The 72,089-nt window shown below is 40.9% G+C and overlaps 1 protein-coding gene and 1 pseudogene across 1 annotated transcript; both read left to right on the plus strand.

Annotated features, from left to right (window-relative positions):
• Window positions 1–13,523: 13,523 nt before the first annotated feature.
• Window positions 13,524–22,951, plus strand: LOC148691775 (uncharacterized; annotated as a pseudogene).
• A 984-nt stretch (window positions 22,952–23,935) lies between these two features.
• On the plus strand, window positions 23,936–24,502 carry LOC148691776 (uncharacterized). The gene has a single exon (XM_088683408.1). It carries the CDS (start codon window positions 23,936–23,938, stop codon window positions 24,500–24,502), a length of 567 nt encoding a protein of 188 aa, XP_088539534.1.
• Window positions 24,503–72,089: the final 47,587 nt, after the last annotated feature.

The following is a 72,089-nucleotide window of genomic DNA, read 5'->3' on the forward strand; positions in this document are numbered from 1 at the left end:
GTAAATCATGTTCCGTCATATTACAGGTGGGTGTGACAATACCTGTTGCATTCGCAAGTGGAGGAATTTTACCGTTTCCAGATCCAAGCAAGGCAAGAAGTTGATGGTACTCTTCGGTTGTGAATGTTGGCCTGTTGGAAGATGTGGCCTTGGTCGCGGCGGTATGGGTGGCTTGTGATTGAGGTGCTTCGACATTGTGGGCTGTTGGATTTGAGCGTTTGTTTTTGGGCAGTACATGTTTCCCATGCCATTTATGACCTTCAGGAAACCCAATAAGAAAGTAACAGCGCTCTACGGAATGTGAGCCATCACAGTAGCTGCATTTGGACGCTTTGCGTGAACTGGAACTCCCAGGTGCAGACTATCCCTTTGGCGTGGTGGACCGATGTGTTTGCATCGCGTGGGCAGCAGGTTCACGATGATTTGCCACATCCATTTGGCGTTCGTGTTGCAGAACCAACCCGTGGACACGCCGGGTATCGGGGAGCGGATTCATCATTAAGATGGAGCCTCGTATGGTTGAGTAAGTCTCGTTCAAGCCCATTAAAAATTGCATGATTTTCTCTTTTTCCTCCCTTGTTACACGAGTCTTGGATCCCTCACAATCGCAAGCAATTGGTTCATAATATGAAGCCAATTCATCCCAAAGCGCCTTTAACTGGGTGTAATAGTCTGAAACAAATAGTTGTCCTTGTCGGTGTTCGACGATTTCTTGTCGAATTTGGTAGATCCTGGAATCGTTTCCTTGCGAGAATCGATCCTCAAGATCCTTCCACGCTGTGGATGCAGCTTTGCAGTAGAGTATGTTGCGTGCGATGTTGCTTTGCACAGACTGCCAAATCCATGACAAGACCATGTCGTTGCATCTTTGCCAAATTGAAAATTTTGAGTCCGTAATTGCAGGGCACTTGTTGATCCATCAATGAACCCAAGTTTGTTCTTGGCATTGAGGGCGATGCGCATGGATCGACTCCACTGTCCGTAGTTGTGTCCGTCGAGGAGTTGTGAAACTAAGACGAGACTTGGTGAATCTGAGTGGTGTAGGATGAGAGGGTCGGATGCATGTGGCACCATCTCTGCTGATTTTACATCGCCCATGTTGGTTATGTGTTGGAAAGAATTTGGGTTATGTTTGTAGCGGAAGTAGAATGGACGCCTAGAGTCACCAGGATCGGTGCTCTGATACCATGTAAAATTTGAAGTGTTCGCCGAATGGTTTATTTTCTAGTAGTTCATTCATACAAGGATACAAGCTTTATACAATCAGATGGAACCTATTCTAGGTAACAAATCTCTAATTACAAGTTGATTGCAATCTGGTCCTATGATAGCTCTAACCAGATCATTGACTATTTACATTCCCTACAATCATGTTTAACCAAATATACTTTCCTTTAACACAGTTAGCTTACCATTTTGTCGTTTGAGAAACAAAGTATGATCTGAATGACTCTGGACATACCCAAACTTCTTCATTGAACTTGTAAACCTCCCAAACCACGCTCGAGGAGAATGTTTCAAACCATACAAAGCCTTTCACAACCTACATACAACACCTTTTCCAAGAGATGTTTCGATACCAGGTAGGAGATCCATATAAACTTCCTCTTTGAGATCACCATGAAAGAAAGCATTCTTAACATCAAACTGCAACAGAGGCCAATCCTGGTTTGCTACTAAGGACTAAAGAACATGCAAAGTATTAAGTTTGGCAACATGAGCAAAAATCTCCTGATAGTCCACCCCATAGGTTTGAGTATAACCCTTAGTAACTAATCTGGGTTTATACTGGTCAATAGAACCATTTTCTTTGTGCTTAATAGTGAACACCCATCTACATCCAACAACTTTATTCTCATTTGGTAAAGGAACCAAATCCCAAGTGGAATTCTTTTCCAAAGCTTGCATCTCAATTGTCATGGCATTAATCCATTTAGGGTCAAACAAAGCATCATGCAATTTTGTTGGAATTGATACACTAGATAGCTGACATATGTAAGATGCATATGTTTTGGACAAACGATGAGTAGACACATAATTGTTGATAGGATATTTGGCTTTGGCATATGCATATCAGGCTCATATTGTACTTTAGGTTTTCCATGATTAGCTCGTGGAGGAAACTGATAAGTAGAAGAATCATCAAGATTTACCTCATGTATGTCACCATCTTATACCAAACTTTTAGAAGAATCATCACTGGATGAACCATCATGAGGCAACTCGTTAGACATACCAGCAGTAGGCAACTGGTCATCAGAAGGTAATTCGTCAGACACACTAACAGGCAACTAGTTGGGCACATCTTATCTGTCGTCAATAGAAATAGTTTCGGGAATGACAGTTGACCGATCACTACCTATAGCCAACTGATCAGTATCACGCAACTTAATAGGTTATGTCCCTAACTTTACCTGTAACACATCATCCATACCATCTCTTCGAATTTGCATTTTACTCCCCCTTTCCTCCTGAAGTGGAGAGTCGGAAAAGGGCTTCACAAAATACGAAGCTTCCTCGTGGAAGGTGACATCCATAGCAATATCAGTTTTATGAGTCGGATGATGATAACACTTATAGCCTTTCTGATTGTTAGCATACCCAATAACGACACATCGGAGAGCACATGCATCAAGTTTACTCCGCTGATGAGAGTACACATGCACATATGCAATACACTAAACACCTTCAGAGGAAGTTTTGATACAAAAACAAGAGAAACATGTTTTTGTAGCACATCAAGTGGTGTCTAAAAATCAAGAACCCTACTTGGAACACAATTTATCAAATACACAGCAGCCAAAACAACATGACCTCACAAATGATTAGCAACACATTTATCCAACATCAAGGAGCGAGCAACCTCCATTATTTGATGATTCTTCCATTTGGACACACCATTTTGTTGGGGTGTAAATGAAGTAGTCGTTTTGTGAATAATACCCTGATCACGAAAAAAACATGTCAAAGTGTGATTCACATATTCTTCTCCGTTATCAGACTTGAAGGCCTTAACTTCGGTCTAAAACTGAGTAGAGACCATTGCACAAATTTCTTGAAGAAGCAAAGGAACATCACTCTTATTCTTCATCAAGAACACCCAAGTTAATCGAGTACAATCATCAATAAAAATAACACACAAACGTAATCCATTGGAAGTAACCTTCACCGAACCCCACACATCATAATGTATTAAATCAAATGGCAAAGTAGCTTTAGAATCACTTATGGGAAAGGAAGCACGATGACTCTTAGACATGACACATGTTTCACATTTGAACTTTGAATCACTACAAGTGCGAAACAAAGAAGGAAATAGATGCTTCATATAATTGAGAATGATGGATGTCCCAATCGTCGATGCCACAACCAAATTTGATGTTTGTCATCAACTTTAGCACTTAAAACTTGATGATTATTTGAACCCAAAACAATAGTATCCTCCATAGTCCAGATGTACAAACCCCTTATTCTTTTACCATGACCAATTATTTTCTGAGTTTGAATGTCTTGAAAATAACAATATGTAGGGTAGAACTGAGCAGAACAATATAAGGTATCAAGTAGTTTTCCTACCGACAAAAGATTGCACTTAACATCAGGAACAAGTAAAGCATGGACCAGTGATAAGGTCAGAGTAAGAGAGATAGTGACTTCACCCTTCACAGGGGAAGGTGCTCCATTTGCACTAGTAATATACGGATCACAAATATAGTCACATAACTCATCAAACACTCTAGGGTCACTAGTCACATGATTAGTGGCCCCAGTGTCAATTATCCATATATTTGTTCCACCAAGATGCATAACAACACTATGATTATTTTGAGCCATTGAACTAAATCACGAACAATAAAGGCACAAAAGATACGCAGCGGAATGTAAACAATTTACCAGAACACTGTAGAAGATCACTGTTCACGGACACTGTAGCAAATCACTGTTCACACATTGTAGCAGGTACTGTAGCAAGGTGCTGTTCACTGTACTGTATCACAACACTATTCACTTTATTTTTCGACGAAGGAAATCACAACAAAGGTGGGCACAAAATTAAAGCACATAGGTCACCAAGAGCAAATTGCTCTGATACCATGTCAAACTAAACATGGTAAATACCAAAAATATATATGACAATATTTGGGGATTTCTTATATATTCATTAATCTCCAAAGTGGAGTGTATATAGGAGTTATAATTGGTATTGCATATGCACTTCGTCAATGTGAGACTATACTATTTACACCTTAACTAATATATTAACTCACAACAAATACTATTCGAAGTCCTTTATACAGGGTTGCCAAGAATGGGCCTTAAAGAAATATAACCAACAACTATTTTGGGTGGTAACAATATTTTTTTGGATACTAAAGTAATTTAGATGGCCACTTAGCACTATGGTCTAACTGGTATTACTCTTCATTGGTAAGTAAAAGGTGCTAGGTTCGATTTTCACCAAAGATGAATTTGAACCACATTATTACTGGCCATTGTGAGGCTTATCCTACTTTTCCAACCCCTTAGTATTAGATCGTTTGTTAGAGAAAAAAAAGTGATTTGAATATTGATATGAATTGTCCAATTGTTATGTTTATAATTAAATTTCAAAATTTTCCCACAAGATGTAAAAAGAAATTGATGCAGCAGAGTCAAAGTTTGTAATTTGTAAATAAGGTTGTTCTGTTTACACCCAGTACTCATCTTCGATTGTTTTAAGGTGCAGGGCTGTAAATCCGCTCGAACGGTTTGAGGTCGACTCGTTCAAACTTGATCTGTAAGTAAAATGAGTTTAGTTTGGACTGAATATTTGACTCATAAAGCTTGTGAACAGCTTGTATATTTTTATAGGTCTGTAGATATTGGCGCCTGATTCTTCTCATTTTCAGACTAAACATTTATGTGTATTTTTTTTTTTTTGAAAGAATGTACGATATTCATTGATTATGAATAAATTAAAGATATGATACATACAATGTGTCTTGATAAAAATCTTTTCGGAAATTTTAACTCAGTCGAACAAAAAAAAAGCGTCCTAGACCACAAATAATACTAGGAAGTACTATCCTCAAACATTTATATGTTTTGAGTTATATATTGAACTGCCTCATTAAATAAGGAGCAGTATAAGTTATTAAAAGGACTTTTATTTTCTAAACTATTACATAAAATGCCACACTATTTAACGCGTCGTATCTTTATTTAATTGAATTAAAATAGAACCGTCATTGTACTTTAAAAAAATGGAACTGTTATTGGAGAACACTTCAAAAATCTTATTATATTTTTAGGAACTAATCTCTATTACTTTTTTGAGGAATTAATCTCTATTACTTTTTTGTTTTCATTCTTGTCTGTAACCTTTAAACTACCTTCATACTTATTCTGAGTTGTTGAAAATTTTGCCTCAACTGGCTTACTGATGTCTACCAAAGGTTTTTCCTTAAATGTTCTATGTATTTAACCTATTCAACCTTCATTACAAATTTCATCCTCAAATTTAGTTGTCAAGTAGGTTTATAAAACAGCTATATGGTGTGGGTGTGGGTGTGGGTGTTGGGGTGGGTTGTGGGCTGGTAAGATCAACTATATGACATCGCTTCTTATTTCTCTGACTCTCATCATCTGAGGTATCGTTGACAATCACCCATGGTATGATCAAACACTCTTTCCTCTTTGCATAGGTATATATTCCTATTATACCATGTTTGCATATTATCGCTCAATCATTCTAAATGTCGTAATCTTAATTCACACACCACAAGAAGTTTGCCCAATCTATTCTATACTCAAAAGTATTAGAAGAGGTTTTATAGTCTTTATGCAGGGATCTGAAAAAAATCATTCAAATTTTTTTTTCCTAATTTTAATATTTTGCAGGTTATGTATATGTGCGAATTAATTTTTTTTTTTCCTTTTGCCTTCGGGAGATGATTCAATTTGTGACTATAGAATCTTAGTACATTCTTAATGGATCATTAACTTAGGGGCTGCATAATATGATAAAGATTATAGACAATGATGATGTGCCTAGCTAGCTGAGTATGTGAAAGTCTTTCTACAAAATTGGACAAGATTCCATTGTATGTCTCAACTTACCTTCTAAATGAACATGAAGATAAACACCCAATTGCATGCAGTTCCTCAACACCAACAATGCCAATTCAATGAATGACATTGTGGATGATGAGCAACCAACTCATGTTGCTCAAGACAATGCCCAATTTAGTGAGACTTCAACGGATGACATTTTGCAACCGTTTGAGTTTTTGAAGTCTAAATCTTTCCTCTTGTGCTTGTTCAATGTTTAAAATTTTCACACTCAATGGGTTTTGTCTCCCACACTTCTTTACTCGGCTTTAAAAATAATTTCCATAAAATAAATAAGCAACAATTTTCTATGAATTATAAAGAAGTGGTAAGAATTCTCCCTCAGAAAATAAAAAAAGAATGCCCACAATTTTGTCTGGCAAATACTCCAACTTTGGACCTTCCTAACATAGGATCTATTCTTTTCCTGTAAGAAAGATTATTCTCTCGTTGCCCGTTGGAATATGAGGGAATGTATATTCATTTTACATTTTGAAAATAACTCAAGTTTCTTAGAGATGGAAGGGAGAGAACAAAAGATACTAATTAGCATATTGCCGACATATTTCAGAAACCACCAGATTAGTAGTAAGGTAGACTGTTAAAGCGGTTTGAGAAACTTTCGTCTACAATATTATGAAGCAATGCAAACTAAGTAATTGGTAGCTGAATGAAATTATGGCAAAGATTTACATAGTAACTCTATGAAATTCGTAAATAAATCATCTATCCAGAAGCAGATGCTCGCAGTCACGATGATTAAAATCTATAACATTTATTCGTGCATTAGTGCAGGGCTCGTTGGATAAATATTAACAATCAATGATAAATTTATTGCTAATAAATAATAAATGCAAATAAATATTCAGGCATAGTATAAATAAAATGAAATTAATATTAATCAGAGAAACTGAAGACTGAGACTTGCATACCCCAATGTCCTTGAAACATAATTTTATCCCTACTCTATACTTATAGTTTGATGGATGTCTGCATCACCAAGATTCAACAATCTAAGTTGAGATTCTAGCATTGGAAAACTAGATTTCTAGTGAATATCTTTGTGGCACTCTTAATATGTTTTGTATGTATGGATTGATGATTTTCAGTGGGTTAAATGATATACAGATGCATGTATTTATATGAATCATATGTCTGTTCGCAACAAACATTCTTTTGGGAGGCGACTGTCCAACACAAAGGGTGTGCTGCTCAATCTTTTTCTCAGACTTTTTCAGACGCTCTCAGACTTTATTTGAAAAGATGTGTCCATTAAAAATTAAAAAGATTAATTAAATCCGAAATTAATTAAACTAATTAAATTAAATATTGAATTTAATTATTGGAGCCCGAGCCTAAGCCCAATGCTCATATTTTGATAATTAATTATATATTAAATATATATCGCACTCCAAAGCCAAAATCAAGGTTGGACTCAAGTTTGTTATCCATAGTCCATCTCCAATCAATTTGTAATAAGGACAAAGTCGTATAAAGTGAGGGAATCTTTTGATGGTGACCAATGTGAGCCAATGAACTAGAATGATATTTCTACTCAAAAATTTCAACAGCAGTCATGATGATTAAAATCAAAAACATTTATTCGTGCATTCGTGCAAGGGAAAGAACGGACTCAGCTTGGTTTCTATCAATCGTCAACAAAATAACATATTTCAAGCTGCACAAAGCCAAATAAATACATAAGTGAGATAAAAATTGAACTGACCGCATGATTGTCCTCAATCTTCATCAACCTTGAATCATGAAGACCATGAATGCGTAAGGCCCTCCAGTCACGGTTGGTAGTCGGGTTCCAAATAATGTTTGTTGAAGTGTGTTGATTCCTTGAATAAAAAGTAGAGTCTGCACTGTGGAGCCTAAAATAATCCCAAATATTTTGGGGGCGACACGTGGATTTTTACCTAAAAAGGACAAGATTGTCCTCATTAAATGGACAGGCTTCTCAGATACTCTCATGCGCAACTCACACCCCTGAAGGTCCTCACAGCTAAATACGACTGCCCACAACTCACTTGTCCTTGGCAAGGAAAAGTCAAAGCATTAAAAATAAGAATTAATTACTCAAATCCTATCTTTAATACATTCCCAATTGAATATTGATTCCATTCAAGTAAGTAATCCCTATTTAATCAATTAGGGATCATTACTCCATTATCTCAAGATATTATTTCCTATTTAATATCCTGAGAATATTTCTCCATAAAACCTTGGCCAATAGGATGCCGCCATATGTAGGGTAAAACCCTAACATCATGGCCGGCCACTCCCCTATATATACCCCCTATTCTACCAAATTTTGGTAAGCTTTTGCTACCCTTAAAAGCCCTAAACACTTTACTCTTCTCAGAGAAACTAACTTAGGCATCGGAGATCCATTGGCCTAACCCTTCCACCTTGTGGGCGTGTGAAGCTTAGGTCCTTGATCAAAGGTGTTGATTGTTTTGTAGGTGCATTTTCGTCAAAGCTAGAGATGGAGGAAATTTGCATTGACAAATTGGCGCTTTCATTTAGAGCTGATTCAAATACTCGAAGAAGCCTCTTGCATTTGGTTTCTTGAATTTTATGTTACATTGAATTTCTCACACATTGTATCAATTAATTTTTCCTAGAAAAGTTTCTTGATCAATCCCTAGAGAAAGGATACAATGGTAGAAAATTCGGAAACTAGGACAAATAGGACCCGTACATACAAGGATTTGGACCGGAGAGCGCAGATGAGGACATAGCCCCACGATGGTGGTCCTCAAGACTCAATGCGACAGCGGGAGGAGCCCCACCTACACAGAGCCAAGCCACTGCCATCTCTGCGACCCAGTAGCCATGGCAAGGCCGCCAAGCCATGGCCTAAATGCCAACATTGTTGGAAGTATGCCCACAAAGCCACTCATTTGATGTAATAGCTTTTGGAATACTTATTGTGTTAAACTATTATATGTTTAATGAAGGGCAAAGCTTATTGTTAATCACTATTTATTGTATTATGTGTTTAAGCAATAAGGGAATCCAAGGAATGTATTTAATCTAAAAGAGAAGTGATCTAAGTAAGTTAGATTAATAAGACCTTTCTCTTATGTTCATTCCTAAAATGTTCCTAGTCATAGGATTGTCAATTGGGCATTAACAATCCGATAAGGTTAGTATGTGTTATGTTAATTCAAGTGTGAGTATGACTAGTCTCAAGTCATTTAGTGTTGGACACTGAGACAAAAACATAGGTGCTCAAAATGGTAATCGAGTACACTGAACTATGATCAAAAGAGAGTTCAAACATGCATGTCATGTAAGAACTCGTAAGTTGCAATATGCAAAGTAGTCATTTGACTTGAGGCATCATAGATGTCTAATGGTTAGGTCCTTGATCTTTGATCATGTCAAAGGCATCCCATCGAGAGTGTCCATGACATTGTTGGGGTCAAGCTATCTAGTCATGTAGGCATATGAATGCACAACAAGGGATCTCTAACCTTCAATGGTGGAGAGAGAATACTCTAAGATATGATTCGGGAGTCTTTGGCCAAAAGCATACGAATATGACTTAGGAAGTTTGTTCCAAATCGTATTGGATAGTAGACATGAAACAAACTATCACTTAAACAATGTGATTAATAGTATTGTATTAGAGAAGGACCATATTGGATTGTAATTGTAACTGGATAGGTTCTCCAACCACTTCTACTTAGCTTGGGTAGCTATGACATACTGCTAGGTGTCACTCATGGTTTGTGGAAGCCCTGAAGATTAGCAAACACTAATCTTCATCAAAGGGAGATTTGAAATGTAGTTTCAATTCACAATTGATCTTTAAAAGTAATAATTGCCCACTGCCTTGCTAATAGGAACCTAATGGATTGTACACCAAGTAAGGATCAAAATGAAGAAATATAAATTTGATGGATGGATAAGCAATTAAATGGTTTAATTGAGATTGGTCAAGATTGATTAATAAGTTAATTAATTATACGAAATGTTTGTATTGGACTTTTAAGTTAGTTTCAAGTCTTGGGGCCCAAAAGGATTTTGGTCCACAAGGCCCATTATGTTTAAGTTGTATGACAACTAAAACAAAAGGAACTTTATAGCTTTACAACTTCAAGGGTTTTCTTTGAGGCAAAAGAGCAAAACTCTTTCTCCTTTTGTCTTCCAAAGAGGCCGGCCACACTTAGAGAAAAATAGCTAGCAACATTCCTTCCTCTAAGTCATCCATTTCATCTTAACACCTTATCCTTGGTGTGGAGATTTAGAGACACCAAACTTTTGGTGTTCTTGGAGTTCCTCTCCTCAAATCCTCAAGGAGCAAAGGAGAAGCAAAGAAGAAACTAAAGGAGGTGACTTGAAGGCCCTCCACTTGGTTGAATCCCTGTGTAAACAAAGATGAGCTTTAAGGGTAATGAAACTCAAACTCTCTTTCTCTTTAATTTGTTAAAGAGTCTTTTGGTTCACCATTCACTAGGCTTTGAAAGTAATGGGTTTTTAGAATTGTTTTTCAGTGCATGCCTACTCTAAAGTGTTATTAGCTTGCTTATGTGTTCAAATGTTCTCACATGTTCTTAGTTAGGACAAATTTTTCATTTAAGCATCACTGCGCTTGTAGCGCCCTAGCCCTCAAAACCCTGGGCAGGAGGCCCATGTCTACTTCTTGGACCATGGGCAGGCAGCCAGAGCTTGGCAGCTGCCACAGCAAACCTAGGGCAGGAAGCCCAGCCCACAACAATAGTAAGCCTGGCTACACAGCAGGCCCAGGAGAGCTTAGGTGAGTTGGCCCAGTCAGTAGGAACAGCCCACAGGCAGGCGGCCCAGGCCCAACTCGTTGCGAGCTGAGCCCAACCCACTACAAGTTGAGCCCAAGCTCACAAGGAGCAAGTCGTGGCTTAGTTTCAGCCAGCCCAGGCACGATCCCAGCATGCCTCACATATGCTCCAACTACCTAACCGAGTTGGCCAGTCCTGCGACCTACTCCGACGACTCGGTCTGCGGCCCAATCTAATCCGAGGCCACCTCCGACGATCCAAATTTTGACCACTGATAGGAGCATATTTAGGCGACTTACTTAGCTTGTTTTCGTGCATTTATGTTGTTAATTCATAGTTGTTTTAGTAGTTTAAGCTATTTTCGTTTGTTTTTAGGTCCTAATGGCTAAGGAAGCAAAAAGGTGCATTTTGGAGCATTTTGGAGCAAAATTGGGCTTGGAATGGATAGCATATGCTTGGAGCAAAAGGATTGGACGAAATTAAAGGCCTTGTATGCACTTAGGACATAAAACAAAGGGCCTAACCCAATCAAACAATCCTTTGAGCCATGCAAAACCTCTAGCCCAATCAAACAATCCATCAAAGCCATGCAAAAATCAGCCAACACATGCACCCATCACCAAACACTTACCTTTGCCGTGCACTCCTATCCCTTTGCATTTCCTTTTCATTTCAGCCACATGTATTCATCATTGCAGCCACCATTCACTCTTTAATCCACATGCATTCACACACACTTCACACAAACAACATTCACATGCAAACACATGCATTTCCAACACCAAACACAACCATTGCCGTGCCTTCCACACCAATTCCAGCTTTTCTTCATCATTGCAGCCACTTTGTCCTTTTATTTATGCATTAAACCTATTTCCTTTCCCTAAATTGCAGCCACAATCCACACCTTTCCAACCTAGCTGCACCCTACATACATTAATTAGTCATTTTTTTCATATTGCAGCCACATTCCACACCTTTCCAACCTAGCCACATCCATTTCAGCATTTCAAGCACCAAAACAGCCTTGTGCCGTGCATCCCTTATGCCATTTTCAGATTTCCACCAACTAACCTAGTTGTCACTCACATGCATTCATCATAATTCACCTTAGCTACCACCATTCACACACACATGCACTCACATGCATTCACATGCATTTCAAGCACCAAAACAGCCTTGTGCCGTGCATCCCTTATGCCATTTTCAGCTTTCCTCCTTGCAATTCCACATGCATTTCCAACCTAGCAACACCCCTTTAATCATTCCTAGCTGCAATTCACATGCTCTCCCATCCATTCTCTCCCTATAAAAACCACACACACTTCATTCATTTGTCATTCATTCTACACCTCATTTCATACACAACACACCACAAACACACCATCACACAAGTCTTGCCGTGGCTTTCACTCCCATTTTCAGCAACCTTTCTTCTATTTCCACCACTCCCCAACCCTCCAAAACACTATCCAACCATTCCTCCATACAAACACCAACCCAAAACCAATCCATAGACCTTGTACGACAACGAAGAGGAGGAGAAGAGTGCCTAAACGTTCATACAATTCAAGTTTGAGTTGTTGGAATTTTTAGGTGTTGCTTTTCCTCGATTACAATGTTTAATTTCAATTCCCTTTGTCTTGTACGTATGAGGAACTAAACCCCCCCTTGGCTAGGGGGGATTCAAAATACATGTTTATGCTTGCGATATGATTTGATTACTTCTAATTACGTTTCATAAGTTGTGGATTCAATTTGTTTAACTATTTGATTGATAACCTATTTATGTATGTTTATTGAGAGTGCACGCTTAATTTTCATGCATAAATATGACGCTAGAATATAAGTGAGTTTCACCTAATAGTTATGAACTTATATTCACAAGTAGTGGAGGTTGCTTATAAACAATCGCGTTAAGTAAATTCTTGGCATAAGTTTCATGCAATCATAGTAACGAATGCCTCGTCAACACTTATGGTTTTCAAAGAACTTAATGATTCTTGCTTGTATCTCTATTATGCAATTCATGTAGGGAACTTGTGGGGAATGCTTTGGGTTGTCGTATGCAATCATCCAATTCATTAACTTAAGGAAAACTTGACGGTTAATTTAAACGGACCTAATTAACCCGGGGTGTTGAGAATTCATGGTTTATTGAAAAGCAATTAGAAATCATTTTGTATGCAAGTATAACATGTGTGGAGATGAACCCCTTAGCTAGCTTCTCAACCATTCATTTCCGTCAAATTCGTATTTACAATTTGTTTTCTTTACAATCTATCCATTTTAGTTTAAATTTGTCCAAACCTCAACCCCCCCCCTCATATTTTGTTTAGTCTTAGTCTTAATCTATCTTATTCTGAGTTTTGCATTCTTTGAGTCTAGTATAGTGTTTTAAACTTGTTTTTACGTTTTTGAGTCAAATCCAAGTGATTAACAATCCCTCCTAATCCCCGGTCCAGAACGATCCCTACTTACATACTTACTGCAATTGACAAAAAGAGGGTTTAATTTGTGTGCGTATAATTCTCGCATCAAATTTTGGCGCCGTTGCCGGGGATTAGCAACTTTGCTAATCTCTTGGATTGTTTTATTTTCTTTTGTTTTTATTTTATTCCAGATTCTTAATCTTGTTTTGTTTCTTGTTTTAGGTACTAGTTTATGACTCGGAGTTCTCATCCGATTCGTGAACATATCTTGAGCTTTGACGCCGATTTCGAGCGAGAATTGAGACGAAAGAGAAAGAACTCAGAACCTAGCGAATCAAGTGAAAGCTCCGAGTCCGTTTCTGAATCTGAAGAAGAGGAACCCAAGACAACAGTGGGTGAAGTAGACATGGCAGCGGACAACCGAACAATCAAGGAGCTTTCCGCTTCGGGATTGGCCAATGCTGCACCATTATGCATTCAATACCCCGCGGCTGCCCAAGGCAAGACCGATGAATTCGAGTTGAAGTCAAGCTTGTTGCACCACATTCCGAAATACCATGGGCTTTCCATGGAAGATCCCAACAAGCATCTCAAGGAGTTCGAGGTTGTTTGTTCGAGCATGACACCCATAAATGTCGACAGGAACATTCTGATGATGAAGGCTTTTCCATTCTCACTTTTGGAAAAAGCGAAGGATTGGCTTTTCGAATTAGCACCCGGAACGGTTACATCTTGGGATAGTATGAAAAGAGCTTTCTTGGAGAAGTTTTTCCCAACTTCAAGAATCATTCTCTTGAGGAAACGGATTAGTGGCATTCAACAAAATCAAGGTGAATCGTTTCCTTCTTATTACGAACGTTTTAAATCACTTGTTGCTTCTTGTCCACAGCATCAAATGAAGGAGGAGTTGCTCATTCAATACTTCTACGAATGACTCCTTCCCATGGAACGCCAAATGCTTGATGCCTCGGCGGGAGGTGCATTGGTGGATAAAACTCCGGGGGCTGCAAAAGTTCTAATTGCCAACCGAGCACATAATGCACAACAATATGAAGGTGTTGGACAAAGAGACCCCCCACGGCCACAAGTGAATGAGGTAAGTTCTATGCCCGAAATTCAATCCCAATTAGCTAACCTTACTTCTATTGTTTCTCAGTTGGCCGACGGAATGAAGATTCATGGACCAAGTGTGTGTGGCGTGTGCTCTATGCAAGGACATGCCAACGATCAATGCCCTAAGTTAATTGAGAATGGGGGTTGGGAATCTGCCAATTCCGTGGGTTTTGGGAACCAAAATCAACCACGCCATGATCCATACTCGAATACCTACAATCCGGGGTGGAGGGACCATCCAAATTTCAAATGGCGGGATCCTCAACAACCCCAAGGAGGATTTAGGCAGCAACCACCGGGCTTTTATACAAAGCCATTCGTCCCCAATCAAAACCAAGTGCAATCCGCCCCAACAACCTCAGGTATGTCTTTGGATAATGATCAAGTTGTTAAGTTACTTACTACTTTGACGCAGGAAGTACAAACTCAAAATAAGGAGAGACAAATCCAAGACAAACGGGTGGACAATTTGGAGAAGCAAATAGGTCAAATTGCCGAATTTATGGGGCAAATTGCCTAGTTTAACCGTTATGAACCCAAAGGGAGGATTTGAAATCGCTAAGGCCATCATGTTGAGAAGTGGTACACAGGTTGGAACGAACTCAAATACATCCAAATCAAGTCAAGACAAGGAGGACAAGTTGCTGCAAGAAGAAGCACAGGGAGCAAAGCCCACGGCCAAGGATGACCAAACCTTGCCGAATTCATCTAGTTCTCCTAAGCCATCCCAAACCACCAAGGTAAGTCCTAATTCGACTTTTTCTAGTTCTATTCCACTAAACGTGCCCTTTCCTGGCAGGTTTAGGCAATCAAAGAAGGAAGAAGCCGAGAAGGACATTCTAGAGACCTTTCGGAAAGTTCAAGTCAATATCCCGCTCCTTGATGCGATTAAGCAAGTCCCGAGGTATGCTAAGTTTTTAAAAGAACTTTGTACAACAAGGAGAAGGATTTCGAACAAAGAGGTGGTTCAAGTAAGTGAAAATGTCTCTGCTGTGTTACAAAGGAAATTACCCCCTAAATGCAAAGATCCGGGTAGTTTTACAATTCCGTGCATTATTGGTAATACTAAGTTTGAACAATGCATGTTAGATTTAGGTGCTTCTATCAATGTCATGCCATATTCTATTTATGCTTCAATGAACCTTGGTGAATTGAAAAATGATGGTGTAATTATTCAGTTGGCCGATAGATCTAATGCCTATCCAAAGGGCGTATTGGAAGATGTCTTGGTGCAGGTAAATAATTTGATATTTCCGGCGGATTTCTACGTTCTTGAAATGGAAGAAACTAGCCATGCTCCATCTTTGCCGATTCTTCTTGGGAGGCCCTTCATGAAGACAGCCCGAACAAAGATAGATGTGTTTAAAGGCACTTTAACGATGGAATTCGATGGGGAAGTGATTGATTTCAATATTTCTGAAACTATGAAATTTCCTAATGATGATCACTCATGTTTCTCTATTGATATTCTTGATTCTTTGGTGCAGGTACCCAATCAATTACAAGGTGGAGGAGATCCCATTACATGCTGTGGGTCCTAAGTGAGAAAAGAAGGTCTCGTCCAGCTGCAAGACGTAAAAGAAAGCGCTACTTGGGAGGCAACCCAATGCACTGAATAAAACAAAGCATGTTCATTGATTTTCGAGAAATTACAAATGTATCTAACAAAGAAAGAGAAAGATGGAGCCTTCACAAAGGTTGTGTACGTGAAGCCCCACTACGTGGCAACACTCTCGGAGCAGGAGGCATCGGAACAGGAGGCATCGGAGCAGGAGGCATCGAAGCGAGAGGCATAGGAGCAGGAGGCACCGAAGATAGATCATTCAAGGCCCCAATCCTTGGTGGAACGCTAGATGACGCAGGAAAAAGATGCCTCTGGAAGAAAGACGCAAGCCTTTGACGGTCACTTTGAATTCGACCTTGAGATTCTTGCATCTCATCAAGCTTCCTCTTCATGCCTGTCGAATAATTATTGGCAAGCACGTGCAAACTTCTATTCTCGTGCTTAAGCTGTTTGATCTCTTGCTTGAGATTTTCCACCTCTGCCATCAATGATTCAACCTGACGGGAGCGAGCAAGTAGGCGTTGGCCCATGTTGGACACAGAGCCCGCGCAGTGAACACTGAGAGCTAGGGACTCTTGAACGGCCAACTCATCGGACTGTCCTGAAAGCAGCTGACTATCTTTAGGAGTGAGGAGGTTCCGAGCTACTATCGTAGCTGTTGTTGCATCCGTCATCACAGAGTCTTCACCTGTAAGAGGGCCATTAGAAGATAAGAAAGACGGGCACCATACCTTACCCTAACGCGGCGCGATCGGATCACTGCTGAGACTCAAATCTAAGCAAATGTTCGATGGGTTAGATGAGTTAGCCATTTTTTCAAGAAGTTAAAAGAGAAGGGTTGATGGAGTAAAATCTCAACGGGCCGGAGACGATTTTCACAGATGGGCAATATTCAAAGTGTGCATGTTAGAGGTGATCGATCACCTCTATAAAAGGAGCGGCGACACACTCACCGATTCAGAATTGAAGAGACACCACTCTTCAAAGCCGGATTTTCCTGCATTAAGTTCGCCAGCTCTTTAGACGCAATCCCGGCTTTTCAGATAAAGCGTGTAACTTTGTCAAAAGATTTCTGACAAAGTTGAAGACGCGTGGAGGCCGAGAAAGCAGCTACACACTTTTGCCGACAAGCGTGGGTGACAAAGCCAAAATCCCGGCTTTTCAGAAAACGCGTGCCACTTTGTCAAAAGCTCTCTGACAAAGCTGAAGACGCGTGGAGGACATTGCCGCATCCGCACTGCTACTTGCCATTACAATTCCTATATACATCAACATTCATGGCAAGGCATACACCCAAAAACGCATGACTCTTCTTCTCGGCCGAAAATGTAGCTGCAACCAAACCTCTCAAACATGCTCAGTTTTCTTCTTCTCTTGAGAACACATATTCAACCATTGATGTATCCCCCAAAGAAGATACCAGATGCCTGGAGTACAGATGAGGCAAGAGGAAACGGTGGATCGAAGCATGTGGAGACAAGCGCAACAAATATATGTGCTGATTCATTCGCTGCTTCTACAAAAGCAAAAGTATCTCATATCATCAAGGGTGAAAGCAAAGGTATCTCATATCATGATCTTTCCCTGTCCTTTCCTTTGTCCTTGTTATTACTCGCATGGCAAAGTAAAGTGAGCAATCAGCCGGCACTTGGAGTCAGTCTTCCAATCTGGAACCGACTACCTGGAATCTATTCCCTGGTTGCTTACCTCGTGTTGCTCTCGAGTAGTCATCTTCAAAGGTTGATACACTTCCAGAGAAGGGACCACATCGGCTTGGAGAACAGCTAAGACGAGTGACGAGGAAACATCAATCTTGTGGATAGTCAGCAAACGCAACAACTGCATATGCTGAGTTATCCTCTAACCCTCTTCAATACGAATTGGAAAGATTGAACAAAGAAACAGGTCATCACCTCCACCTCGTGCTTGCCTGCCATGTGTCAGAGTCCTCCAGCCCAGTCCAAGATTAGCCTGTGGAAAAACTCACGATCAAGCCTCAATGCAATCACCAAGAAGAAGATGGAATTTACACTCCATAACCAGATTTGCATCCCTAAACTCTTCTCTTTGTTAGATACATTCTGCCATGTTTAGTATGTTTAGTTGCTGTTTATGTGTTTACTTTTGTTTGGTGTGTTTTAAGCTTAAAACATTGAGGACAATGTTTGATTGAAGTGTGGGGGGGTAACTAAGTATGTTGATGCAAATTCGTTGGATTTTATCACCTATCACTTCACATGTTGTTTCTCACTGTTTTAAAGTATTTTAGTGTGTTTTGTTTTATAACTCCAAAAATCACATAAAAATTTGAAAAACATGTTTTGAAAAGCCTAAAAAGAGTGTTTTGAGTCATTTTTGTGTGTTTGTGTCGTAGGTCACCTTCCAATGATGGGGATTTGGTTTTTAATTGCATGACTGCTAAAAAGAGTTATAAACATGGAGAAAAGTTTGATTTACTCTTGGTATATGCTTGGTCATGGTTATAATGTATGACTTCACATGCAATCATAAAAGAAAAATTGGTTTTTGTAACATGCTTGAAGGAAGGAACTCAAACAAACGCTACAACCTTGTGAGACTTGAGCCTGAACGTTATTTGGAGAGTTAAAATCTGTGCATTATTGTTTTCTAAAGTCGTTGCATGATCTCATTATTCTTTGCTTGGTTACTACTTAGAAGGCGTTTCATCATATAGTTCCAAATGCTAGAACTCATGCCCATTTCATTCAAAGCATGTTATTGATTTGCATAACACATATTCAAGAAGAAGTTGTGTAGTGACCACCACCAAAGCCAAATTGCCATGTATCCTACTTCATTATATGTTTAAAGTAACCCCATTGAGCCTTGTTAAGCTTACATTCTTTGTTAACCCACACTATCCTCACCTAGCCTAGTTTAGGACAGTCCACACCCTTGTTCTTAAAAGATAGTGAGCATGACTTAAATGAATTCCTTTTGAGTTACATTATGCAAGAAAATGAGTGTGGGGGAAAGAATGCTTGTTCTTAAGTATGTTTTGAGATTCAAAAGAAAAGAAAAACAGAAAAGAAAGAAAGAAAGAAAAAAGAGCTTGAAAAAAATGAAAGAATGAGTGATTGAAGAAAGGGTCCAAAACACCAATTCTGGCCCTAAATTGTCTAAATTCTCCCTTTTTGTTCAAAAGTTGAGTTTTCATTCAAAAGTGAATTCTAAGTTGATTCAAGTGCTTTGCTCACTATTTCTTTAAGAACCTTTGTTTTCCATATCCCTTCTTTGTTATCCACACGCCCCAAGCCCCATTACAACCCGTGACTTCAATCTTGAGTGTTATGTGTTTCAATTTGTGGACTTTGAACTTGGTATGAGCATATGGTGTCACTGGTTCTCGCGTCTAAGTAGTAGCATTCCATTCATGAGATCATATCTAAACATGCTTATTAACTCCAAAAATTGCTTTCTTTGTGATACATATATGTGAGTGTTCGTTTTCATGTTTACATCAATCTTCTCACATATGACTAGATTAGGGTGTGTAGTTAGAAAATCTGAGTGAAAATTGAGTGCATATCTTGTAAGGAATTGAGCAAATTCTCTAAAGCATGTACCACATTCAAAACATGGTTTTAAATGCTTAATTGTGAACTAGTATGTGGTGACTATGATTAAGAATGTACTTAAGTGTGAAGATGACTAAAATCTGTGGAGATAATGATTTTTTTTAACATGTCATGTGCATTAAAAATCCATGAGACCATTGTTGGAAGGTGTAGGTTGTGTTTTGTTCATTTTGACTAGTTTCGTGTTCTTTTGTTGTTTTGTTTTGCTCGAGGACTAGCAAAAGCTAAGTGTGGGGGAATTTGATAGGAGCATATTTAGGCGACTTACTTAGCTTGTTTTCGTGCATTTATGTTGTTAATTCATAGTTGTTTTAGTAGTTTAAGCTATTTTCGTTTGTTTTTAGGTCCTAATGGCTAAGGAAGCAAAAAGGTGCATTTTGGAGCATTTTGGAGCAAAATTGGGATTGGAATGGATAGCATATGCTTGGAGCAAAAGGATTGGACGAAATTAAAGGCCTTGTATGCACTTAGGACATAAAACAAAGGGCCTAACCCAATCAAACAATCCTTTGAGCCATGCAAAACCTCTAGCCCAATCAAACAATCCATCAAAGCCATGCAAAAATCAGCCAACACATGCACCAATCACCAAACACTTACCTTTGCCGTGCACTCCTATCCCTTTGCATTTCCCTTTCATTTTAGCCGCGTGTATTCATCATTGCAGCCACCATTCACTCTTTAATCCACATGCATTCACACACACTTCACACAAACAACATTCACATGCAAACACATGCATTTCCAACACCAAACACAACCATTGCCGTGCCTTCCACACCAATTCCAGCTTTTCTTCATCATTGCAGCCACTTTGCCCTTTTATTTATGCATTAAACCTATTTCCTTTCCCTAAATTGCAGCCACAATCCACACCTTTCCAACTTAGCTGCACCCTACATACATTAATTAGTCATTCTTTTCATATTGCAGCCACATTCCACACCTTTCCAACCTAGCCACATCCATTTCAGCATTTCAAGCACCAAAACAGCCTTGTGCCATGCATCCCTTATGCCATTTTCAGATTTCCACCAACTAACCTAGTTGTCACTCACATGCATTCATCATAATTCACCCTAGCTACCACCATTCACACACACATGCACTCACATGCATTCACATGCATTTCAAGCACCAAAACAGCCTTGTGCCGTGCATCCCTTATGCCATTTTCAGCTTTCCTCCTTGCAATTCCACATGCATTTCCAACCTAGCAACACCCCTTTAATCATTCCTAGCTGCAATTCACATGCTCTCCCATCCATTCTCTCCCTATAAAAACCACACACACTTCATTCATTTGTCATTCATTCTACACCTCATTTCATACACAACACACCACAAACACACCATCACACAAGTCTTGCCGTGGCTTTCACTCCCATTTCCAGCAACCTTTCTTCTATTTCCACCACTCCCCAACCCTCCAAAACACTATCCAACCATTCCTCCATACAAACACCAACCCAAAACCAATTCATAGACCTTGTGCGACAACGAAGAGGAGGAGAAGAGTGCCTAAACGTTCATACAATTCAAGTTTGAGTTATTGGAATTTTTAGGTGTTGCTTTTCCTCGATTACAATGTTTAATTTCAATTCTCTTTGTCTTGTACGTATGAGGAACTAAACCCCCCCTTGGCTAGGGATGGATTCAAAATACATGTTTATGCTTGCGATATGATTTGATTACTTCTAATTACGTTTCATAAGTTGTGGATTCAATTTGTTTAACTATTTGATTGATAACCTATTTATGTATGTTTATTGAGAGTGCACGCTTAATTTTCATGCATAAATATGACGCTAGAATATAAGTGAGTTTCACCTAATAGTTATGAACTTATATTCACAAGTAGTGGAGGTTGCTTATAAACAATCGCGTTAAGTAAATTCTTGGCATAAGTTTCATGCAATCATAGTAACGAATGCCTCGTCAACACTTATGGTTTTCAAAGAACTTAATGATTCTTGCTTGTATCTCTATTATGCAATTCATGTAGGGAACTTGTGGGGAATGCTTTGGGTTGTCGTATGCAATCATCCAATTCATTAACTTAAGGAAAACTTGACGGTTAATTTAAACGGACCTAATTAACCCGGGGTGTTGAGAATTCATGGTTTATTGAAAAGCAATTAGAAATCATTTTGTATGCAAGTATAACATGTGTGGAGATGAACCCCTTAGCTAGCTTCTCATCCATTCATTTCCGTCAAATTCGTATTTACAATTTGTTTTCTTTACAATCTATCCATTTTAGTTTAAATTCGTCCAAACCTCAACCCCCCCCCCCCATATTTTGTTTAGTCTTAGTCTTAATCTATCTTATTCTGAGTTTTGCATTCTTTGAGTCTAGTATAGTGTTTTAAACTTGTTTTTACGTTTTTGAGTCAAATCCAAGTGATTAACAATCCCTCCTAATCCCCGGTCCAGAACGATCCCTACTTACATACTTATTGCAATTGACAAAAAGAGGGTTTAATTTGTGTGCGTATAATTCTCGCATCAACCACCGATCCTGCGATCAATCTAGGGTTATTTTCACTCCATTTTTTTGCAGGAATGCCTGCTTTAGGCCCAAGCTTTGTACCTGCAGTCCATTACATTTCCACCAGACATGGAAACGCCCATTATCCATACCCTTCCAATCTAGATGGTGAGCACTACCTGCCTCAGCTGGTCGCCAATTTCATAAACGCCCTCGCGCAGTAGACCCTTTTGGTGAACCAGCTCATTAAGCCCATTGAGACACAACGTGCCCCAGACGAGGTGTTCCGAAGTAGGACAAGGGTGGAAAAACGTGGTTTATTCTAGTGACGTCCCAACAAAAAGCTACTTAGCCCGCCATAAACCATGTGTTTAGGTAGTGTGCACTCTCGTTTGGGCCCTCGGGAAAATGTCTTCTCCCACTTTAGTTGGGCAGAGAAGTGTTCATTCTCAACTCGACTCATGAGTTAGTGTGCATTCGAGGTTGGGTCTACACTCCAATGAGCAGTCACGACATTCCAGACGAAGCATCCACACAAGGCTAGGCCCACAAGTTCATCCTCCTGTGAGGCACCAGAGTAGGCAGCCACATGCCGGAATGAACCGAGGAATGCACGAGAACAGTCTAGCTCACGTTCCATTGGTAGCCCCTACTAAACGTGATGGCGAGCATCACAAAATAAACCATGTGCATTGCGACCATAGCACAGGCGAGCAGGATATATCGAAGAGCAACATGGACTATCATGTCAACATCGAGGGCAGTTGGAGGCTCCGCAGCCCCACGAGCAGCTGCGTGGATTCCAGCGCATTGAGACTACTGACGATGCCCTTCAGAGAAATGTGGCCAACATGAGTAAGTCACCGTTTATAGATGAGATCGAGCAGACATAGCCACCACAGAAGTTTAGCCTGCCACATTTCCCTTTGTTTAAAGGAGATGAAAATCTGGACAAGCACCTGATGCACTACCAAAGCGCCATGACCCTATACGACAACAATGACGCTTCCATGTCCAAGATCTTTGCCATGATGCTCCAAGGTGAGGCCCAAGATTGGTTCCACACCCTGCCCCCATGGTCAATCTGGAACTTCAACGAACTTTCCTTAGTTTTCGCTAAGGAATACTCATTCTACCGCTTGATCAAGAAGAAGTCTAACCACCTCTTCAACATGAAGAATGAACCGAATGAGTCGCTCTGTATGTATGCCAAGAGGTTCAAAGTGGAGAAGGCGAAAATTATCAAATGCGATGATAGCATTGCAAGCTCAGCCTTCCAAAAGAGGCTCCTAGCAGATCACCCATTTTTCAGAGTGTTGATTATGGGCCAGAACTTGACCTTGGCAGATTCTTATGCTTTTGCAGAAAAGCATTCCCTTTGGGATGAAGCCAAGTGCTCCCAGAAGCTGCTTGAGCAATCACGCAAAGACGCTGAGCCAACTCAGAAGAAAGTAGGCGATAAACCGCTCAATGACAAAAATAAGTCAGGAAGCAGATGCATGGACTGATCAACCAGATCTTTCATGACCTTAAGGAAAAGTCGTGGTTCAAGATGTCGTAACCCATGAGGGGACACACCTCTAAGATGGACCAGACGAAGTACTGCACATTCTAAAGAGTTCCGGGGCACGCAACCAACGACTGTATCACATGCATAAAGGACCTTGAGAAGCTCGTGAAGGAAGGTAAGCGCGACCAGTATGTCTATAAACCAGCTGCCCAACCAAGGTGAAAAGCAGACGCTGATGCCGAACCCCCAGCTAAGACTGTCCAAATCAACTGTATCGTTGCTGAATCCGAGCATCTGGGGGCCACCAACAGTTCCAAGAAGAGGAAGATCTAGCTAACGAGATTGATCGTTTAGGTTCAAGCCATAAATGTTATACCTGGACCAATCGTCGACTTCACCGAGCAGGACTGAGGAAGTAGACTTTTCCCATGACGACGCCTTGGTGATTTCTGCTCAATTTGCCTACGCCATCATTGAAAGAATTATGGTGGACAATGGTAGCTCAGTTAATATCTTACAACTATCAGTTATCCAGAAGATGGGCTTAGAAAGAACGATTAAACATAAAGTAGAGGTCTTGACCGGATTCAACGGACTTACCTCAACTATCATTGGCATAATCATGCTCGACGTAACCAACCTTCCGGTTGTCTCATCGCAGACCTTCATGATTGTTAGCGATGCATCTCCCTATAACGGGATATTAAGACAACCTTGGCTAGTGAAGATTGGAGCTGTGACCTCGATCGAGCATCAGAATATTCGATTTTGCATCCCGGGAAGAGTAATCAGAGAGATCAAAGGCAACCAAGACATGTCTCAGCGATACATTGTACAAGTTCTCAAGGAGTCAAAGAAGAATTCTTTCACCCGAGCAGTAGCAATTGAAGTGGAGAAAAACGATTCTACCTTCGCTAAACAGCAATCACAGTAGGTGGGTTAGGAAGATGGCTTCATGGTCGACAATGCCCTGGCAAATGAATCAGGATGGAAACCTGAAGAGGACACCGAACACATCATTCTTGACCCTTACCAGCCATAGAAGACAGCTAAGATTGGTTCATGTTTGAGCCTAACAGAGAAGGAAGAACTCATGGTTTTCCTTAGGGAAAATTGTGACATTCTCACATTGTCACCCTCTGACATCCTGGTATTGATCTAGCGATAGATTATCATAAGCTGCATGTCGACCCTACTGCCAATCCTATAATCTAGAAATTATGACATTTCGCACCCGAGCTAATAGCGATTATTGAGACGGAGATCGACAAGTTACTGGAGGCCAAATTCTTTGAGGAAGTGGATCACTTAGTATAGCTGGCCAAAGTCGTGTTAGTGATGAAAAAAAGAAGGGCAAATGGAGAGTATGCGTGGATTACACCAACATCTGGGAACCAGTCGCTCAGCTTCTTAAACGCATATTCAGGCTACAATCAGATTGCCTTGCACGAGCCTGAAAAGGAAAAAATCGCATTTGTGATCGAGTAAGGCATATATTGTTACAAGGTCATGCCCTTTGGCCTCATGAATACATGAACAACCAACTAATGACTCGTAAACACAATGTTCAAGAAGCAAATTAGAGTAACCATGGAGGTTTATGTTAACGATATCATGGTGAAAGGCAAGTAACGGTCAGACCACATCAGCAACTTGGCAAAGACTTTTAACATCATCCGAGGGTACAAAATAAAGCTCAACCTAACCAAGTGCATTTTCGGCGTCTCTTTAGGGCGATTTTTGGGGTACCTTGTAACCCAGCGAGGAATTGAAGCTAATCTAAGGAAAATCAGAGTAATCTTGGACATGAAGTCTCCCACAACTCTGAAGGAGATCCAAAGTCTGACAGGACGAGCAGCTACAGTCTATTGTTTCCTCTCACGATCCACCGACCGATGCAAGTCTTTCTTTAAGGTAATCAAAAAGGTGCAGAGAAACAAATGGGATGATGAGTAAGAGAAAACATTTCAAGACCTGAAGCAGACGTTACCTCCACTATTATCGAAGCTGGAAGCAGCAAAGAACCTGTATATCTTTCTGGCGGTATCATAGGTAACAGTGAGCTCTACCTCATATGAGAAGAGCTGGGGGCCTAACTGCCAGTATTTAATACATCCAAATCTTTCCTCAATGTGAAAACCAAATACCCAAGGATTGAAAAGCTAATTTTGTCACTAGTTGTTGCAGCTTGGAAGCTCAGACCTTACTTTCAGGGGCATCCGGTTATCATCTTGACCTAGTACCCACTGCGATTAGTTTTGTATAGTCCAGACGCTTCTCAATGAGTGATAAAGTGGGCATTAGAACTTGGCCAATACGGTTTAGCATACCAACCCCGCTTGGCAAAAAAGGCCCAGGCTGTAAACACAAAAATTTTGTAACCAATGAAACGAGAACACGTGTACAAAGTAGATTTGTATTGATGAATTTGTAGGGTTACAATCTCTGTTTAAAATTTTCCTCTGATTCAGTCTTCAAATTTAATGTAGCTGCGTAGGTTTTTGATCCAAGGGTCGCGATGACTTGATCTAGGACGAACGATTGAACAATTGCTTCAAGTTTTGAGCTTGTAACAATGCGTGGAAAGTCTTGACCTCTAGGTATGTGTATGACCTACAGCAAAGGTGATGTTGATGTGGGATTTTGTTGATTCAAGGGTCTTGGAGACTTGATCTTAAATTGAACATCGTTACAAGTTTTAAGCTTGCAACAAAGTCCTGAAGGAATCGACACAAGTGCTTGTTGATTCTTTAAGGGAATGCTTAGGCTGTGGTCAAAAGAAAGCTTCGGCTTTGGTTGTACGTTCTTCGAAGAGAGCTTTGGTAGTGTATTAGTCTTCAAAGATTTGGCAAACGTTCTCATTTTGTGAGAATTTCGGCCCTTCCATGTAGAAATTGTCGACCTTTATGCTTGTTTGAGGACCTTGTATTTATAGACTTCTCAAAGCTTGCCTTTGGATGAGTTTGGCTTTGATTTGTGTGTTGATTTGTCCATGGGAGAATTTAGGCATGTTTTATGTCTTAATTTCAGCCACTTTCCCTTGCTTGGCCGAAATTAGGGCTTTCTTCCTATTTTGCAAGAAATCTTCAATTCTTGTTTGTTTTGTGAAGATGCTTTAGGTTTCATTCCGGGTTTGGGAGCAATTTGGGCCCCTTGCCGATTTTAAGGAGATTTCTTCCCCTTTGCCGCATTTGAGGTATGCTTTTGAGCTTCCTTTGCTTGATTTGTGCCAATGTCACTGATGACTTGTCCATTTGTGATGAGTCATATGCCACATGGAGCTTTGTGATGCATCGTTTGCAAGCAACGAAATTTACAAGTCTAAAAATGCCCCCACTTCAAGGCGCGTTGTAGGCATGTACTTGTCACATGTAAGAAACGAGTTTTGAAGTCATGCAATGTGAATGTTCTAACTTAAGGGTTGTTGAGACTTGATCTTGAATGAGGTTGCTTTTTCAAGGGCCAACGAAACATTTCTTCAAGGGCCGTTGAGGCATAGAGGCTTGATCTTGAATGAACATTTTTGAAAATGGATAAATTGGCACATACTTATTGTGCATATTGATTTTCCATAATTTTTTGACAAAATACATTTGGTGTATTTGGAGGCTTGGATTTTTTCCTTGTGGGTGTGGGAAAAGTGCTTTTTCCTTCCTTAAGTAGGAGCCTCATTCAATTTTGGTAATGAGGGTGATTTCCTTCAAGGTTTTGGAAAACTTTGGTGATTTCCTTCAAGGTTTTGGAAAGCTTTGGTGATTTCCTTCAAGGTTTTGGAAAGCTTTAATGCTTGTCCTTGGGTAAGATTTGCATTTTTTTTTCCTTTCCATTTTCATTTTTTTTTTTTTTGGGGCCAAGGAAGGTGTTTTCCCGATTGATTTGGGAAACTTGAATACTTGTCCTTGCCTTGGAGGGATTTCCTTTTGTATTTTGGCAAGGAGAGGTACTTTCCTCTGATGTTTTTGGAAATTTGAAGCCTTTCCTTTTTTTTTTGGCAATGAGGTACTTTCCTTTTTTTTTTTTTTTTTTTTTTTTTTTTTTTTTTGTTTTCTTTTGTTTTCTAAGTTGATTTTTGTTGCAAAAAAAAAAAAAAAACAACAACATTTTTTTTCCCTTTATTGCCATGCATAAGCATTGCCTTTTTTGCTTCATTCTTGTAGCTGGAATATGCTTCGTTCTTTTGATTTTCCTTTTGCTATTTGGTATGTATTTCCCTTATAGCATAAAGAAGCAATTGACCCTTATTTATAGGATAGTTGGGTGTGTGTTTTGTGACATACCACTATTATCGTGCACTGCCTCTGTACTTGTTATGTGCTTGCTGCTGCTTAGTGCCGTGGGTTTTGTTGCTTAGAGCCATGCCATTTGCTACTTGGTGCTTGTTGCAGTGCGTCACTTTTTATCGCGTGGTGCTGTGCAAAAGACTGCAGTGAGGTTACGCTATTTAATGCCTTTTGGTCGCAGTTTCCCTCGGTGGTGACGTTGTCGTGCAGTGCAAGAAACTGCTTGTATAATTACTACAGGGTTACGTAGTGTGATTACATAGCATTTTGGTTTTCTTTGCTACTATAGAGTGCTTTGATGGACCATCCTATAGCCACCCTCTTTGCTGTGCTGTTCAAGCTTTGTGGCTTGTTTCCTTTTGTTGTTCTGACTCTGTCATCGTCATCCTTCAACGCTCTTGAGGTTTGTCTTGCATGTCTTTTGCTTTAGTGAAGCAATGTTTTTCTTCTTGCCGCTCTACTCTTATGCTTATGTTGCCTGGTTTGTTTCGTTGAAGCCATGGTATTTTTTAAGTGCTTTAAGAGCAATACCATCACCATTCTTGTGAAGGAAAGCGATTTGCAAAATAGGGGAACCATGTTGAAGCTTTGTGCACTGTTGACTAGCCTTAAGGTGTTTGTTCTTCATGCGAATGACAACTCAATGCATATCAAGTCGTGGTCTTCTAAAGTGTCTAGGGAGATGACAAATTTTGGTTGACCAAATATGAAGAAAAAGGCGTGTACATTGAGAATTCTTATCTTGAATCCTTCGCACCATGTTCGTGACAATCTACCGATTTTGTTTGAGTTTCTTGGCGATCGCATCAGTAGTGAAGCTATGATTTGGAATAACACCTTATTGACTACTGGAGGAGTCATTTTTGCTGAGTTTTATTGGGAGTGGCTTGAAGATGTCCTGAGCCGATCCAAAGATGTGCTTACTAACGTGGGCCTTTATCATGCCGTATATGCATTGTTTGGTTATGATTGTCATCTTTCCGTCCTTCATACATTCTTTGAGCATTGGTGTTCAACGACCAACACACTTCACACGGCTCAAGGGGAGATGTCAATTTCTCTTTGGGATCTCCACAAGATAAGAGGTTTGCCGATCCATGGTAAGTTTTATGACGAGGTTGTTCCTAGCGTGGAGGAATTTTCTCATCGTAATAGCCAAGGATTGCTTACGAGTTGCCACTATTTGTTTTGGGCATATCGTAAGCTTTCCCAAGAGCTTCACGGTAAGTCGGGCATGAAGATATCTTCATGGATCTGATTTTGGTATTAGGGTGCCATGAAGTACAAGAAGCCTTTAAAGAAAAGTGACCACAACAAGACAACCAAGCCAAAGGGAGACTTAAATCCGTCATGTGCCATTGGTTCAGCTGAGTGTCGTGCTCCTACTGCGTTGAAAATGTTTGATAAACTTGGCATAGTTTCAAAGCATGCAGAATAATCTTACCTAGCCTCTTTCTTAGCTTGTTGGCTTTGTAAGTTTGTTTTCCCCAAGGATGATGTCAAGTTTATCTGTCATGGAGTCTTTAAAGTGGTTAGCAAGATGGTTGTAGGTGAATCATTTAGCCTCACCATTCTGATCTTAGCCAATATTTGTGATGGCTTGAGTATTATTTCAAACTATGCGAACACTGAGGATTATGTTGCTACACTCCTCTACCAATATGTGTATAGTTGGTTGGGTGAGTATTTTAGCACTCATTTTTCTTCGTCAACTTCAGACAAGTCAAGGCCTTCTTCGTCAACTTCAACCAAGCAGGGGCCTTTGATGATAAAGTACTCTGGCATGCTTTCTGCAAAAAGCCTTGATGATTTGCAAGCGCAAGCGTTGTTTAGCAGTTGTGAAGGCTTATGAATAGATCATTTGGCAAGGGTTGCCTAGGCGCGGGGAGGCCTCATAGATGATTCACACCTTCATTTCTTAGACTTGTATTATCTTACAAGTTTTTGCTCAGGGTATGTTTCTTTGCAGCAAGGAGACTAATGTATTGTTCAGTGGTATAGTCCTCACCATTTCAACAGGTAATTTGGCGTTGTCCATTATGTGCCAGGAAAGTTGAAGGAAAATGCATAGTCAGAATCCTTGCAAGTCATGTATATGCATTGAGAATCTTGTACCTGTGCATGCACAAATGATTCTATCACCCTGCCGGCCAAGGAAGAGTTTAAGAGTAATCCAGTGACCTGTGCCTATGTAGGTTGGTGGTCAAAGTTACACCATGAAGACTTGGGGATGACAATTGGCACCAATTCTTCTCATTCATGTAATAATGTGCCGAGAGATGGTTGTTCTGCGGTTCCTATGCAGCTGGCACCTTTTGATTGTACGAGCACTGCTCTTTTGCAAGATGGACCTGCGACCTTAGCTCTTAAATGCCTGTGTTTGTCTTCTTAGCATTTGGATGCTTCTAAAAAGGCGGATGACAAAGTTGACTTGAACAAAGATGAACTTATTTTGTAGCAGTGCCGACAAGTTTTGAACAAGTGACCACTTGAAGGTGCTCAGGATGATAGTGATGTCAATTTTCATCATAAGAAGAAGAAAGTATTGAGGCCTCCTCAATTTGATGGCCATGCTTTACTTAAGAAAGATGTATGTATTTCCTTCTTTCTTGTGATTTCTTATGCTTTCATTGTTTAGCTTTTGTTTCTAACATCTTTCTTTGTCTTCTTTAGGTTGGGCCCTCTTGTTCATTTGATTTGGTGAACATGGGCATTCATTCTTTTATGGAAATACTATTTGGAAGTAGTTTACCTATGGGCGAGGAGATTAGATACCCATCCGGTGCATAGCTTATTACAAATTCGTCAAGTTGCCCAACTTTGTTGTGTGTAGGTGAAGGAATGCAAGAGCCTATCATGCGTCCAACACCTTTTCCAGCTAGCTCCAAGATCATTCTTAGAGGGCCGAACCTTAGTGGCACTAAGCAGCTTATCCATCGCATCAACCTTAGTGCGGCCATGGATATCAAGAGCCACATTGAGAAGAGGATTTCAAAGTGCCTAGTGGAGGACCTTGCGTTTCTCGAGGAGGACTTGTGAAAGCTTGTTTCTACGATTAACAACCTTAACGTTGATTCCTCGCTCTTGAAAGTCAAGATTACTGAACTTATGGCCGCCTCAATAGAGTATTCTTCCTGGCATGTTATTTCCTTAAAGAAGTTAAGTCCAGAGGTTAGAGCTCAACAACTTGTGACAATAGACTTATCAACTGCCCAAGTTCGATCTTCTCAGCAAACTGCTTCATAAAGTTATCAAGTCACAAAGACTTCTTTAGCTTCTGTCTAGGCACGTCTAGAAGCATTGGCGTGTGAGCGAGTGTAGTTGGAAATCGAAGCATCACGACTTCAAGGTGTTCTCTAGGAGTAGGAAACTATACTTTCTCAGCATCAAAAGGTGATTTCACGCCTAGAGTAAGAGAAATGAGTGGCCATGGAAGTGCCCACCTCGTCCTCTATCAATGTGGAGACTTTGAAGACTTTGGAAGGCTTGCTTGAAGATTGTCGTTGTAGTTTTAGGGACATAGCTTTCAAGTAGTGTCTTCTATTCTTTGTACTTTAAGCCTTCTTTGTTTTTTTGCTCATTTTGTAATATGGCTTTGTAGCTGAATTCTTCCTCTAAAAAAATAAAATATTCACATTCTTGAATTTGCTCTTTATTCTTTAAAGTATTTATGTTTTTGTTGATGATGTGACTATACTTGAAGTTTTGAAGTTTCAAGTTGCCTACATACCATTAGTTGAGGAGAGATCAAGTCATGGCATAGTTCAAAGGAATGATGGATTGCTTTTGATAGTTTTGACGTTGATTTTGATGATATTTTGATTTTTTTTTGTTTTGCCCTACACAATTTATGCTCTTGCGGGCCAGGAGTGTTGGGTGTTGCATTTTAAGCTCGTGTAAACAAGGAGCATTGGGTGTCGCCTTTTAAGCTCATGTGAACAATGAGCATTGTGCCCTATGCAATTTAGGCTCATGCAGGCGAGGAGCAATGCTTGTTTGGTTTAGGGGTAGTAATGCTTCAAGAATCTGCCATTGATAGGGCCGATCTTTAAGCTATCCTCCGCCATGATTAGTAGGCGTTATTAGTGTAGACCTCTTGTATTACATAAGGTCCATCCAATTTTGATGTGAACTTTCTTTTTGTCTTGTGAGTTATGATGATAAGCCTTCGTAATGCTAAGACAAGATCTCGAGTTTGAAAAGACCTTGGACGAACTTTCTTGTTGAATGCCTTGGATAGCCGTGCTTGGTAGCATTCCAAGTGTTGTTAAGCTTCGAGCTTCATTTCGACGAGTGCTTCCAACTCTTAAAGTCGCCGCTTTGCATTTTCCTTTTCAGTCAAGCCTTCTTGTATAGCTATCCTTAGTGAAGGGATTTGACTTTCGAGTGGCAAAACAACTTCCTCGCCATATATGAGAGAATAAGGTGTAGCTTGGGTAGGAGTCCTATGAATTAGTTGGAGAACTATTTTTTGTTGTCAGTGATGATGTAGCAAGGCACACCATATCGGTGGATGATACGCTTCTTGATGAAACGGGCGACAATTTCCTTCTTGACTTCCCTCAGAGGTACGTCTTCAGCCCACTTGGAGAAGTAATCTATTACAGCTCGAATATAAGTTTTTCCTACAGATGACTTTAGTGTGATTGGTGTTACGATGTCCAATCCCCATGCATCAAATGGCCATGAAGCAACTGTAGGGTGCAAAGGCTCAAGTGGTTGATGTGTGAAGTTGGCATGGAATTGGTAAGCTTGGCACATTTTGGCGTGTTTTAAGCAGTCTTTTATCATGCTTGGCCAGTAGTTACCCATTCTCTTGAGCTGAAAGTGTAGTTTTGGCCCAGACTGATGCGCTTCTCATATGCCTGAGCGTGCTTGTTCCATGGCTTGATTGGTTTCTTCCTCACCTAGGTATCTTAGAAGGACTCATTCAAAAGAGTATCGATAGAGTGTTCCTTTGTAGTAGAGGAAGCAAGGTGCTCGTCGACTTATTTCAAAGCAGTGCCTAGGATTGTCTGGAACCTTTCCATGCTCCAAGTAGTCGATCAGCGATTGTCTCCATTCTTTAGTGTCGATTGGAAGTATTGAGATGATGTTTGTGTCATTTAGTAGCATTTCAGTAATGAGTGGGATTACCCATCTTTGGCAAATTAGTACGTCCCCAACTTCGTCTTTTTCTAGTGCCATACTTGAGGCTAGGTTAGTATGAGTGTCCGCCATTTGATTTTCTTTTCTTGACACATGTTCCAGCATCACGACCTTGAACTTTTGTAGCAGTTGAGTTGCTAGCCGAAAGTATAGGATGAGATCATATTTCCTTACTTCATCTTCAGTTAAGAGTTGATTGATTACAAGTTTGGAGTCGCCATACACTTCTAGTGTTGTGATTTCCATGTAGATCGCCATTTGGAGTCTAATGGCCAGCGCTTGGTACTTATCGACATTGTTGGAGCATAGCTTGCTTAGTCGAAAGGAATATGGTAGTACTTGTCTTTGTGGTGACATGAATACTACTCTTGCCCCCGTTCCGTCCGTTCGTGCAGATTTGTCAAAGAACATTGTCCATGTTGGGAAGATGTTGATGTAGAAGACCTCTTCTTCAAGCAAGTCATTTGAGATTTTCCAATTGGCTAGGATTGGATGATCGATAAGGAAGTCTGCTAACGCTTGTCCCTTGATAGCTTTAGCTGAGACAAATCTCGTATTGATTAAGAAGTAACACCCATTTAGCTAGTCGCATTGTCGGAATGAGTTTGGACATAACATACTTGACTGGGTCGGCTTTAGCAACCAAGTAGATGGTGTAAGCATGCATGTAGTGTCTTAGCTTTTGGATGTCAAAGACTAAGGTAAAAGCCATCTTCTCGATCGATGAGTAGTTAACCTCAGCACCAGTGAGGGTTCTACTTAGGTAGTAGAATGCTATTTCCTTTTGGTCTTTATTTTCTTGTGCCAAGAGTGCTCCAATGGAACCTTCTAGTGTGGCAATGTATAAGATGAACGACTTTCCAGGCACAGGAGCTCCTAAGACAGGTGGGCTTGCCAGGTACCTTTTTATGCTCTCAAAGGCATTGCAACAGGCATCATCCCATATGAACGGAGCGTCATTCTTCATGAGTCAACTGAAGAGTTAACAGTGTCCAACGAGGTTGAAGATAAAGCGTTTGACGAAGGCTAGCCTCCCTTATAAACTTTTCAGCTCGTGTAAGTTCTTTGGTTCGAGCATGCTTTGGATGGCCTTGATCTTCGATTGGTCTACTTCAATGCCACGGTGCTTGATAATGAAGTCGAGGAACTTTCCAAAGTGACTTCAAATGTGCACGTTAAAGGGTTCATTTTAAGGTTGTGGTGCTGTAGTTTGTTGAACACCATTCATAAATCCTTCAAGTAATCATATTTCTTTTTAGTCTTGACAACTACATCATCCATGTAACATTCTACATTTTTGTGTAGCATGTTGTTAAAGATCTTCTGCATTGTGCGTTGATATGTAGTTCCAGCATTCTTCAAGCCAAAGGGCAATACCTTGTAGCAGTAGATACCTTTTGGAGTGCAGAAGGCTTTTAGTTCCTTGTTTTCGGGAGCATACGTATTGGATTGTATCCAGATGAGTCATCTATGAATGATAGTGCCTCGTGGCTAGTGGTTGCGTCCACCATGATTTCGATGATTGGCAAGGGAAAGTCATCTTTCAGGCAAGCATTGTTGAGGTCATGAAAATCTACACAAACACGTATTTGTCCAGATTTCTTAAGGACACTGACAATGTTGGAGATCCATTTAGGGTATTACACCTCTCGAATAAAGTCTACTTCTATTAGCTTGTCAATCTCGACCTTAATTTGTGAGATAAGCTCAGATCGATAGCGTCTTTGAGTTTGCTTTATCGGTCGCGTTCTAGGCTTGACTGCAAGATGACGCACGGCAATGGTAGGGTCAAGCATTTCTTTGTAGGTCTAAGCAAAGACGTCTTTGTACTCCATTAGCGGTTGGTAGTACTTCTCGATCTCGTCCGCACTTAATAGTGCACTTACAAAGATAGGCTTCGATTCCTCGCTTGTGCCTAAGTTGAGCTCCTTGAGATCATCAACTGTCGCTTACCCCCTATCCTCAAAATGTGGTGGTGTAACAGTGACATCTTCCTTATAGATTTTGTCTTCTTTGTGGTCTTGGATTGTGATGTGGAAGACGTCTTGGACCTCTTCTTCAGTGTCATCCTCTTGGGCTTGTTCGCATGAAGATTGGCCAGTGTGGATGATGGTGTGATAGGAGCATATTCATGCGACTTAAATGGCTTGTTCTCGTGCATTTACGTTATGTTTCTTTAGTTATTTTAGTCCTTTATGCTTCTTTTGTGTGTTTTCAGGTTCTAAGGGCTTAGGGAGCAAGAAAGTGCATTTTGAGGCTATTTGGAGCATTTTTGGGCATGAATTGGATAGCTTATCCATGGAGCCAAGAGGATGGACGAAATTGAAGGCCATTTATGCACTTTAGGACATACAACAAAGGGCCTAGCCCATTCTTTCTTATTCTCTCCCTTATAGCCATGCAAAGAACCATCCATTCCATCAAAAACAATCCTTAAAAGCCATGCAAAAACCCACATGCACACACATGCAATTACACACACCATCTTCCCCTTTACAAAACACTTTGTGCCGTGCTTATACATCCTTTGTTCCAGCCATTTCCAACACACATGCACCCAAACAAAGCCAACCTAGCTAACCCTACATGCATTTTTTATTCACTCTTCATCATTGCATTCATCACCAAAGAACTCCACACCTTGCCGTGCATAATCCCTTCACATTCACCCACATGCACATTCAATCATTCACTCATACACCCCCATGCCGTGCATTCCCTTTCATTTCAGCCAAGTCACATGCACTCCCACCCTTTAATCATATGCACTCCCATTCTTTAATTCAGCCACTTAATCATTCAACCACAATCCCATTCACCACAAAACAATCACACAACACACCAACACACATGCATCCTGAAATCCTTGCCGTGCCTTCCCCTTAGATTTTCAGCAACTTCTCTTCATCATTTCAGCCACATATTCACCCACATGCACTTTAATCATTCAACCATGCAGCCACACATTCATTCTCCAACAATGAGCCGTGCAAAACAACCCATTCCAGCAGCCAAATCCCTTTGTGCCGTGGGTTCCTTATGCAATTCCAGCTTGCCACATGCTTTCCAGCTTTCCACAACTTTCCTAGCTGTTTTTCCACCACATTCCAGCCACATAAATGCTTAAACAAATAGCCATATACACCTCCATTCCTCCTATAAAAACCCTTGCATTCCCATTACCTAGACACATCTCATTTTCATACACAATGATAGGAGCATATTCATGCGACTTAATTAGCTTGTTCTCGTGCATTTATGTTGTGTTTACTTATCTATTTTAGTGTTTAAGGCCACTTTTGTGTATTTTCAGATTATAAGGCCAAAGTGTGCAAGAAGATGCAAATTGGAGTCTTTTGGAGCAAAAGAGGAACGAATGAGTTGAAGACTTGAAGAAACGACGAAATCCTACTCCAACGATGAATTCTTACCAAAACGAGGAATCCTACTCAAACAAGGTTTCCTATTTTAGGAAAGTTAACCCTAAGTTTCCCGTTTTGGTAACCTTTCCTAAACTTAAACGTCCGTATTTTCTAGCCACTTTGACGGCCTTATAGGCACTTTAGGACACAAAACCAAGGCCCTAGCCCTATTTCCCTTCCTAGCCGCACCTTTATATTTATGTTTTAATTTCCTATTTTCGTAAGCCATTCAATCCATTCATTCCCATTATTCTTTTCCCTAGCCGTCATGCACCCATTGATGCCATTGATTATTCAGCCATTAACCCTTTTATCTTTTATTTTGAACCTAGCCGCAAATCCCATGGTCTTTGTCTTTTAGCCGCTGCCATTCATTGATTTAAAAGAAAAACCATTCAGCCATTGACCTAAGGACACACATAACCCGTGCATTACACTTCACCCTAAGCCCATTTAATCCGTCCACACCATCCATATTAAACCTAATAAACCTAGAAAAAACAAAAGGGCCGCACAAAATCAAAAACATTCCAGCAGCCACTTTTTCCCATTTTCTTTGCCATTAGCCGTGCATTCCAACTAAAAAAAAAACTGGGCAGCCATCTTCCATTTTTTCCTGGAGCCGCTCCCTCCATTCCACACCATTCTCACCCTAATTCTTATTATTTTTATATCAAGCCGCAGTCACCAAAACCCATTAAAACCGTGCCTTTCATCCATCCAGCCGCAGCATCCATTCCCCAAAAAACTGTCCAGCCGCAGCCACCTCCATTTTTCCCCCACCTGCCGCAGCCTTTCTCCATACTTTCCACCACCATTACAACCTTTCCACCACCCACGCAGCCACCATTCTCCCCAAAAAAACTGTGCAGCCGCAACTTCCACATTGGATTCACATCCTGCCGCAAGAGAGAAGACCATTCCACAGACTTTTTCCATAACAGCCGTGCATCCCATCACAGAAAGCCTTCACACACAACTTCCCATCATTGCCGCAGCAAAGAGAAGAGGAAAGAGGACTTAGACGCGCAGAAATTCAAGTGGATTCGTTGGGCGTTCTAGGTGTAATCCATCCTTTGTTCTTTATGTTTAAATTCAATTTTATTTTTCTTGTTGTGAATATGAGAGGCTAAATCCCCCTAGTTAGCTAGGGGGTGATTCGAAACCATGTTTATGCTTGCAATATGAATTGATTACTTTTGGTTGGAATTTCATAAGTTGTGGATTCAATTCGTTCATCTATTTGATTGATAACTTATTTGTGTATGTTGATTGAGAGTGCACGCTTAATTTTCATGCATGAATATGATGCTAGATTATGAGGGAGTTTCACCTAATAGTTACAATCTTATAATCACAAGTAGTGAAGGTCGCTTGAAAACGATCGCGTTGAATGAATTCTTAGTATAAGTTTCATGCAATTCATAGTAACGAATGCTTCGTCAATGCTTATGTTTTTCATAGAACTTAATGATTCTTGCTTGTATCTCTATTATGCAATTCATGTAGGGAACTTGTAGGGAATGTTTTGGGTTGTCGTATGCAATCATCCAACTTAATAACTTGTGGAAAAACTGAGGGTTAATTAGTGCAATTCACGGTTAATTTGGGGCGTTGAGTTTCATAATTTATCGAAAGACCAACTGAAAATCATTTTGTATGCAAGTGTGACATGTGTGGAGAAGAACCTTCTAGCTAGCATTCATCCATATTTTCATCACATTCATATTTACATTCTGCCTTTAAATTATAATCGTTGCATTTAGTTTAATTTCATCAAAACCTCAATCCCCCTTTACTTTAGTATCCAATTTAGTTAGAAAGTGTTTTAATTTGTGTTTATAAGAGTTTTGTATTCTTTGAGTCTTTTGATTTGTTTGAGTGTTTTTATTGTTAGTTTTGCATTCTTTGAGTCTAGTTTAGTGTTTCAAACTTTATTTTACGTTTTTGAGTTAGTTTCCAAGTGATTTTGCAATCCCTCCTAATCCCCGGTTAAGAACGATCCCTACTTATTTATATACTACAATTGTCACAAGAGGGTTTTAATTTGTGTGCTTACTTAGTTCGCATCACACAACACACCACAAACACATCCATTCTTCCCTAGCCGTGAGTCCCCATTCCCTTATAATCCAAACACCACTCCTCATCCATTTCCATAATTCCCCAATCCATTCAACACACCAACAACATCCCTTAGACCTTGTGCCACAATAAAGAGGAAGAGAAGAGGGCCTAAACGTTCATACAATTCAAGTTTGAGTTGTTGGAATGTTTAGGCGTTTCTTTGATTTCAATGTTTAATTTCAATTCTCTTTGTTTTGTACGTATGAGGAACTAAACCCCCCTTAGCTAGGGGGTGATTCGAAATATATGTTTATGCTTGCAATATGATTTGATTACTTCTAATTGCGTTTCATAAGTTGTGAATTCAATTTGTTTAACTATTTGATTGATAACCTATTTATGTATGTTTATTGAGAGTTCACGCTTAATTTTCATGCATGAATATGACGCTAGAATATAAGTGAGTTTCACGTAATAGTTATGAACTTATATTCACAAGTAGTGGAGGTTGCTTATAAACAATTGCATTAAACAAATTCTTGGCATAAGTTTCATGCAATCATAGTAACGAATGCCTCGTCAACACTTATAGTTTTCAAAGAACTTAATGATTCTTGCTTGTATCTCTATTATGCAATTCATGTAGGGAACTTGTGGGGAATGCTTTGGGTTGTCGTATGCAATCATCCAATTCATTAACTTAAGGAAAACTTGACGGTTAATTTAAGCGGACCTAATTAACCCGGGGTGTTGAGAATTCATGGTTTATTGAAAAGCAATTAGAAATCGTTTTGTATGCAAGTATAACATGTGTGGAGATGAACCCCTTAGCTAGCTTCCCATCCATTCATTTCCGTCAAATTATTATTTACAATTTGTTTTCTTTGCAATCTATCCATTTTAGTTTAATCTCGTCCAAACCTAAATCCCCCCCCCCCATATTCTGTTTAAGTCTTAGTCTTAATCTTTCTTATTTTTAGTTTTGCATTCTTCGCATCAAATAGTGTTTTAAACTTGTTTTTACGTTTTTGAAGTCAAATCCAAGTGATTAACAATCCCTCCTAATCCCCGGTCCAGAACGATCCCTACTTATACTTATACTACAATTGTCACAAGAGGGTTTTAATTTGTGTGCGTATAATTCTCGCATCAAATTTTGGCGCCGTTGCCGGGGATTAGCAACTTTGCTAATCTCTTGGATTGTTTTATTTTCGTTTGTGTGTATATATATTTAGTTTTATTTTGTTGATTTTAGAAGCAAGACATGGCACTTGATAGTGCTTCTCTTTTGTCACAGCTTATGGAAGAGTACCAAATGCAAAGAGTTGGTACATTTGATCATAATCAATCAAGGAATGACGTGTTTTCCAATACTTACAATTCAGATTGGAGTGATCATTCAAACTCTATGTGGTGGGAACCTCAACATATTCAACAAGAAGGATATTGGCAGCCCTATGAGGAGTTCTATTCAACGTCTATACATCCACCACAACCTCATATACCATATGCCCAACCAAACTCAGGTGTGTCAATAGATTATAATCAAGCTCTTGATGAATTAATTTCTTTGGTGCAGGGCTCACAAAACCAAGTCGAGGAGGCTCAACAAGGAGAATATTGGCAACCATATGAGGAGTTCTATACAACACCTATGCAGCCACCACAACCTGCCCAAACAAATTCAAGTAAGTCTTTGTATAATTATATGGTTAGTGAGTTACTCACCAATTTGTCTCAGGGGCAAGAAGATCAAAACAAAGCAAGGCAAAATCAAGACAAAAGGTTGGACAACTTGGAAAAGCAAATTGGGCAGATAGCGGAGTTCGTAGGACAATTTCAAGACCAAGGCAAACTCCCTATTTCAACCATTGCAAATCCGAAGGAAGGATTTGAAACTGCCAATGCTATCACGTTAAGAAGTGGCAAGGAGGTTGGAACGGACCCTAAACCATCCAAATCAAATTACAAGGAAGATGAAAGGTTGCAATTTGAGGAAGAGGAACACACGCAACCTATGGCAAGGGTGGAAACACCTTTGTTGTAGGCACCTATTGCTCCTACGCCATCCAATTTAGGTAAGGTTGTTCCAAAGTTAATTATTTCTAAACCCGTTCCACCGAATGTCCCTATTCCTTGCATAATCATGCAATCCAAGGAAGAAGAGGGTGAGAAAGGCATCTTCGAATCCTTTCCAAAGAATCAAGAGCAAGATGTGATTGGGGAATGTCTAGAATTCATCAAAGAGGACATATTTGAAACCACAAAACCCAAAGAAGTTGAATTTGATGACATTGGACAAGTCATAACCATCACATGCAATCTGGCCAAGTCCAATATCCCTGAAACTTTCAAGGAAGTGGTGTTTGTCATTGAGTTCTTGTCGGAGCACACAGGTAAGCCGCCTCCCCGAATTTCAATTTTCTTTTATACTAATATGTTGTTAATGATCCAAGCACCCACTTTAGAATTTGAACCATTACCGGATCATCTCAAGTATCACCCCCCCATTCAAAGATAAATTCCATGCCGTGGGTTCCAATTGAGCCTAAGAAGGTCTCGTCCGGCTGCAAGACGTAAAAGAAAGCGCTACTTGGGAGGCAACCCAATACAGTGAATAAAACAAAGCTTGTTCATTGATTTTCGAGAAATTACAATTGTATCTAAACATGGCAGAAAGATGGAGCCTTCACAAAGGTTGTGTACGTGAGGCCCCACTACGTGGCAACACTCTAGGAGCAGAAGGCATCGGAGCGGGAGGCATCGGAGCAGAAGGCATCGGAGCAAGAGGCATAGGAGCGGGAGGCACCGAAGATAGATCATTCAAGGCCCCAATCCTTGGTGGAACGCTAGATGATGCAGGAAAGAGGTGTCTCTGGAAGAAAGCCACAAGCCTTTGACGGTCATTTTGAATTCGACCTTCAGATTCTTACAGCTCATCAAGCTTCCTCTTCATGCCTGTCGAATAATTATTGGCAAGCACGTGCAAACTTCTATTTTCGTGCTTAAGCTGTTTGATCTCTTGCTTGAGACTTTCCACCTCCGCCATCAATGATTCAACCTGACGGGAGCGAGCAAGTAGGCGTTGGCCCATGTTGGACACAGAGCCAGCGCACTGAACACTGAGAGCCAGGGACTCTTGAACGGCCAACTCATCGGACCGTCCTGAAAGCAGCTGACTATCTTTGGGAGTGAGGAGGTTCCGAGCTACTATCGTAGCTGTTGTTGCATCCGTCATCACAGAGTCCTCACCTGTAAAAGGGCCATGAGAAGATAAGAAAGACGGGCACCATACCTTACCCTGACGAGGCGCAACCGGATCACTGCTAAGACTCAAATCTAAGCAAAGGTTAGATGGGTTAGATGAGCTAGCCATTGTTCAAGAAGTTAAAAGAGAAGGGTTGGATGGAGTAAAATCTCGACGGGCCGGAGACGATTTCTGGGCAATCTTCAAAGTGTGCATGCTAGAGGTGATCGATCACCTCTATTAAAGGAAAGGCGACACAATCACCAATTCAGAAATGAAGAGACACCACTCTTCAAAGCCGGATTTTCCGGCGTAAAGATCGCCAGCTCTTCAGACGCAATCCCGGCTTTTCAGAAAGCGTGTGTAACTTTGTCAAAAGCTCCCGGCTTTTCAGAAGACGCGTGGAGGCCGAGAAAGCAGCTACACACTTTTGCCGACAAGCGTGGGTGACAAGCCGAAAGCTCCCGACTTTTCAGAAAGCGTGTGTAACTTTGTCAAAAGCTCCCGGCTTTTCAGAAAACGCGTGCCACTTTGTCAAAAGCTCCCGGCTTTTCAGAAGACGCGTGGAGGACATTGCCGCATCCGCACTGCCACTTGCCATTACAATTCCTATATACATCAACATTCATGGCAAGGCATACACCCAAAAACGCATGACTTCCCTTCTCGGCCGAGAATGTAACTGCAACCAACCCTCTCAAACATGCTCAGTTTTCTTCTTCTCTTGAGAACACATTTTCAACCATGGATGTATCCCCCAAAGAAGATACCAAATGCCTGGAGTACAAATGAGGCAAGAGGAAACGGTGGATCGAAGCATGTGGAGACATTCGCTGCTTCTGCAAAAGCAAAAGTATCTCATATCATCAAGGGCGAAAGCAAAGGTATCTCATATCATGATCTTTCCCTGTCCTTTCCTTTGTCCTTGTTATTACTCGCATGGCAAAGTAAAGTGAGCAATCAGCTGGCACTTGGAGTCAGTCTTCTGATCTGGTACCAACTACCTGGAATCTATTCCCTGGTTGCTTACCTAGCGTTGCTCTCGAGTAGTCATCTTCAAAGGTTGATACACTTCCAAAGAAGGGACCACATCGGCTTGGAGAACAGCTAAGACGAGTGACGAGGAAACATCAATCTTGTGGATAGTCAGCAAACGCAACAACTGCATATGCTGAGTTATCCTCTAACCCTCTTCAATACGAATTGGAAAGATTGAACAAAGAAACAGGTCATCACCTCTACCTCGTGCTTGCCTGCCATGTGTCAGAATCCTCCAGCTCAGTTCAAGAGTAGCACAAAGGAAAATCAACGATTGGAGGAAACCAAAAGAATCTTCAGCCCAGTTCAAGAGTAAGCTTGTGGAATCACCAAGATCATGCCCATGCATTCAACAAAGGAAGGCCGAGAAAGCACTCCAATTCCAGATTTGCATCCCTAAACTCTTCTCTTTGTTAGATACATTCTGCCATGTTGAGTATGTTTAGTTGCTTTTTATATGTTTACTTTTGTTTGGTGTGTTTTAAGCTTAAAACATTGAGGACAATGTTTGATTGAAGTGTGGGGGGGTAACTAAGTATGTTGATGCAAATTCGTTGGATTTTATCACCCATAACTTCAAGTGTTGTTCCTTGCTGTTTTAAAATGTTTTTAAACTGATTTGGAATGTTTTAGTGTGTTTTGTTTTATAACTCCGAAAATCACATAAAAATTTGAAAAAACATGTTTTGAAAAGCCTAAAAAGAGTGTTTTGAGTCGTTTTTGTGTGTTTGTGTCGTAGGTCACCTTCCAACACAATGATGAGGATTTGGTTTTTAATTGCATGACTGTTAAAAAGAGTTATAAACATGGAGAAAAGATTGATATACTCTTGGTATATGCTTGGTTATGGTTATAATGTATGACTTCACATGCAATCATAAAAGAAAAATTGGGTTTTGTAACATGCTTGAAGGAAGGAACTCAAACAAACGCTACAACCTTGTGAGACTTGAGCCTAAACGTTATTTGGAGAGTTAAAATCTGTGCATTATTGTTTTCCAAAGTCGTTGCATGATCTCATTATTCTTTGCTTGGTTACTACTTAGAAGGCGTTTCATCATATAGTTCAAAATGCTAGAACTCATGCCCATTTCATTCAAAGCATGTTATTGATTTGCATAACACATATTCAAGAAGAAGTTGTGTAGTGACCACCACCAAAGCCAAATTGCCATATTTCCCTATTTTATTTGTTTTGTAGGATTTAACCCCGTTGAGCCTTGTGTAGCCTACTTTCTTTGTTAACCCACAATTATCCTCACCTAGCCTAGAGTAAGACCACCCATACCTTTGTTCTTGAAGCATAGTAAAAGCATAACTCAAGATGAATTCCTTTTGATCATTGCATTGCAGAAAACAAGTGTGGGGGAAGAATTCTTGATATATGGGTATGCCAAAAGTCTTGAATGAGGCACGGGAAAAAAAAAAAAAAAAAAAAAAAAAAAAAAAAAAAAAGGAGCTGTAAAGATGTGAAAAAGTATTCTCAAGTGTTGTTTGTTGAAGGAAGGGTCCAAAACGTTGAATTCGGCCCTAATTGATTGCTTGAAACTTCCCTTTGAGATTAAAAGTTGATTTCTGCATTCAAAAGTGAATTCTAAGTCGATTCGAATGCTTTGCTCACTATTTCTTTAAGAACCTTTGTTTTCCATATCCCTTCTTTGTTAGCCAAACACCCCAAGCCCCATTACAACCCTTGTCTTCTATCTTGAGTGTTGTGCATTTCAATTTGTAGAGTTTGAACTTGGTATGAGCATATGGTGTCACTGGTTCTCGCATCTAAGTGGTAGCATTCCATTCATGAGATCATATCTAAACATGCTTATTAATGCTTATTAACTCCAGAAATTGCTTTCTTTGTGATACATATATGTGAGTGTTCGTTTTCATGTTTACATCAATCTTCTCACATATGACTAGATTAGGGTGTGTAGTCAAAAAATCTGAGTGAAAATTGAGTGCATATCTTGTGAGGAATTGAGCAAACTCTCTAAGGCATGTTACTACATTCAAAACATGGTTTTAAATGCTTAATTGTGAAATAGTATGTGGTGACTATGATTAAGAATGTACTTAAGTGTGAAGATGACTAAAATCTGTGGGAATGATGATTTTTAACATGTCATGTGCATTGGAAATCCCTAAGACGATTGTTGGAAGGTTTAGGTTGTGTTTTACTTGTTTTGTTTCGTTTCGTTTTGTTTTGTTTTTTTTTTCTGTTTTGCTCGAGGACTAGCAAAAGCTAAGTGTGGGGGAATTTGATAGGAGCATATTCATGCGACTTAAATGGCTTGTTCTCGTGCATTTACGTTATGTTTCTCTAGTTATTTTAGTCCTTTATGCTTCTTTTGTGTGTTTTCAGGTTCTAAGGGCTTAGGGAGCAAGAAAGTGCATTTTGAGGCTATTTGGAGCATTTTTGGGCATGAATTGGATAGCTTATCCATGGAGCCAAGAGGATGGACGAAATTGAAGGCCATTTATGCACTTTAGGACATACAACAAGGGGCCTAGCCCATTCTCTCTTATTCTCTCCCTTATAGCCATGCAAAGAACCATCCATTCCATCAAAAACAATCCTTAAAAGCCATGCAAAAACCCACATGCACACACATGCAATTACACACACCATCTTCCCCTTTACAAAACACTTTGTGCCGTGCTTATACATCCTTTGTTCCAGCCATTTCCAACACACATGCACCCAAACAAAGCCAACCTAGCTAACCCTACATGCATTTTTTATTCACTCTTCATCATTGCATTCATCACCAAAGAACTCCACACCTTGCCGTGCATAATCCCTTCACATTCACCCACATGCACATTCAATCATTCACTCATACACCCCCATGCCGTGCATTCCCTTTCATTTCAGCCAAGTCACATGCACTCCCACCCTTTAATCACATGCACTCCCATTCTTTAATTCAGCCACTTAATCATTCAACCACAATCCCATTCACCACAAAACAATCACACAACATACCAACACACATGCATCCTGAAATCCTTGCCGTGCCTTCCCCTTAGATTTTCAGCAACTTCTCTTCATCATTTCAGCCACATATTCACCCACATGCACTTTAATCATTCAACCATGCAGCCACACATTCATTCTCCAACAATGAGCCGTGCAAAACAACCCATTCCAGCAGCCAAATCCCTTTGTGCCGTGGGTTCCTTATGCAATTCCAGCTTGCCACATGCTTTCCAGCTTTCCACAACTTTCCTAGCTGTTTTTCCACCACATTCCAGCCACATAAATGCTTAAACAAACAGCCATATACACCTCCATTCCTCCTATAAAAACCCTTGCATTCCCATTACCTAGACACATCTCATTTTCATACACAACACACCACAAACACATCCATTCTTCCCTAGCCGTGAGTCCCCATTCCCTTATAATCCAAACACCACTCCTCATCCATTTCCATAATTCCCCAATCCATTCAACACACCAACAACATCCCTTAGACCTTGTGCCACAATAAAGAGGAAGAGAAGAGGGCCTAAACGTTCATACAATTCAAGTTTGAGTTGTTGGAATGTTTAGGCGTTTCTTTGATTTCAATGTTTAATTTCAATTCTCTTTGTTTTGTACGTATGAGGAACTAAACCCCCCTTAGCTAGGGGGTGATTCGAAATATATGTTTATGCTTGCAATATGATTTGATTACTTCTAATTGCGTTTCATAAGTTGTGAATTCAATTTGTTTAACTATTTGATTGATAACCTATTTATGTATGTTTATTGAGAGTTCACGCTTAATTTTCATGCATGAATATGACGCTAGAATATAAGTGAGTTTCACGTAATAGTTATGAACTTATATTCACAAGTAGTGGAGGTTGCTTATAAACAATCGCATTAAACAAATTCTTGGCATAAGTTTCATGCAATCATAGTAACGAATGCCTCGTCAACACTTATAGTTTTCAAAGAACTTAATGATTCTTGCTTGTATCTCTATTATGCAATTCATGTAGGGAACTTGTGGGGAATGCTTTGGGTTGTCGTATGCAATCATCCAATTCATTAACTTAAGGAAAACTTGACGGTTAATTTAAGCAGACCTAATTAACCCGGGGTGTTGAGAATTCATGGTTTATTGAAAATCAATTAGAAATCGTTTTGTATGCAAGTATAACATGTGTGGAGATGAACCCCTTAGCTAGCTTCCCATCCATTCATTTCCGTCAAATTCTTATTTACAATTTGTTTTCTTTGCAATCTATCCATTTTAGTTTAATCTCGTCCAAACCTAAATCCCCCCCCATATTCTGTTTAAGTCTTAGTCTTAATCTTTCTTATTTTTAGTTTTGCATTCTTCGCATCAAATAGTGTTTTAAACTTGTTTTTACGTTTTTGAAGTCAAATCCAAGTGATTAACAATCCCTCCTAATCCCCGGTCCAGAACGATCCCTACTTATACTTATACTACAATTGTCACAAGAGGGTTTTAATTTGTGTGCGTATAATTCTCGCATCATGGTGCGCCACTTTTCCTTCTGTTGTCATTTTGTTTTAACTTCCAAGGTTGCTTGATGCTTTATCCTTGAAAGAATCAAGCTTTGAACATCATCCTTTGTTGCTAGACCGTCGAGCTTCGTCTTTTGGCGTTGTCTTCCACTTTCTAGAAGGCTGCTTAGTTTCTTCAAGTCTTTCCAAGGCCGACCATCGTGAAAGAGAGCTAGTCGTGTTACTTTGTTTCTTAGGTTTTGACAACCTTTTGAAAATAGAGCTTTGGTGTGTTGGTGTGTTAAGCCGTTTAAAGACGGAAGTTCAGTCTTGACCACCTATGCGATTAAGTGTTGAAATTCTAGGTTTTGAACGATTCAACCTATCAAAGACTGACATTCAAGGCACGGGTTTAGGCTTATCTTGATTTTGTTCAGCACTCACGCTGATGTGTCCAGCGCTGATGTTTTTTGCTTTGCTAGAAATCTTCACGGGTGTATTTGGTGTGAGGCCAAGTCCAGCTTTGTTGTTGTCAACTCCGTAATCATGCTCTTTCAACTTCTTTTGAGTCTCGATAAGGTCACATTCTTTGTCGTTAACGGTGTTTGCATTCTTCTTTCCAAGATTTAAAGAACAGGTGAAATCGTACCTAGCCTTTGACATAAGTTTGTAGACATTTGGATCGAAACCTTCTTTGGTCCTCTTGGTTGGAAGAGAGCTTGGTTCTGCTCCCTTTGGAAGGGGTTTTATGAAACCTTGTGGTGGTTTTGAAACTTTAGCGTTGCCTAGCAGTGTCAAAGGTAAAACTGCATTTGTCTTGAGTAGCTTTACATCATCCTTGTGCAACTATGTGTCGGCTTTGCTTGTTCCAGTTTCAAATGTGGATTGCCTATTCTTTCTTCTCGACATTGGGTTGTATCGAAAAACTGGTTTGTTTGGTCATTTTGAGGGCGTCACACTTCCTTTGAGTGTTGTGGGCTTAGCAGGCTCATTGTCTTTTTTGCTTGAATATGGCACGGCTTCCCCTTCTTATTTCTTAGACACGGTTTGCCACTCTTGTTTCTTTGGTGCAGCTTTGCCTATGTATATGATTTCTTTTGGAAGAGCTTCGGGGACCATGTCTTCATCCATGTAGAACTTGGAGTCTGCGAAGTGTGATTCAGCTGCGATGAATGGCTTGGTGTCGCCTTATATCACCTTTAATCCTTGTTGGTAGAACTTTAAGCATGCATGAAGGGTGGATGACACTATTGCATTCTCGTGGATCCATGGCTTTCCTAAGAACAAGTTGTAGGAAGTTCTTGCATTAATCACGTGGAATAGTGTGCTTGATTTGAGTTCACCAATGGTCATCTCCACTCAAACCATGCCCATCGCTATTTGTCTTCCTTTGTTAAAACCTTGGATTATGAGGTGGCTTCGGGATAGTTCATCCACCTTGATGCAGATTGTGGTCATTGTTGACTTTCGCATGATGTTTATGGCTGACCCACCATCCACAAGCATGCAGTTGCTTTTGTTCTCTGTCACGTACCAAAGACAAAGAAATGATGGTTATGAGACTTTGACCCTAGTAGCAAGTCTTTGCCAGTGAAGTTGATTGCGTCATAGGTGGCATATTCATGTGGCCAAAGCTTCAAGCCTTCGTCTTTGCTTTTCGCATCTCTTTGGGCAATCGTAGTGCTTCATCGATGCTAAAGTGTATTGGCAAGCTTTCTTTGGGCATGAGGGTTTGCTCTTCCTCGATGGCGATAGCTTTTCCTTTTGAGGGCTCTTCCATCTCCATCCAACCATATGCCAGCAGCGGTAATGCACTGTCGGAAGAAGTCATTTAGGAAGTACTCGTGCAAGAAGACGGGAATGCGTAGCTCTTGCTCTATAGGTTCCGTACGTATGTTGGCTTAGCAACTTATACGAGCTTTTTAGGCTTCCTATTGTTGCAACGGCTTTTGGCTATGTGGCTTGTAGTCTTGGCTTCCTTGTTTTTTTATAGGTCACCAGCGCCCACCCTTCTTCATCATCAGTAGATGCATTTTGGCCACTTGTCCCTAGCAATGGTTATATAGAAGATGTCGTGTAGCTTGAGCATCGATGGGAATGATCAGGCGTCACTTGGAGGGGCACGAGATCAAAGGATCCAAACGCAATCATAGTAGTGTGTTGTGGCCATGTCTTCAAGGTCAAGCTTGATCTACCCTTGTTGTGCTAGCTTAATGATAAGCTCCTTGAGGATGAAGCACTTACCAACAGGATGACTTACGATACGATGGTATTTGTAGTACCTAGGATCGTTTATGCAATTCATCTCTTCGGGGTGCTTGCATTTAGGTAACTCAATCACCTTCTTTTCCAGCAAGTCATCAAGCATTGCAGCCACGTTAGAGTCAAGAAAAGGGTACGTTTTCTACTCTAGTTCCCTTAAGTTTTTTTGTACCTGTCTTGGGTGCGAGAAGGCTCACCTTTCTTCATCTCCTTCGTTTTGTTTTTGGAGTAGATCTTGACGGGTGCAGACGAGCTCTTGATGGGGGTAATATGGACGGAAAAAGCTTCCTTAGCGGGCTTTTTCCCAATATTGCCTACCTTTGGGGCGAACACCTTATCCTTTTTAAAGTCGATGATCGCCTCCTTCTTCCCATGATTGGCAATACTCAGCTCCATATCATGGGACTAAGTTGCCAATTCTTTAAATGTTCTCAATTTTATGCCTTGGAGGATGTAATGTAACCCTCAGTGCATGCCTTAAACACATATCTGAATGGCAGAGGTTTCAGAAAGTCGATCTATGCAATCTAGACTTAATGAACGCAACCTATTGATGTAGTCGAGGATAGGTTCATCCTTCCACTGTTTCGTACTCGTCAGCTTCAGCATGCTTACAGTGCGGCGAGTGCTGGAGAAGAGGTTGAAGAATTCCCTTACAAGCTGGTGCCAGCTGTTGATAGACTCAGTCTTAAGGTCGTTGTACCAGGCAAAGTCATTACATTTTAGCGAGCGTAGCACAAACTGCTTGGCGAGGTAGTCTCCCTTTATCCAGCATTATTGCAGGTTTCACTGAAATGGGCAATATGTTGTTTAGGATTGCCCTTTCCATCGAATTGCATAAATTTAGGTGGCTGATAAACCCTTGGCATCCTCAAGGCATCAATTCTTTTAGAGTTGGCTTTGAGTATAATACAGAATCATGCGAGTTTCATTCATATTATGCGTTGATTGTGCTTGTGATCATCTTTTGCAGTTGTTAGATAGAGAAAGATCCCCTGAGCTTTGTAACTCGGTCCACCTCTAGCTTCTCCTTAGCTTTGTCCATTCAAGGCTCATCCTTTTCATTAGTTTCCTCTTTTGGTAGATCAACCTTCGGGTCAGCTTTCTCGTCGTGCTATGCTTCCAGACGATTGACGAGTGTAGCAATCTTAAAGAAATGTATTAACTTTGCTTGTAGGCAGTAATAGCATAACAACTGATAGTCCTCAGCATGCCAGGTCTTATTCGTCGAGCTGTTTGTGTCTTCGAACTTTATTTGTCTTGAACAGGGTCCAAGGAATGGTGGAAGGTCACACGCAGTACTTTCTTAAGTTGTAGACATTCCACCACTTTTCAATCTCTTTACCGCTCATAGTGGTAAGGGTGTAGCTACCCTTCCTGCTTACTCAGATGATTCTGTACGAACCGTCCCAAATGGGAGCCATCTTTTTGGAGCCTTCACGGTGGGCAATTATGAAGGTTTTTCCAAGGACTAAGTCTCCTAGCTGGAATTAACGAATCTTCACCCTTTTGTTGTAGCTGGAAAGGAACTGCTGTTAATAGGCCGCAATATAGGTAATAACCTTATCGCACTCTTTCTCATCTAAGTCCAATTGTGTTGATGCTAGGCACTATGATGTTTGGATGGATGATCACCTTAGAGCCAAACGCGAGGGAGAAAAAAGTTTCACCGGTTGCTCGTCTCTTAGTGGTGCAATACGCCCACAGAGCACCGAAAAGCTTGTCTGGCCACTTGCCTTTCTTGTCTGATAGGGACTTCTTGAGGCAATCAAAAGTGATCTTGTTGAACACCTCGGCCTGTCCATTGCCCTGCAGATACCGTGGCATGGACATGTGCTACTTGAGCCATATCTTTTGAAGAACTTCGCCAAGTTTTTGCCCACGAACTGCGAACCATTATTTGTGACAATGGAGTGAGGGACGCTGAAACGATAGATGATGTTTTTCCATATGAAGTGCTCTATGGCTTTCTAGGTATTTGTAGTCATGGGTTTGGCTTCGACCTATTTTGTGAAGTAGTCGGTTACTATTATCTTCATGCATCTGCCTTTAGTGACGGGCATTATTGGTCTTACCAGGTCAATCTCTCATTGCATGAATGGCCAAGGGCTCGTCTGCTAGTAGAGTTCGCTGGCAGGTAATGTAGGCACAAGCTTGAAGCGCTAGCAGCTATTGCACCTTTGTACATACTCCTTGGCATCTTAATGCATGGTTGGCCAGTAGTAGTCTGGATTAAGAACCTTTTACGCTAGAGAGTGGCCTCTAGAGTGGTTTCCATAGACGACTTCATGGATTGAGCTATGAATCTTCAAGTCGTCGGGAGGCGATAGATAGCAAAGATGTGGTCCTGAGAAGGATCTGCAAACTAGCATGCCATTCCACATGTAATAGTGTGCTGCATTTGTCAAGAGCTTCTTAGACTCCAATCTATGTGCGGGGAGCGTTTCGTTAACCATGCAGTCGATGATGGGATCCTGCCAACTCGGAGTTGTGTCAATCTGCGCCACCTTGACTACTGGTTCTTCATCTATTCTCAACTTTTCCAAGTACTCGACCAGGATGGAGTGCTTGAGCTGATGGTCTAAGGTAGAGCCTAGGCTTGCTAGTGCGTCTGTGTGGGCATTTTCTGCTTATGGAACGTCGCTTGCTGCTCTCGTACCTTCTCGAGGTATCAGGCCATCCTTGGACATTTTGATGTGTACTCCTATGAGGATTGGTTAGTGATTAGCTGAGAATCAGAATAGATCGCGAGCTTCTTCACTACTAGGTCTTTGAGCATTGAACTGTCTAGGGTAATGATAACTAGGCTTGCTCCCGATCCCTGGTAGTTGGATGATCGGTCGACATGTAAGCGCCAAAAATCTCCTACAGGTGAGGCTTGTGCGGCTATGGTGTGCTTGACTGCCTCTAGGGCATTTTTAAGCTGAGTTGCTGTGTCTTTCAGGCTTAGGGTGAATTCTGCTACGCAGTCCGCCTACTGATGCGTAGACATGTAGCAAATGATTCATCACAAAGCTCCACGTGGCATATGACTCATTGCAAATGGACAAGTCATCAATGACATATGGCACAAATCAAGCAAATGAAGCTTAAAAGCATTCCTAAAATGCAGCTAAGAGGAAGAAATCTCCATAAAATCGGCATGAGGCCCAAATTGCTCCCAAAACCAGAATGAAAGCTAAAGTATCTTCACAAAACAAACAAGAATTGAAGATTGCTCACAAAATACGCAAGAAAGCCCTAGATTTCAGCTAAGCAAGGAAAAGTGGCTGAAATTAAGACACAAAGCATGCCTAAATTCTCCCATGAACGAATCAAGACACAAATCAAAGCCAAATCCATCCAAAGCAAGATTTGAGAAGCCTATAAACAGAAGGTCCTTGGACAAGCATAAAGGTCGACAATTTCTACATTGAAGGGCCGAAATTCTAACAAAAGGAGAATCTTTGCCAAATCTTTGAAGACTAATACGCTGTCAAAGATCTCTTCGAATAACATACAACCAAAGCCAAAGTTTTCTTTCAACCAAAGCTGAAGCATTCCCTTGGAGAATCAACAAGCACTTATGCCAATTCCTTCAAGACTTTGTTGCAAGCTTAAAACTTGGAACGACGTTCAATTCAAGATCAAGTCACTAAGATCTTTGAATTAACAAAATCCCACATCAACATCACCATTACCACAGGTCATACACAAACCTAGAGGTGAAGACTATCCACGCATTGTTTCAAGCTGAAAACTTGAAGCAAGCATTCAATTGTTCCTCTGAGATCAAGTCATTGTGACCTTTGGATAAATAGCCTACACATCTACATCAAATTTGGAGACTGAATCAAAGAAAAATTGTAAACAGAGATTGTAACCCTACAAATTCATCAATACAAATTCACTTTGTACACGTGTTCTCATTTCATTTGTTACAGAATTTTCATGTCCACACGAAACACACATGGCATCAAGAAAGGATCAAGTTGTTCCCACAACCAATGCGAAGAACAAGGACATCCTTGCTGCAAGTGGTGGCACTTTGGGCATCACAACCCAAAGTAAGACGAAAGCTCTCTCTACCATGCTTTTCACCCCTATATCAACTTTGCCGAATGAGTAAGCGCACCAGAGGCGTGAGCCCATGATCACCCTGGCCTCACTAAGGGCACTAAGGGGCTCGATAAGGTACTCCGAGTCGTTGAATTCCAATGCCGACTAAAGCAACAGCTTGTATCCTATAACCATGCAAGTCACGATTACTGGTGTGACTTCAATCGAAGAGTAGGTGACACAAATGAGTGAAGCAATCGTAAGGCTAACAAGGAACATGGAGGAAAAAGACTTGTAGATTGAAGGAATTATACACAAGCCTGGGCCGAATGCATAAATAAACTAGCCACACAAAAAGTCTATGCCCTTGCAGACATGGCGTGAACTTTCCTATCAGGAAAGGGTAAACTGATCTGGGATGTCCAAACGTGGATGGGTTGTATGACTGCTCAATTTCCCTAGATGTATCGACTACATGCACCGGATTGCTCCCAGAATTGGCCACAATAGGCTTTTTCCTAAAAAGATTTAGCCGATTGAAGGATTCGATTCCGTAAGAGCTCGGGTCTCTAACCGGAAGACGCCTGGTCAATACCTAACAGTTAGCAGCCCTAGGCAATTTGTAAACCGAGACTAACACTTGCTATGACCATGTAGACTCGTCTACTTAATTAAAAGCAGCGTCTCCAGCCAATGGTCTACAGTTTAAGTCTTGTCCTACAAGAGCTAAACGTGAAATACACGACTATAGCAACTACGCGGACTCCTCTGCTTTCTATGAGAAACACGTGTCCAGCCTCTAACTCTATAAGTTAAAAATTTCGCAACATGCCCCGGAAGGGCCAAGGCTCGTGCAATTGCTAAACCTGAGATTCACGATTATAGCAGCTACGCAGAATCCTCTGTTTTCTACGACAAGCACGTTTCCGGCCGCCGGCTCTATAAGTTAAAAATTTCAAAATATGCCCCGGGATGGCCAAAGCTCGTGCAGCTGTGAAAGCCAAGATTCATGAATATAGCAACTACGCAGACTTCTTTGCTTTCTACGAGAAGCACGTGTTCGGCCACCAGCACTATAAGTTAAAAATTTCGCAACACGCCCCAGGAAGGCCAAGGCTTGTGCACCCGTTAAAGCCATTCACAACTATAATAGCTACGCAAACTCGCTTGCTTCATATAGAGGTTAAGAGTTCGATAGTCGGCTCTATAAGAGAAATCTTGCAATTTTTCCTCATGGAGGTAAAGTTCCTAAAGCATCAAAGCCGAAATTAAAACCTAAGGGACGATATGGATCGATTACTTAGTTGAAGTAACTTAACCAGTTGCCCGTCCTATGGTAAAGTTTTACAAAAAACATGGCGAAATAGAAGGATGAAGCAAAGCAAGGAAAACTATTTATTGAATTTCTAGCTAATTGATAAACCAGCTCGAAGGCCCACAAAGTTCAAATAAAGCGGAACGAAAAGGAAAAGAAGAAAATTCCTAAGTCTAAGGAAAAAGTCTACTTTTCGGCAGCCTGCGCAACCACTGGTCCCTCAACTACCACGCCTTCAGCAGTCACACCGCTCTCAGCAGCTAAAGCTTCCATCTGCTCATCCTCAACCACCCCTGTTGGACTGCTTAACCCTTAACTGCTCACGAAAGGCAGCCACAAATGAGAAGTTAAGCAGATCAACTAGAGAAATGGAGAAAGTCTCGAAGTCCTTCTTGGAAAACTCATAATCCGACGGCCTAGCCTAAAGATGGTCGACATAGCTAAGCTTGTAGAAATCGGTCTGATAAGAAGCAGGTGCCACTTCGTGACCGACCTTCTCATTCTTTAGCTGCACATTCTCCTTAACAAGCCTAGCGTAAACATCCTGTAGCTTACCCCAGTTCCCTTTTCAGGTTCTCACTAGCATACAATGCACCTTGCAGATCCACTTCCATGGACTCAAGCTTATTGGCAACATCTTTGTGATGAGACACTTTAGCATGCATGAAGACAAGTTCCTCGTCTTTGGAAAAAGAAGAAGATTGTAAGTTTAAATTGATATATTCAAGGTCCTTGACCACCAGTGTAACATAACTGACTTTCTTCTATGAAGTTTCCAACATCGCTTAAGTCGCACTAAGCTTAGCCTTCAAATGGATAACCAATTAATGAATGGTCTCCAGCTGTATAAAAGTGGGGGCAGAGACATCAGACTCCTTCAAAACGATGAGTTCAAATCCAAGCTTCTCGATCTTTTCAGCTGCTGAGTGAAGTTAAGTCGTTAAAGCCACTTTAGCCTCCTTACCACACTTGACATCATCCTGATCAACGTGCGTAGGACTCAGCTGCCAGGATCTAAGTCTTATGTATTGTAGCAACCAAGGAGAACCTCCTCCAGTAGGCAAGACACTTTGCAAAAGAGTCTGAGCGGATGACAACTTTCCCAACACTATCAACATACTTGGCACATGCATTGATGTCCTCAAGCAGGTCAGCCTTCAGCATCGCACAAATCTCGGGAAACTCCCCAGCTTCATACTCGGTAGATCTCTCACAACTGCCTCTACGAGCATCCTTCCTTTTCTCAGCAGACGAATCAGTTGCAGAGAATGAGGAATAGGCCCAAGTGCCACCTTACCAGTAGAATCTACATTCTCGCTCTTCATAACCGCGAACCTTTTAGAAGCCGAACCAAACTTAGCTCCTAACACCTGCTTTGACCTAAACCCAAACACCGGGAGCTGCAACGAACCATTCTGCTGGGCAATCCTCTCAGTATTGGTCGTGGCTACCTTTGGAGCAGCAGATTTCATAGGCTCAGACTCAATAGTCTTTTTCGTCGCCTTGGGTGAAGTTAGATCAATGACGAGCTTCTCAGTAGAAGACGAGCCCCCATGAGCAGCAGCAGAAGTCATTGGCTTCTTCTCGACCGAAGGCTCACATGCAGGTAAGGAAGATCTTTTCTTTCCACCTTCATTAGTAGCAGGCTTTACAACAACAATTGAACAAGCAAATGCCTCATCCTTTATCCATTTTATCTCTTCATTCAGAGGCTGCTTGCTTTTTTCCTAATCAAGAGGACTGAGCAGCCAGCGCCACTTATGATACTCAGCAGGAATGCCTAAAGCGATGTGCACATTCTTCATATTTGCCAAAGTTCTTGGAGTTGAGCCAAATTCTGAATCTACGCAAAATAAGAAGATTTATCAATAAACTGAAGTCATGGAGTAGGTCAACAAAAATTCAAGCTGACCAGGAATGAGGTAGTTCACTCACCATTGATAAAGATAGTTGGAAAACGCAGCTCAGGAAAAGAGTTAGACTCTCATTTTCCACTTACCTCCAAAGTATCTCTCACCAACTCATGATCACCTTTGTAGGAAGTATCAAACAGCTCATGGCGAGACCTCTGTTACCCCACACCTTCCTTGTTGCCGATTTCAAAGAAGTACCAGAAACTCATTTATGGTCAAGCCAAGATCAAAGAACCTGTTCAAGTTCGAGAACCCCACCATCACACGAACTGCATTCAGGAAACACTAAACAGGGGTGCATTTCAGGTGGCAGATCACCTCCTGAGAAAAACACCGCATGGGAAAAGTAAATCCCAATACGAAGTAATACGGATGGAATTTGGTAGCCCTCTTCCTAGCAATGGCACCCTCGCCGTACGGGTGTACTTTACGGGACACTATACTATATTCAAAGCCATACACTAAGAGGATTGATGGCTTGCAGATGCCAACATGGTGCCAGCCGCCGAAGTTCATGCAATTCGATGGAAAGGGAAACCCAAAGAAACACATTGCCCATTTTTTTGAGACTTGTAACAATGCCGGAATGGAGGGAGACCACCTTATGAAGCAGTTTGTCCACTCTTTGAAGAGGAATGCATTTGACTACTACACGGACCTCTCACCCGAGTCCATCAACAATTGGGATCATATGAAGCAGGAATTCTTGAACCGTTTTTATAGTACTCGTTGTACCGGCAGTATGATGGAGCTCACAAGTATGAAGCACTGGAAGGACGAGTCGGTTGTCGACTATATCAATCAATGGCGCTCACTGAGTCTCGACTGCAAATATAGGCTTTTATAAACCTTGTAATCAAAGTTTGCGTACAGGCATACACTAGGGATTACACTACATCCTCTAAGGCATCAAGCTATGGACATTTGTACAGTTAGCTCCCCACGCCCATGATATGGAGCTCAACATTGCTAATCATGGGAATAAAGTGCCAATCCCTAACTACAGGAGGGACAAAGTCTTTGGGCCAAAGGTGGAGAAGATTGTGAAGAAGCTTACCAAAGAGGCAATGACGGTCAACACTACGTCTGCCAAAATATTTACACAAGACACTGATCTTGTTAAAATCTCCTTGAAATACAAGAAGAAAAGGCCAAACAAAATGAGCTTTTTCCTGGCCAAGAAAGGTATAAACACACCTTTAAAGAGCTAGAAGAGAAGACTTACCCGTTCCCTGACTTTGATGTGGCTGCCATGTTGGAAGACCTGCTCGACAAGAAAGTAATCAAGTTGCCTGAGTGCAAACGACCAGAAGAAATAAATTGAGTGAACGATCCAAAGTACTGCAAGTATCATCGCATCATTAGTCATCCAATAGGCAAGTGCTTTGTCCTTAAAGAGTTGATCATGAAACTCGCCCAGGAAGGAAGAATTGAGCTAAACCTGGAAGAAACAACAATGGTGAACACAACAACCATCATGTTTAGGTCTTTTGATCCTGTACCTTTCTATGCATCACCCGTTAAGCCTCGGCTACATTCGTCTAAGGCGTGTCATGAAATGGTTCGTGTAAGAGAAGCAAACACCCCAAAAGGAATAAGCCACCATAACTTATTTGTTGACAATGATGAAGGGAGGATGCTGGTGAAACCAAGGAATATACAAAAATCTCAACCATTAGCTGCTCACCCAAGGAGGAAAAACAAAGAGGAAGACCTCACCACCGTGCTCATAAGACCCCCTTTGAATGCAACCATAAAGGTGACAAAGCTGATGCTTGGAGAAAAGCCTATGATCCAAAAGTCGCAAGCTCCCACAGTTCTACATAAGTATTTTCCCAAAGGCTTCTTCAAACATAGTTCAAGCATAATTTCCTGCTATATGGTCCAGGAGGAGAGCGGAGCATCCTCAAAATGATCAAAGTAGCCCTCTGATACATTCCAGCATCAAGAAGAAAGAATAGGCAATCACCATTTGAGAAAAAGACAAACAAAGAGCATTCAAGAAAACAGGAAAAAGAAGACGTAAAGTTCCTAAAGGCAGCCACAGTTGTGCCATTACCTAACCTAGATAATTCAAATGTTTCGAAGCCATCATCATCGAGTTTCGTTAGACTAATGCAAAATGTAATGGAGTGTGGCTTTCTTCCTACCAAAAGGATCGAAGAAGGTGACCCCAACACTTACAAGCTTATGTTAAGGATTGGGTATGACTTCACCTTATCTTTAACACTCGGAAAGAAGGTTCAGGCATCATTAGTGAAAAGACATGTGCCTCACTAAAACCTATAAAAAGTTGAAGAAGCATGGTTACGGAGTCGACCTTACGAAGGGAAAGATAAAAAGGTTAGTACTCAACACATTACCGTGGATGTCATGGAAGATAAAGAAAAGCCGAAGCCTATTCCACGAATGTTGGTGTTCAGTTGTTTGATCAACTCCACACCTCGAACATCGAGATAGTAACGGTTGAACTCTTGTCATCTATCAACCGACTGACTGGCTTTGGTAGACAGGAAAGTGTGGCCTATTTTCCCTGATGAAGGTCAACCTTGGAAAGACTTATAGTCGCAAAAGATCCATCTAAGTAAAAGAAGTCGGCTTCAACAAAAATGAGACATGTCAATTTAGCCAAGGATTGTGAGATTCAAAGTTTAATCCCGTCATGCATAAAGTGCCAGTTAACACTTGACGTGAATTTAGATGGATAGCTAAAGGTGAAACAACGAATAATCATACACATCAGTCAATCTCGTAAACCAGCTGACCGAAGAGGAAATGGTTCAAGGTGTTTACCACATCGTAGTCGAAGAGGTGACGATGATGAGTATGTTGAATAAGACGTCAAAGAAGCTCCACCACAACTCGAACATGGGGGGCATGCAACTGTAGATGATCGAAAATAATTTAACTTAGGCACGAACGAAGGCCCAAAGCCTATCTTTGTTAATGCATTATTAAGTCCGGATGAAGTGGAGGAATATTACTAACTGTTGCTGAAGTACAAAGATGTCTTTGCATGGACATACAAAGACATGCCAGGCCTAGATCTCATCATTGTCGTGCATCACCTCTCAGTTAAACCGGGGGAAAAATCGGTTAAGCAGGATTAGAGACATTACCAATTGGAGCTCATTCCCCAAATTGAAGTTGAAATCGATAAATTAATCGAGGCAGGTTTCATCTGGGAGGTAAAGTACCCTAGGTAGATCTTAAACATAGTCATCGTTCTTAAAAAATGGGGATAAATTCACGTTTATGTAGACTTCCATGACTTGAATGATGCATGCCCAAAAGAGAGCTTACCTCTGCCAATCATTGAAATCATGGTGCATGCAACCATAGGTCACAAAGTGTTATCCTTCATGGACGGTTCATCTGGTTATAACCAAATAAGAATGGCCCCAGAAGATGAAAAATTGAGAGCCTTTTGCACTCTTAAGGGTATTTACTGCTAAAAAGTGATGCCCTTTGGTCTAAAAAATACTGGAGCAACCTATTAGCAAGCCATGTAGAAAATCTTCAATGACATGCCTCACAAGAATGTCGAATGCTACGTTAACGATATGATGGTCAAGATAAAGAAGAGATCGGATCATTTAAAAGTGTGGATTTTGTGTCACGTCACGGAAGTTCCTTGGCTTCATCGTCAAACACCATGACATTAAGGTTGACCAATCAAAGATTAAGGCCATCCAAAGCATGCTCGAACCAAGATACTTGAAGGAGTTGAAAAGCTTGCAAGGGTGACTGACTTTCATTAAGCGGTTCATCTCTAACCTAGCAGGGCATTGCCAACCCTTTAGCTGGTTAATGAAGAAGGACGTGCCATTGATATGGGATATGGCCTGCCATAATGCTTTTGAAAGCATAAAGAAGTACTTGTCTAACCCACCTGTCCTAGGAGCACATGTGCTTCGAAAGCCACTTGTATGACCACTTGTATTGTACATCGCCGCTCGAGAAAGTTCAGTTGAAGCGCTCTCACAAGAGAATGAATCCCAGAAAGAAAGAGCATTCTACTACCTCAATCAGACTCTTACTGGTGCCGAACTAAACTACTTCTTGATCTAGAAGATGAGTCTTGCTCTTGTATTCACCATCCAGAAACTAAGGCATTACATGCACATATATACCATACACCTAATCGCACGGGCCGACCCAATTAAGTATGTCATGTTGAAGCCAATCTTGACAGGGTGATTGGCCAAATAGGCTTTGCTTCTTAATCAATACATGATTATCTACGTCCCAGCAAAGGCTATCAAAGGATAAACTTTAACAGACTTCTTAACAGACCACCCGATTTCGGCCGATCGGGAAATTTTAGATGACCAACTAGACGAATAAGTGTTCTATACCGATCTCTCCCTGCATGGACGTTGTTGTTTGAGGGATTAGCAATATTAAATGGAGTGAGGGCAAGCGTGGTGTTCCTATCAACACAGAGGTTGGTCTTACCTTACTCCTTCTGCATAAGGGAGTTGTGTTCCAACAACGTCGTCGAATACCAACCTTTGATCATTGGGCTCCGAATGGAAATTGAGATAAAGATCTCAATGTTGGAGGTATACGAGGATTCCAAGCTTATAATCAATCAGCTATCAGCCGAGTACGAAGTAAGAATGTAAACACGAAAACTCTGTAAGGAATGAAACGATAACACGTGTACAAAGTAGATTTGTATTAATGAATTTGTAGGGTTACATTCTCTGTTTACAATTTTCCTTTGATTCGGTCTTCAAGTTTGATCTAGGCGCGTAGGTTCTTGATCCAAGGGTCATAATGACTTGTTCTCGGATGAATTATTGAACGATTGCTTCAAGTTTTGAGCTTGAAACATTGCATAGATAGTCTTCACCTTAGGTTTAGAGTTGCGGCAAAGGTGATGTTGATGTAGCACTTTGTTGATTTAAGGGTTTTGATGACTTGATCTTGAATCAAACGTCGTTAAAAGTTTTGAGCTTGTAACAAAGTCTTAAAGGAATCGGCACAGGTGCTTATTGATTCTTCAAGGGAATGCTTCGACTTTGGTCGAAAAAAGCTTCGGGTTTAGTTGTGAGTTCTTCGAAGAGAGCTTTGGCAACATATTAGTCTTCAAAGATTTGGCAGAGGTTCTCCTTTTGTGAGAATTTAGCCCTTCAATGTAGAAATTATTGACCTTTATGCTGGTCTGAGGACCTTGTATTTATAGACTTCTCAAAGCTTCTCTTTGGGTGGATTTGGCTTTGATTTGTGTCTTCATTCATCCATGGGAGAATTTAGGCATGTTTTGTGTCTTAATTTCAGCAACTTTCCCTTGCTTGGCCGAATTCTATAGGGTTTTTTTGCCTATTTTGCAAGCAATCTTCAATTCTTGCTTGTTTGTGAATATGCTTTAGCTTTTTTTTCAGTTTTGGGTGCAATTTGGCCCCCTTGCTGATTTGAAGGAGATTTTTTCCTTTTGCCAACTTTTGTGAATGTTTTATACTTTCTTTGCTTGATTTGTGCCACATGTGATTGATGACTTATCCATTTGTGATGAGTCATATCCCACATGGAGCTTTGCGATGCATTATTTGTATGCAACGAAATTACATGTCTACAACAAAAGGATGATCTCATCCCATATTACATGTTGGCTACACAACTACTTCACAGGTTCAATGTCGTCACACTGGAGCATGTTCCAAGGAAGAAGAACCAAATGGCAGATGCTCTCGCTAACTTAGTTTTAGCCATAGAGCTAAGAGAATAAGAGGCTGTGAACATTCTGGTTTGCCAATTGTGGGTGGTCCCACTCATCACTGAGTCACCATTGGAAAATGCTAATATCATCTTCGCACTTCCTGTTAATACAGAAGAATGGAGGCAACCATTGATTGACTATTTAGAACATGAAAAACTGCCAGACAATCCTAGGCAGCTCTCAGAAGTTTGACGACAAGCACCTTGCTTCCTTTACTATAAGGAGACACTTTATCAATGTTGTTTTGAGAGAGTGCTTCTCAAATGCTTGGGGGAAGAAGAGCCCAGCCAGGGCGATGGAAGAAGCTCACTCAAGAATATGTGGATCACATCAGTTCGGACTTAACCTACATTTCCAACTATTGGCCAACCATGGTAAGGAAAAGTCAAAGCATTAAAGATAAGGATTAATAACCCAAATCCTATCTTTAATACATTCCCAATTGAAGATTGACTCCAATTAAGTAAGTAAACCCAATTTAAATCAATTAGGGATAATTACTCCATTATCTCAGGATATTATTTCCTATTTAATATCTTGAGAATATTTCTCCATAAACCTTGGCCAATAGGATGTCGCCACGTTTAGGGTAAAACCCTAACACTATGGCCAGCCATATTCTTATAAAGACCCCATACTTTATTCTCCTTAGAGAAACTGACTTAGGCATCGAAGATCCATTGGCCTAACTCCCTCCCCCCCACCTCGTGGGCGCGTAAGGCTTAGGTCTTTGATCAAAGGTGTTAATTATTTTGCAGGTGCATTTTCGTTAAGACTAAAAAGGGTGGAAATTTTCATCGACAAATTGGTGCTTTCATTGAAAGCTAATTGAAATACTCGTAAAAGCCTCTCCCATTTGGTTTCTCGAATTTTCTGTTGCGTTAAATTTCTCACACATCGTATCAATTAATTTTTCCTAGAAAAGTTTCTTGATCAATCCTTGGAGAAAGGATACAATGGTAGGAAATTCAAAAATGATGATGAATGGAACCCTGTATGTATAAGGATTTGGATCTAAGAGTGGAGAGTGAAGAGTGAAGACGAGGACATAGGCCCACGACGGCGATCCTCAAGGCTCAACACGACGGTAAGAGGACCTCCACCGCCACAGAGCCACACCATCACCGCGACCATCACCTTGCAGCCCATGGCAATGACCACTGTAACAGCAGCATCAGCTCAAGCCGAAGCCTAAACACACTCTGCTGCGGCCCACCGCGTTGCACAGGAACCCTTGTTCCAAGGGTAGAAGGCCCAAAGCTTGGCAGTTGCCAAAGCAGAACCAACTGCCATCCAGCGAGCCTAGGTGTTCCAGGCCTAGGCCCAGACCCACGAGGACCCAACAGGGCTGCCCAGCCGCAGGAACAGCCAATGGGCAGGCAGCCCAAGCCCGACTAGCTACTTACTGAGCCTAAGCCTACAAGAAGTAAGTGCTAGCCCAGCACGCCCACACGCATAACCCATCTACTAGCCGGGTTGGGTCGCTCCGCGACCCATTTCAACAACCCAGCCCCCAACCCAATCCAATCCAAGACCATCTCCGACAATTGAGATTTTGACCACCGGTCCCGAGATCGATCAAGGTTATTTTCACCTTAATTTTCTGTAGGGATGCCCGACAAAAAAAAGTAGGACGCCCAAGACTTACACCAAGTTCTTCGTCCTAATCAACCAGATCCTTCACGACTTCAAAGACAAGTTGTGGTTCAAACCGCCGTTACCCATGAGAGAGGACCCATCCAAGATGGACTAGACAAAGTATTGCGCATTCCACAGAGGTCCTGGGCACACAACCAACGACTGCACCATCGAGAAGAGGTACCTTGAGCAGCTCGTGAAGGAAGGCAAATGTGACGAGTATGTCGACAGACCAACAGCCCGACCAATGCGAAAATCAAATGCCTATGTCGAACCTCCAGACAGGACAATTTGAATCAATGGAATCATTGTTAAGTCAGAGCATCTGGGGACCACCAACAGCTCCAAGAAAAGGAAGATCTAACAAGCGAGATCGAACTTTCAACTTCAAGTCGTAGATATTGTACCTGGACCAATCATCGACTTCACCGAGCATGATGCAGAGGGAATAAACTTCCCCCCATAATGACGCTTGGTGATTTCTGTTTAACTAGCCCACGCCATCATTGACAGAATTATGGTGGACAAATGCAGCTCAATCAATATCCTAACACCATCAGTCATCTAGAAGATGGGCCTGGAAAGCACAATCAAATGCAAAGCAGAGGTTTTGTTCTCATTCAACTGACTTACCTCAATTTCCATTGGCACGATCACGGTTGACATAACCAGCCCACCGATTGTCTCGTCATGAACCTTCATGATCACCAGCAGCCCATCCCTCCATAATGTGATATTGCGCTAACCTTGGCTAGTGAATATTGGAGCTGTAACCTCGATCGAGTATCAGAAGATCCGATCTTGCATCCCAAGAAAAGCAGTCGGAGAGATCAAAGGTGATCAGACTATGTCTAGGGGATGCATTGTACAAGTTCTTAAGGAGTTAAAGAATAAGTCTTTTGCCTCAGCAGTAGCAGCTGAAATGCAGAAAGACGATTATACCTCCACCAAATAGCAACTATACCAGGTAGGTCAAGAAGATGGCGTCAAGGTTGACTAAGCCCTAGAAGATGAATCAAGATGGAAACCCAAAGTGGATGTCGAGGAAATCATTCTCAACCTCCACCAACTGGAGAAGATGGCTAGGATTGGCTCACGTCTGAGCCCGACAGAGAAGGAAGAACTCACGGTTTGCCTTAAGAAAAACTGTGACGTTTTAGCATGGTCACCCTCTGACATACCCAATATCAATCCAGCAATAGCTTGCCACAACCTGCATCTTGATCCCACTGACAAACCAATGATCCAAAAAAGGTGACATTTCGCACCCAAGCGAGTAACGATTATTGAGGCGAAGATCGACAAGTTACTATATGACAGATTCGTTGAGGAAGTGGCACACTCAACATAGGTAGCCAACGTTATGCTGTTGAAGAAAAAAATAAGGGAAAATGGAGAGTATGCATTGATTACACTAACCTTAGCAAGGCTTGCCCCAATGACAACTACCTGGTTCCCTAAATTGACTTGCTCGTTGACTCTCAACTTCTTGGATGCATACTCAGGCTACAATAAGATTGCCATGCACGAGTCTGACAAGGAGAAAATCACATTCATGTTGAGTGAGGCACATACTGCTATAAGGCTATGCCCTTTAACCTTATGAACGCAGAAGCAACCTGCCAACGGCTAGTAAACACAATGGTCAAGAAACAGATCGGAGTAACCATGGAAGTTTACATCTACGACATAGTGGTGAAGGGTAAACAGTGGTCAAACCATATCGACTACTTGGCAGAGACTTTTGATATCCTCCGAGAGTACACAATGAAGCTCAACCCAGCGAAGTGCACTTTTGGCGTCTCTTAAGGGCGATTCTTAGGGTACCTTGTAACCTAGCGAGGATTCGAGGCTCATCCAAGGTAGATTAGAATGAACCTACACATGAAGTCTCCCACAACTCTGAAAAAGGTCCAAAGTTTAACCGAACGAGCAGCTGCACTCAATCGTTTCCTCTTGTTATCCACCAACCGATGCAAGCCTTTCTTTAAGACGATCAAAATGGCGCAAAATGACAAATGGGATGACGAGTGCAAGAAAGCATTTCAAGATTTGAAGTATTACCTGACATTACTTCCACTACTATCCAAGTCGGGAGCAATGGAGAACCTGTACATCTATCTAGCTGTATCAGAAGTAACAGTGAGCTCTGCCCTCATGCAAGAATAGTTGGGGGCCCAACTACCTGTATTCTATACATCTAAAGCTCTCCTTGACACGAAAACTAGATACTCAAAAATTGAAAAGCTAATTTTGGCGCTAGTTGTTATCTTGACCAGTAACCACCATGATCAGTTTTGCATAGTCCAGACACTTCTTAATGAGTGATGAAGTAGGTGTTGGAACTTGGCCGATACAGTTTAACATACTAACCTCTCATGGCAATAAAGGCCCAGGCATTGGCAGATTTTGAAGCAGAATTCATCCTAGGCTAGAAGAACGCAGCAACTCAACTCAAAACTGACCCAAAGGTAGCCGAGCACACTTTAACCGCACTAGCCTTACCTGTAGGAGATTTCTTGCGTTTGCATGTTGATGCATTGTCCAACTACTAGGGATCGGGAGTAGGCTTCATTTTTACTACCTCAGAAGGTTCGATGCTCGAGTAAGTGATCGTTCTAAACTTAAGGGCGTTAAACAATGAAGTAGAGTATGAAGCCTTACTAGCAGATCTATGATTGGCGAATGACTTAGCAAGGAAGAAGCTCACGATCTATTTTGATTCCTAGCTGATCACCAACCAAACCTAAGGGGAGTACGCAGCAAAGCATCCAAAGATGGCCTGATATCTCAAGAAGGTATAACAGTAACTAACAACGTTCCAGGCATACACACTCATTTAGGTTTCACGAGTAGAAAATGCCCACGCAGACGCACTAGCAAGCCTAGGCTTCACATTAGACCATCAGCTAAGGCGCTCTATCCCAATTAAGTACTTGGAAAGGCCAAGCATAGATGAGGAACCAGCAGTTAAGGTGGCCCAGATCAACACAACTCTGAGTTAGCAAGATTCCATCATCGACTACATAGTCAATGCAACGCTCTTTACAGATAAGCTGGAGTCTAGAAAGCTCCAGAGGAAGGCATCATATTACTACATGTGGAACAGCATGCTTGTTCAAAGATCCTGTTCAGGACCATATTTCCACAGCCTATCGCCCCTCGACGACCTAAAGATTGTTAGCCCAATCCACGAAGGCATCTGTAGAAATCACTTTCGAGGCCACTCCCTGGCGTAAAAAGCTCTTAATGTTAGCTATTACTAGCCAACCATGCATTAAAGCGCCAAGGAGTACGTAGAAAGGTGTGACAATTGCCAACGCTTCTAACTTGTTCCCACATTACCTGCCAGTAAACCCTATTTGCAAACGAGCACTTGGCAATTCATGCAGTGGGTAATTGACCTGGTAGGGCCAATGCTGTCTGCCACTGGAGGCAGAGGCATAATGATCGTAGTAACCGACTACTTCACCAAATGGGTCAAAGCTGAACCTATGATTACAACTACCCAGAGGGACATAGAGCGCTTTATATAGAAGAACATCATCTGCCACTTTAGCATCCCACACTCAATTGTCACAGATAATGGTCCGTAATTTATGGGCAAAGACCTGGCGAAGTTCTTAAAAAATATGGCATCAAGCAGCACATGTCCACGCCCTGGTATCCACTGGGCAACGGGTAGGCCGAGGTGTCCAACAAGACCATGCTCGACTGCCTTAAAAAGTCCCTCTTAAACAAGCAGGGTAAGTGGCCAGATGAGCTCCCTAGTGTTTTATAAGTATATCGTTCCATCAAAAGATGAGTAATCAATGAAACTCCATTCTTCCTAGGATATAGCCTTAAGGCGATCATTTCTCCCAACATCATATTGCCAAGCATCAACACTGTACTGCCAAATTTAGAGCAGAACGAGAAGAAGATGGCCACAAAGTTAGACCTGACAAAGGAAGAGTGCACGAAGTTTATCACCTGCATTACGGCTTATCAGCAGCAGCTCCTCTCCAGCTACAACAAGAGGGCAATGATCCGGCAGTTCCAGCCAGGAGACCTAGTCCTTAGAAAAGCCTTCATAACCCCCCAATTAGAAGGTTCCAAAAAGATGGCTTCCATCTGGAAAGGTCCGTACAAAATCAATCAAGTAGGCGGAAAGGGCGACTAACAAATAGACAAGCAGTGGAATGCCTACAACCTAAAAAAGTAATACGTTTAACCTCCCACCATTCCTTAGACCTCGTTTAAGACAAATAAAGTTTGAAGACTCAAGCAGCTTGACGAACAAGACCTTGCACACCGAGGATTATTAGTTGTTATGCCATTACAGCCTACCAGCAAAGTTAATAAATTTCTCTATTCTCAATGAAAATCAAAGGAATTATTCACAAGCCTGGGCCAAATGCATAAACAAACTAACCACCCCTGTGACAAGCAGAAGACTCCCCTACCCTTGTAGACAAAGCATGCGCTCTCCAATAAGGAGTGGGTAAACTAATTTGGAATATCCAGAGGTGGATGGGTGGTACGACTACTCAGTTTCCCCTATATGTAATGACTACCTATGCCGGACAACTCCCAGAATTGGCCAAGATAGTTCTTCCCTTGGAATAGACTTAGCCAACTGAAGGATTCAATTTTACTGGATCCCGGGTCTTTAACCGGAAGAGACGCTAAGTGCAGTATTCCTACCCATGAAAGAGTTCGCGTAACTAGATAGTCTGTCCTCGATGTGCAAGTCTTCATGAACGTAGCTTGGTTTTAAAGTGTTGTAATACTACTTAAGCAACCTGCGAAATCAAGTTACAACTCAGAACGATGTGGCTTATAAGACGCGATTCCGCCTACACCTCACACCTAAAATGCCTTCACGAGGCAGGGATGGCACCTGAAATGGTCACACAGGTTGTCTACTTCTGTAAATATGACGCCTAGTCGACGACCCGATGGCTGGCATCCCAAGGCAATCCATAAGTTGAGACTTACACCTGTTATGACTACGAAGACTCATTTGCTAATTTAAAAGTAGCACTTCCGATCAACAGTTTACAGTTTAAGTTTTGCCGGGACTAAAGCTTCAATATACAATTATAGGAGCCATGAGAATTTCCTCTGCTTTTTATGAGAAGTAAGTGTTCGACCGCCGACTCCATAAGTTAAAAATTTCACAACAGGCCCCAGGAAGGCTAAAGCTCAAGAAGCCACTCAAAGCTAAGGTACAACTATAGCAGCTACGCAGATCTCTTCTGCTTTCCATGAGAAGCAAGTGTCTGGCCAACGACTCTATAAGTTAAAAAACTTCACAACAGACCTGGAGAGGGCTAAAGCTCAAGAAGCCACACAAAGCCGGGGTATGACTACAGCAGCTATGCCAATCATATGATGATACTTTACGAACATTTCACATGTTAAACTAATCTAGTTTAATATAAAGGGCAAAGATTATTGTTTAAAGCCGTCTCATATAAATGTTATATGCTTAAATGATAAGTCCAAGCAATATGTAATTGGGAGAATGTGATCTAAAAAAGTTAGATCCATGACACCATTCTCTTTTGTAAACATATCTTAAACGTTCCTGATCATAGGATTGCCAATTAGGCATTGACAATCTGTTAAGATCACTACATGTTATGTCTTCTCTTAAGGAGAGTGATTAGTCTTGAGTTATTGGTGTGACTGACACCAAGATAAGTACGTAGGTGTTCAATAGAAAATGAGTCCACTGAACACAATCAACAAAGAGTTCTCATACTCATGTCACATGAGAACTCATGGTTGGGATAATGCAAAGTAGTCATTTGACCTAAGGCATCATAGTTGTCTTGTGGTTAGGTCCTTGATCTTTGACTATGTCAAAGTCACTCCATCAGAAGGTGTCCACTGCATGGTTCGAGTTAAGCCACTTAGCCATGGAGGCAAGTGAATGCACAACAAGGGATCTCTAACCTTTGAACCGTTTGAGGGAGAATACTCAATGATATGATTAAGAATCTCTGGCCAAAGTATGAATGAGATTTAGGAAGTCGTTCCAAATCACATTCAAGGCAATCATATAAGCAAATGAATCACATTGAATAGTAGACATGAATAAACTATCAAACCAAACAATGTAGTCAAGAGTATTGTATTAGAGAAAGACCGTATTGCATTGGAATCCTAAACTGAATAGGTTATCCACCTCTTTTGATTAGCTTGGGTAGCCATGACATACTGCTAGGTGTCACTCATGGTTTGTGGAAGCCCTAAAGGTATATAATCACTAAACGGAGAATTGAAAGTAAGTTTCAATTCATAATCGATTTGAAGAGTTCTAATCACCCACTGCCTTGCTAAAAGGAACCTAATGGATCGCACACCATGTAAGGTAAGGATTGAAGGATATAACGAAGATAAGTAAGGACAATTAAATAGTTTAATTGTTATGGCAATGATTAATTAGAAGTTAATTAATGTAGAATGAAAGGCTTGTTTTAGGCCTTAAGTTAGTTTTGGGTTTTGGGACGCAAAAAGGTTTTGGTCCACAAGGCACATAAGGTTTAAGTTGTGTGATAACTAAAACAAAATGGGCAATTAACCCACTAAAAATAGGCAGGCTGGCCATGCTTAGAGATGGAGTGGGTTTTGGACTTATTACAAGTTTGCCACTCCAATGAAGGTAGGTATAAATGTGACTTTATAGCCTTTTTCTTCATTAGGGTTTTCTTGAGGAAATTGGATAGAACAGGAGCTCTCCTTTTTCTCTCTAGGAGGCCGCCCACCATGGGGGAATTTACTAGCATCTAATTCTTCCATGGTCACTCATCTTCTTCCTTAACCATCCTTGGCGTCGAAACTTAGAGGTCTCCTACTTTGGGGACTTTTGGAGAACCCAATTTTTCCATCCATATCCAAGAAGACATGGAGCCAAGAAGCAAAGTTCCTCCATCCAAATTCATGGAGCCAAGGAGCAAGGTGACAAAGGAAAGAAGGCCCTCACATGGGTGATTAACTTTTGCTAAGTGAAGAGGTGCTTCAGAGGTATAAAGTTTCTCAACTCACTTTTGTTTTGAGTTGAGTCTTGGTTCACCATAACTACTAGGCTTTGAATTTCATGGGTTAAGTTTTGTTTTTGAGTGCATACAAGCATGATTCCGCCTTTTAATTGTTAACAACATGCATAGATGTTGCTCAAATGAACTAGTTATCACAAATATTTCCTTCAAGTGGTATCAGAGCCTAAGTCTAGTAGTTGGTGAATCCTTTTGGGTTTTGTATTTTCATAGTTTATGATTTGAATGTTGTAATTGTTACAAGCTTTATTCTTGCTTCCTTGAATGTAAATTTTGTTAGAAAAATTGCTATCTCAAATGTTGTAGATGTAGTTCATATGAGCATGCATTTTGGAGCTAAAATTTGGTGCCATGTTTTTGGGAAAATTCGGCCAAATCCAAAGGGTGGATTTTTGGGTTCATGTTTGTCTTGTTAAAAGTGTTTTAAAGTGACATTAGGAACCCCTAAGTACCCTAGTATGGTAAAATGTTCATGGAGCTTTTATGGGTTTTCATGGATGTTCTTCATTGTTCTTGTTATGTTCTTGCCAAGAACTAAAAGTTTGTTGTTTTGGTTCAAAAAGGTATTTGGTTGTTTATTTTATTTTTTACTTTTTTTTTGTTAGTGATGTATGGTATGAATTTTCCAAACTTCACCCATGCCTTTTCAACTATTCACACCATACCAATCACTTACAAATTTCGATCACCTTTCAAACCACAAATCAAATCACACACACCATCCCCACTCACAATGACCGGCCACCCTATTAAAGTAGGGTACTTTTGGGGCTTTTATGCAATTACATAAAATTTTGATATGTTTGTGTATTTGTACTTTGACCCGAAAGTTTATGTTTTTACGTAAAGGCCCAAAATCACTAAAGGACAAATTGTTTTGCTCCTTTAATGAAGTGTTTGTGTTTGTTGAAATTTTTGGGTTC

The sequence above is a fragment of the Pyrus communis genome, chromosome 13 (genome assembly GCF_041283825.1).
Source record: "Pyrus communis isolate YQ-2024b chromosome 13, ASM4128382v1, whole genome shotgun sequence".
Classification (NCBI taxonomy): Eukaryota; Viridiplantae; Streptophyta; class Magnoliopsida; order Rosales; family Rosaceae; genus Pyrus; species Pyrus communis.

Coding starts and splice junctions, on each gene's coding strand:
- LOC148691776 (XM_088683408.1), top strand. CDS start 23,936: ATGTTATACCTGGACCAATCGTCGACTTCACCGAGCAGGACTGAGGAA.